Source organism: Solanum lycopersicum, chromosome 2 (genome assembly GCF_036512215.1).
Source record: "Solanum lycopersicum chromosome 2, SLM_r2.1".
Taxonomy (NCBI): domain Eukaryota; kingdom Viridiplantae; phylum Streptophyta; class Magnoliopsida; order Solanales; family Solanaceae; genus Solanum; species Solanum lycopersicum.
In genome coordinates, this window is record NC_090801.1 from 41,529,993 (window position 1) to 41,602,081 (window position 72,089).

The 72,089-nt window shown below is 33.5% G+C and overlaps 4 protein-coding genes and 1 pseudogene across 10 annotated transcripts; 1 reads left to right on the forward strand and 4 right to left on the reverse strand.

Moving 5' to 3' along the window:
• Positions 1 to 7,337: 7,337 nt before the first annotated feature.
• On the forward strand, positions 7,338 to 23,754 carry LOC101244538 (AP2-like ethylene-responsive transcription factor). Its single transcript, XM_004231525.5, has 10 exons — positions 7,338 to 7,576; positions 9,742 to 9,987; positions 20,716 to 20,798; positions 20,964 to 20,972; positions 21,061 to 21,149; positions 21,382 to 21,455; positions 21,528 to 21,578; positions 21,774 to 21,835; positions 21,995 to 22,617; positions 23,506 to 23,754. The coding sequence occupies exons 2-10, from the start codon at positions 9,755 to 9,757 to the stop codon at positions 23,557 to 23,559; spliced, it is 1,278 nt and encodes a 425-aa protein (XP_004231573.1). The 5' UTR covers positions 7,338 to 7,576; positions 9,742 to 9,754; the 3' UTR covers positions 23,560 to 23,754.
• LOC104644374 (uncharacterized) lies at positions 13,727 to 18,894 on the reverse strand. The gene is made up of 4 exons (XM_010313877.4): positions 15,365 to 18,894; positions 14,562 to 15,266; positions 14,356 to 14,474; positions 13,727 to 14,275 (listed from the first exon to the last, which is right to left on the reverse strand). Exons 1-4 carry the CDS (start codon positions 16,389 to 16,391, stop codon positions 13,826 to 13,828), a joined length of 2,301 nt encoding a protein of 766 aa, XP_010312179.3. The 5' UTR covers positions 16,392 to 18,894; the 3' UTR covers positions 13,727 to 13,825.
• Positions 23,755 to 25,590: 1,836 nt separating the features above from the next.
• On the reverse strand, positions 25,591 to 28,666 carry LOC101254744 (extensin-1-like; annotated as a pseudogene).
• A 1,297-nt stretch (positions 28,667 to 29,963) lies between these two features.
• LOC101244819 (UDP-arabinose 4-epimerase 1) lies at positions 29,964 to 35,484 on the reverse strand. 7 transcript variants are annotated; one of them, NM_001347437.1, is given in 10 exon segments: positions 29,964 to 30,482; positions 30,565 to 30,709; positions 31,027 to 31,156; positions 31,584 to 31,678; positions 31,815 to 31,956; positions 32,549 to 32,640; positions 32,728 to 32,835; positions 32,974 to 33,087; positions 34,409 to 34,533; positions 34,703 to 34,840. In NM_001347437.1, coding segments are annotated over 10 exon segments (1,251 nt in total). In that variant the 5' UTR covers positions 34,764 to 34,840; the 3' UTR covers positions 29,964 to 30,243.
• A 4,133-nt stretch (positions 35,485 to 39,617) lies between these two features.
• On the reverse strand, positions 39,618 to 40,364 carry LOC138342033 (uncharacterized mitochondrial protein AtMg00810-like). The gene is made up of 2 exons (XM_069294215.1): positions 40,027 to 40,364; positions 39,618 to 39,858 (listed from the first exon to the last, which is right to left on the reverse strand). Exons 1-2 carry the CDS (start codon positions 40,362 to 40,364, stop codon positions 39,618 to 39,620), a joined length of 579 nt encoding a protein of 192 aa, XP_069150316.1.
• Positions 40,365 to 72,089: the final 31,725 nt, after the last annotated feature.

Genomic DNA, 72,089 nt, shown 5'->3' on the forward strand with positions numbered 1-72,089 from the left:
ATAATTTTTCATATTTTCATAATTGATACATTTTAAATATTCTTATAAACATCTGTCAAAATTTTGACGGACTTCTCTTTTGGACATAAGAAAATTTTCCACAATTGCTAATCAATTCTTCCCTTGCTTTTCCCTCAAGATAGTAGCAAATGATCGGTTTAGAGTTTTGCACTTTTATCTAATAAAATAAAAATAATAATTGTATCATGTTTTAAAAAAAAGATAAACTACACAAATTTCACTTGTTTAGGTACTAATTATTAGGATTTACATTAATTTAGAGTATTACTTTCTATATTATATTTAGGGCAACTTTCACATATAGCAACTAAAAAATTCATATTTGCATGCTATAGCAAACTTTGCATAATTGCGCTCCATAGCAAACATAAAACTGTATAATTCGCTGGCCTAAATTGTATAATTCGCTGGCCTAAATTATATAATTCGTTGGCCTATTTCGCTGCAATTGTATAATTTGTTTTGCATACAGTTGAATCGAATTAAAATGTATGTATATTGCATAATTATAAGTGTATAGCAAGAATATACATGTTTTTCTCGCTTTATACAAAAACAGAAACACAATATATACACTTCTGTTGTATAAAGCTAGAGAAAATTGTATTTCACTGCAATTGTATAATTCGCAATTGTATAATTCGTTGGCCTTTTTCTCTGCAATATTTGAAGTAAAATGTTTGTAAATTGTAAAATTAAGTGTATAACACGAAAATATATATTTTTGCATGTGTATATACAATTTTCTCTCGCTTTATAGAAAACAGAAACAGAATTATACACTTCTGTGTATAAAGCGAGAGAGGCGAGCGTGAATGGAGAGTGACGAGCGAGGTTTTTGGGAGAGAGACGCTGACAAATTTTAGCTAATGTTTGCTATGTAGCTCAATTAAATCAAACCCTAGCTATTCCATTTAATTTAGGTTATTAATTTACTATTATATATAATTTTCCCTTAGGCATTTGGATCCATGTATCATGACTTGCCAGATATATAGATATAAGATACACAGATACATGCATATCTGATAACTCAAAAAAGCGAGATACATGTTTTATTATTTTTAATTAAATGTGTATAACAGATATCCTTAATTAAAGGAGCAATTAAGTATTAATTAAGAACTCTAGCAAATTTTGGCCTTTGAACACATGTATTCGAAGGTTAAAAATTGAGATACACAGATAAAAAAGATTGAGATACATATTTCATTAATTTTAAAATAGATGTGTATTAATATTTTCCTTAATTAAAGGAGCAACTGAGTATTAATTAAGAACTCTATCAGATTTTGGCCTTTGAAATACATGTATCCAAGGGTTAAAAAATTGAGATACGTATATATAACGGGTAAAAATGATCAACATACATGCTTTATTAAATTTCTGAATTTGTATCCTTAAAAAGATGTGTTAGAAACATGTATATTTAGTGTTAATGTATTGTACATTTTACTGGGTACCATTCAATTTTGGGAATGATCAATTGATCACCCATGAAATAATAAATAGCTAGAAGATCATACTATGTAGGACCTAATTCGTAAAACTTTTTATTCAAAAAGATTTTGTTTTAACAATGGATAAGAAACTTGTCATATGAAATTACTTCAGCAGCATGACCTTTTCTCTCAAACCTCTTCAAGTATTATGTCATTTAATTGTCAATATCTAGTAAAAAAATTCATAATCTTCTATCTTTTAAGAGGGAGAAAAGTATATATGCCTTGATCTGCTTGTGAAGGTGGAGACTCACCTGCTCTTGGTCATCCGATTGAGTATATATGCCTTGATCTGCCTGAGCCAGCTATGTGCAAGTTCTGTGGTTTGCTCTTTATTCAACATCATCACCATTAGGACTGAATCATGAGGTTTGTTGAATTAAGAAGTCGTTTTCATTTTATATGTAAACAACTCTGATTATTGTGTTTCTTTTGCGCTACTGATGCGGGAGGTTTTGCCTCTTGTAATAAGGATTAGGGTTCCGTGTGATCCATTTTCTTAAAGCTGACATGCAGATGCTTTTGACAAGTTAAAAAAAAACCAATATCATAATATCATAAATCAGTTGTAGAAACATCCAAAAATAACAGCAAAAATTGATTTCAATTGCAGTCGAAAATACCAGAACAAAGTAAAAAGTAAATTTTGTTAATTCTGTTAAAAATGACAAAAGTCCCACAACGGTGGTTAATTAGATGGGTGGACTCTGAGAAATCCTACTCCCTTTGAGCTACCTTTTGGGGTGTGAGTTAGGCCAAAATCTAATTTAACAAATTCAGATTCAGAAAACCAGCTACTACTATTATTAAATGAAAACATCTTATGACTAGACATGAAGATTTAACTTATAAATCAAACTGTGATATAAAATATACAAACTTTAATTTTATATAACTTCATGCAATAAATTTTTATATCAAATTTAAATTAAATATATATACCTCGACATTAGCCGATGAACCACTGCTTCTCCCTTATGAATCACTTTACCTTAAGTATCCATCATGTTGGAAACTTACTCAACCTTCAAATTCTCTTTATTAACAATATGATGCCACTTACATGCTTTATCACATATTCTTATCCAAGTAACATTTACTCCTTCATTCTTGACGTGCTCAAACCCACAGATAGCGGGATTAATTGTGCAGATTACTTCATCTTTATGTATTATACTGTGAAATTGTTCTCCTCCTCCTTTGATATGTTTTTTCTTGAGTCGAAGAACTCTCTTCCTACTAAGATATGAATAAGATCTACGTACACTCTATTTTATTCAACCCATATCAACTTGTGAGATTACATTAAATATTTTGTTGTTGTACTCAATTAAACATAATTCTTTAGGGAAAGATGGGTATAAATTCTTTAATATCTATTAAAAAGGGACTTGAAGTGGGCCAAAAGAGTTGACAATCCACTTACTTTGAATTCCAATTGAACTTTAAGAGGAGGAAGTAGGAACCCAAAAATTTCACGAGCTTTCTACTTTTGGACGTAATAAGCCAATTTTTCATATTAATTTGGTCATTGATGATCTCTTTCTTGTTAGTTTTTTGTTTCAAAGTCATATCCCTTCTCTTAATTACAATTATGGAATTTAACTTCAAAATATTTGAATTTAAATAACCTGATTAATCTCCGAAAAATTATAATAAGAAACACTATGTCGAAAGAAAAACATTTGCACAAGAAGCTAATGATGAAACGGAGCATTGAGTTCATCTAAGAATAAATTAATAATTCATACTCCCTCAATTTTAATTTATGCGTCACACTTTTTTTTTAATTTGTCCCAGAAAAAGACAATATAAAAGAAACTCAATTTGCTGAAAATATTTATAGGGAGAGTTAAGAAAGTCCATGTTCCACCCCAAAAAATCAAGGAAAAATAACTTAAATACACAACTATAAATTTTATATTCTCTAATTTTCCCTTCTTATTTTAAATATTACATAATTCCCTTTTTTTTAGTTTTAGTAGAAGTGTGTTAGATACATAACATTCTCTCTCCTATAATACACAATCCCCCAATATAATGCCTATTTTTTCTCCACTAAAATACTCAATCTTCTAAATCAGTTTTTGGATTTTGAATTATTAATTTTGAAATTTTGAATTTCAAAATTCAAAAAAATTGAAATTTCAAAAACTGCACAATTTCTCTCCCGTTCTTATTGTTCCTCTTACTCCACCACGTCTTCAATTCTTCTTACTCCAACATTTACTAAACTTTACTCCGGCTTTGCACATGATAAAGAGAGTGTATGGTGACTAATTACAACAAGCTCTGCAGAAAATCACCTTTCCTCGATGACAATTTAGAGCTTTTGTGGTGACTAATGCAACTAGCATGAATATGAAGCACCTCATATTCACGACTAAATTGCCACCAGTGATTGTAAGTCACTACTGTTATGCATAGGAGGAGCTATGCACATATTATGTGTATTTTTAAATCATGTTGTGGTTTAGCACGTAATTGGATATATGATTCAGACCTACATTGTTTCGGGTTTGTATTTTTATACTTATTTTAAAATTGTTGTTGAAATTAGTAAAAATTTTAAGGAATCCAATATGTATCAAAAACTTATGAAAATTATTATCATGTATCAGACAATAGGTTTAATACATAAGTACTAAGTGGATTATAATGTTTAGTCTATGATTTGATACATGAATTAGATGCGTATCATATGATTTCCTATGTATCAAGGGTTTTTGAAATTTTTTATCATGTATCAGTGATTAATTTCAATAACTGCGCCATCAAGTGTGCTTGCTGATACATTTTGAATCAATGTGTATAGTGTTTTAGACGATGCATTGATACATGAAGTGTTTGCTGATACATTTTGAATCAGTGTGCTTGCTGATACATTTTGAATCCATCAAGTGTGTATAGTGTTTTAGATGATGCATTGATATATTTGTGAATCCATCAAGTGTGCTTGCTGATACATTTTGAATCACTGTGTATAGTGTTTAAGACGATGCATTGATACATGAATTTGTTGTGTATCATAATGTTTTCTATGTATCATGCGGTTTGAAAATTGTATTCAAAATAGATGATATAATTTTTGATTTTCAAAATTTGGAATTAATATCCAATTACGTGCTAATTTAATGTTGATTAATGATCTGTTACCGTAAATTAAGCTAATTAAGTTAACAAGTTTAAATGTACCATTTTTTCCCCATTTTTTTCTTTACAGTTTAAATTTACCATGTATCATTTACCATGTATCACTAGAGTCTAAAGTATCACGACACAAAAATTTTAAGGGATTTTTAGTAAATACTAAATTTATCGGGACAGAATGTAATTATTGAATTACACTATAGGATTCCTTAAATTTTAACTTTAATTTATGCGTCACACTTTTTTTTAATTTGTCCCAGAAAAACACAATGTAAAAGAAACTCAATTTGCTGAAAATATTTATAGGGAGAGTTAAGAAAGTCCATGTTCCACCCCAAAAAATCAAATTACACACATGTATTAGCAAAATAACTTGTAAATTTTAGATGGAAGATCATCACAAACACATATACTAAGCAAAAATAGAAGAATTTTGGCCAAAGATTACAAAAGGAGTTAACATGTCAATTGGAACAAGAGAACAACACCAACATTGAAGAAGAAACAATTGAATTTCTCTTTTGAGTGAAGTGGTGACTCTTGAAATAAGCCATGTAGTTTAGCTTATTAATTAGCTTATACGTGAAATGATTAAATTGTCCTCAATTTTAATTTTATGGACAAATAACAAGACACGTTGACACCACTGACACTTCCAATAGAGTAGAAATGAAGATTTGATTAATTGGGTGTGGGTTGGGTGTATCTTTTAATTTTAGGTAAATTAATAAATAAAATTAAGTAAATGGTTGAGATGACGTCACGTGTCCGTCGTTAGTTTTAAGGGTATATACACAATGCAAAAGAGTAATAATAAGGATAATACACACTAATTTACACTAGTTTTAGAGAAAAACTATAAAGTTACCACTGAAGGTATCTAATTTCCAAAAAAACACCTCATTTTTGTGGACGTTTGATTACTCCACAAAAATATTAAATACCTTTGTAAATATACCATTTCGACTCATTTTCTCACCCTGTAAGACTCGCGTGCTGCTCACCCTTTTAATTAAATTAATTTAATTTAAAAATTAAATTAGCACAACCCGATTCATTTCAAAAGGATTTTTTTTCTTTTGTTATCTATTTCTCAGTTTGTCTCCTCATTTTCTTAATCATAACTTTTGTTGAAGATGATCAATTTTATTAAGATGTATGATGACAATTTATATTTCATGACTCGATCTAAATTTGTCTCTCATTTTTTTATTTCTCCTTAAAAGTTTTAACTTTTTAAAAATAATTCGAACTCATTATTTTAAAATTGAATTAGATGGAGGGTACTTATCATATGCACATAGAATTAACTTCCATTAAAATGATAATGTATTTATCTGTACTACATCATTTTTTTTCATTTTTTCCAGTTCTCCACTTTAACATTTCTCTTTTGAGTTTTTTTTATATGAAGATGACATATTTAAATGAAGTAAAAAATTAATAGAGAAGACAACTGAAACATGACACTTTTTAATTGATTTTCGGTAGGACTGTTCATGGTTATGGTTAACAATCAAATTAAATCGCAATTTGAATTAAATGTGAAAAAAATCATATTTGGTCTAGTTTGGTTAATTTTGATTTTTAAAATTTGAAAAACGCTACTATTTGATTTTACTAAAAAAATCGCAAAAATAACCATATCAATCGATAAATTAGATATATAAATTTTATAATTATTTATATATTCTTCATAAATAAATAAAAAATATTTTGTTAAATTTTAATCAACTTAAGTCTTTAACTTTATCTTTTTATCAAGTCAACACTTTAGCCCAAGTATAATAATTTGAAATCCAAGTCTATCAAATCTATTTTAGTCTTTACCTATTGTATTTCACATAAAATAATCATATTTTCTCTTAAATGAAATGTATTATTCGTGTAATGATAACTCTAATATTGCTTAATTGCTTTACTTAAACGACATTAGTTTTTCTGTAGATTGTTCATGTACTTGGTGTTTGTATTTATCGAGTAATGTACGTCCTCAAAAAAATTATTACTTTCAACCAAATAAATCAGAAAAACTGAACCAAACCAACAATAACCAAATCAATAGTTATTTTTTTTCGTTTGGTTTTAAAAATTTAAAAAACCAACTAAATTAATTTGATTTTGATTTTAATCAATAATCGATCTAAATCAAACTATGAACACTCCTAATTATTAACAGTAATAAAATACTTTCACATGCATTATGTACATGCTCACAAACCAAATAAAAAAATAAATCAAAATGATATACTAAAAAGAAAGAAGACATATTTAATGAAATAAATAATTAATAGAAAAACAACAAAAACATGACACTTCTTAATTGATTTTTGGACCAACAAAACACTCTCACACTCATCATGTACGTGCTCACAAACCAAGTGAGAAAATAAATAAAAATGATATACTTAAAAAGATATTTAGTATTTTTATAAGATAATAAAACACTCACGAAATTATGATATCTTTTAAAAAATTGAAGAATTTCTAATATAATACATTCTGCTGAACGACACTATAATCAGTTGAATATAAACTCGACAGGGAATATGGTGAGTGTACCTCGGGAGGAGGTAGAATCATAATTTGGGACATGTGTCCCAGACATGCACATGACTGTGACACTTTGAAATATATATTGGAATTCCTATATTACCCTCAATCATAACATAACCGTTTGAACTTGTCCACCTCTCTTCTTCTACATCTTCCAATCAAAAGCCGAGGACATTATCGACATTTCACATCTACCTTCTTCTCCTGTTACACTTCGCTATGAAAATCTGAAAATCAAACTGCTCTTCTATAGTGTCACTAGCCGGACCCCTCATTCTCTCTCACTCTGCTTCAAATGCTACTCTGTTTACTTTAATTTCAGCTTCCTTAAATTCTTTCTGCTCCAGGTATCTACTCTTCAACTTCTTGTAAATTGTACTTACTGCACAGGTATTATGAATTCTGTAATTTCTGCTGCAAAAAAGGGTTCTTTTTGGTTGATTTTACTTGGGTTTTTAGTTTTGAAGGTGGGTTCGGTTGTTCTTGAAGAATTGACTAGTAAGGAATTCTCTAAAGTGTTTATTTTAAAAAACATGACCATTTTTTCCTTGAAGGAGAGGCGGGCAAATCTAGGTTTTTTTTTTTTTTTTTTTTTTTTTGATTTTTGATGATTTATTCAATCATGAGCATTGTTCACTTCTGTCTAAAATGAAATACTCCTTGGACAAACTTTGTATATGTGTTGTAACTTAATTTAATCATTTCTGTATCCTCACAGTTGAGGGAACAGTCACATAACATTAAAACTGAGTTCCCATAAGATCATTTTAGACACTTCACTGCCCCAAATACTCACTTCATGGCTACTAAATCAAAATAACTTCCAAAGAACCTAAGGCCTCATTTGTTTTCTTGTTATTATTAATATTAAGTTTTCTGAATCTAGGTGCACATCTGAATATTTGAATCTGAATACATATCTAAATTTTTCTGTAGTAATATGTCGTACTGAGATGTGAATACTAAATAATTAAGACTTTATTCTTTTAACATCTAACTATATAAACTTGTCTTCATTTAAAGAGTAATTAATATAATATTTGAATAAAATACTAATTTGATCTAATACTGTATTAATACAAATATTTCTGAAGAATTATATGCAATTGGTTGTGGTGATTGCTAAGGGTGGTAGTTGTAGGTGCTGCTTGGATATTATTAGGTGATGGTGGTAGCTCTATGTAATAGTGGCCAGTACTAGTGGATAACAATGATGTTGATTGGGGTAGTTGGTGGTGACGACTTATAATTGTGGTGGACGATAGTGATGACCAATGGTTGTGGACTTGTGGTGAATGATGGCGGTGGTTGGCGATATATAGTGGTGATTATCGATAACGGTTGGTGTCTATAGTGATATTAGTAGGGATGATTGTAAATAATGACTAATGGCAGTGACCGGTGAATATGGTGATTGGTGGTAGTCATGGAAGATGATGTCTTAATGATATTAAGATTTTGTTAGATATCTTAAGGCCAGTTTGGACATATGATGTGAAATCAGATTGATATGAATCTAAGTTTTGTTTGGATAGACAATTTGAATTTCTTAAGTTATACTTTTTCTCATTAACAATTGAATGATTAAGATTAAATCCTAAGGCATATTTGATGATTGATATCTGAATGGTTAAAATTAAATGATATCTGAATGGTTAAGATTAAAAGCTTCATTAAGTGCAAACGAATGAGAGCGTAACTGATACTGAACTCAGAATAGTTGGTTACTTTTGATTTAACAAAAGTTAAAAGTTTACCAAGTATATACCTAAAATATATCTTATAACAAAGTAAAAAATTCTTATAGTTCAGTTTACGACCTAAAAGGAAAGAAAAATGGCATAGTTATTAATTTTTCGGAATGAGAGCATGTGAGTCAGGTCTTAAACTCTGCATATATAGTTTATGTTCTTTATACAATCTGGTTCCTTTAAAGAATTTCTAAGCTTTTTATTTGATCTCTTTGAAACTTCCATATCCTTAAAGATGAATCAGTAGTAAGTTGAGACCTTAATGTAACATTGCCTTCCTTTTTCCTTCTTGTTGTTTATAGAATTTCGTATTATTGTAGTGAATATGAAGGCAAAATCAATGGATGCATTTCCCCTTCAATATGAGTGGTGACAAAAGCAGGGAGGAAACAACATATTTTACCCTTTTCCAATGTTATTTGAAGAATTGAACTGAACATAAGGGAAATTGGGTTTCCTCAAAAAAATTTAGTCACCTTCTCTCTATACTAACGTAACTAGTTATGTAGAAGTTCTAAGTTCCAAAGTTTTTGGAAATGGTTGTGGATAGTTCTAAGGAAGATGAATAACTGATTGAAAGCTGAAGTAAAATATAAAGGGATGCCCATTTTTGTCTTGCATGACCATGTATGGATAGAAACTAAACTGGTTCTCATTTATTATTTGTTGGCAAAAGTGTGAAACATCCTGTATATGTCTCTAGATTTTTGAATTATCATGGGTTGTTTTGGTCAGTCCCTTAATGTGATGTTCTCTTGCAGGACTGTGTTGCTTATGGCTTCCCTTTCCTCTGAGCCTACTGCCAAGACTGAGGGTAGCAGTGGCAATGATGCTGGTGGTGGAGAAACATCAGAAGCTATGGGGCATATAGGGACTGATCAACTGTTATTATATAGAGGACTGAAAAAAGCGAAAAAAGAAAGGGGTTATACAGCCAAGGAGCGCATAAGCAAAATGCCCCCATGTACTGCAGGGAAGCGCAGCTCCATCTATCGTGGTGTCACTAGGTATGGCACAAAAGGCAAATTGTAGATTGTAGTGATATATTAGTCTCGTTGTGTAAATATGCTTTATTCTTTTGCATATTTGCGTAAGAATCTAGTTTCTCTACATTTTGCTTCCTGAGTTGCCTGACCGACATTGGGTTCTTTTATGGAGGTCTTATATGATCTCTAACATAGAAGAACTTTTCAGCAGTTCATTGCCCTATAAGAGAACATCAGCATTAGTTAATGAATTAGAAAGTTAGGGTGCCGGATTTTGCATATTATTGAACTAGCAACATCTGGTTAGCTTTCATGACATACATTTAGGCTTTTGCAACAAACACTTTAAAAAGTTTGTAAATGTGATGCGGGAATAGAGAGGTCAGAGAACTAGGCTGGATCATCCCCTCAAGCTATTAAAGTTAAAATAACTATGTTTATCTGTTCTAAAACGGAAAGGACATGAATGCCTAATCACAATAAGAGTGAATTAAGCTACCTGCTATTTTTACATATATTCTAGAATATTCACAAGGGTTCTAATACTACCCTTCAAATTGGTGCATACAAATAATATATACCAAACTTGTCATAAATATTAACTTGTTTTGGGACCGGCTAGGGACATGGTGAGTATGTTTGCAAGCGGATCATTTGATGCACAAACCTTGTGACAATGTCTTTAATGAGAAATATTGGAGAGAATATTATTGAATTCCGTATCTAAATTGTTACATAAAGAGCCTATTTATAGACACTACATTGGAATCCTTTTCCTGTTTTCCAACTAGGATTCCTATTCTTATTCCTATTCCTATTCCTATTTTGAGAAGGAAATACTTATTTCTATTCGAACACTCCCCCTCAAGCTGGTGCATACAAATCATATGTACCTAGCTTGTTACAAATGTAATTGATACGAGGACCTGTGAGGGTCTTGGTGAAGATATCTGCAAGCTGATCATTTGACTTGACGAATTTCGTAACAGTATCTCTTGAGAGCATCTTTTCTCGGATAAAGTGACAACCAATCTCAATGTGCTTAGTCCTTTCATGAAACAGTGGATTTGATGCGATATGAGAGTCACTTGATTATCACACACGACTTCCATCGGATCAATTTTGTCAAATTTTAGTTCTCCCAGCAACTGTTTGATCCAAACTAGCTCACAAGTTGTTGTTGCTGTTGCTCGATACTGTGATTCCGCACTAGATCAAGCAACTACATTCTGTTTCTTGCTCTTCCACGACACCAAATTACCTCCTACTAAAACACAATATCCTGATGTCGAATGTCTGTCAGAAGGTGTCAGAAGGTGATCCAGCCCAATCAGCGTCGGTATATCCAGTGATATGCTCATGGCCTCAATCCTCAAAGAGTAGTCCTTTACCGGGAGCTGACTTTATATATCGCTGAACACAAACAACTGCTTCCCAATGACTATCACAAGGGAAGTCATAAATTGACTTACAGCACTCACAGGAAAAGAGATGTCAGGTCTAGTCACTGTGAGATAATTCAAACTTTCCAACAAGCCGTCTATACCTTTCAGGATTACTAAGTGGCCCCCCTGTCTTGGAAGGAGTTCAACATTCGGATCCATAGGAGTGTCAATAGGTCTATATCCCATCATTCCCCTCTCCTCAAGAATATATAAGGCATACTTGCGTTGGTAAATAACAATACCTGATCTAGATTGAGCAACCTCAATACCAAAAAATTACTTCAATCTGCCAAGGTATTTAGTCTGGAAGTGCTTAAAGAGATGTTGCTTCAAATCTGTGATACCATCTTGATCATTACCGGTGATAACAATATCATCAACATGAACAACCAAATGGATACATCGATTTTGTGCAGAATGCCGATAAAACATCGAGTGATCAGCTCCACTATGAGTCATGCCAAACTGTTGAATTACTGTGCTGAACTTCCCAAACCAAGCTCGACGAGATTGTTTCAGACCATAGAGTGACTTACGCAATCGACATATAAGGCTACTAGACTCCCCCTGAGTAACAAAACCAGGTGGTTGCTCCATATAGACTTCTTCCTCAAAGATCACCATCCAGAAAAACATTCTTAATGTCCAGCTTATGAAGAGGCCAATGACGAACGACAACCATAGATAGAAAAAGGCGGACAAATGCTATTTTGGCCACAGGAGCAAATGTGTCACTATAATCTAGCCCAAGTATCTGAGTATACCCTTTGGCAACAAGACGAGCCTTAAGTCGATCAACCTGACATCTGGGCCAATTTTGACTGCATAAACCCAATGACAACCAATCGTAGATTTACCTGCAGGAAGGGAGACAAGCTCCAAGTACGACTTTTATGCAAAGCAGACATCTCATCAATTATAGCATGTCTCCATCCAAAATGAGAAAGTGCTTCACCTGTAGTCTTAGGGATGGAAATAGAGGACAAAGACGACACAAAGGCATAATAGGGTGATGATAGACGATGATAACTTAAGAAGGTATAATATGGTTATTCGAGTGGATCGTATACCTTTTTGAAGTGCAAGTGGTTGGCTAGGAGCAGGCAAGTCCGCAGTAAGAGCAGGGTCTGGCACATGACATAAATCATCTAGGACTAGGGTTGGACGAGGACGACGATGATAAGTTAGTAGTTGTGGCACTACAACTGGAGATGTAGAATTAACCGTAGATTCCTCAAAGGTTGGCACAGGTAAAACATGAGATATGGGTATGACCATAGATACGTCAGGATGGTCAGAAGATGTATAGTAAGGCTGAGACTCAAAAAATGTAACATCAGCGGGCATAAGGTATCGATGAAGATCATGTGAATAACAACGATACCCTTTTTGAACTCTAGAGTAACCAAGAAAGACGCATTTGAGGTCAGGAGCAGCTAATTTATCTTTCCCTAGGGCTAAATTATGAACACAACATGTGCTCCCAAAGACACGAGGAGGGATAGGATAGATATGTGACTGAGGAAACAATATGGAATGTGGAACCCGATTCTGAATAGAAGAAGAGGACGTTTTCTTAATTAAATAATAAGATGAAAGGACGACATCACCCTAAAAATGTAGCGGAACATGGGTTCAATGAGGAGAGTGCCAGCAGTCTTTATGAGATGCTTATTCTTTCTTTCAGCTACACCTTTTTGTTGATCACTACTGAAAGTATGAATGGAAACACCAAACTGATTTTGCATTTCAGCAAAGGAACTTTTGAAAATAGAAAGTAACTCAGAACAATCTTTCATTAAGAAAACCCAAGTGCATCTCGAATAATCATCAATGAAACTAACAAAATAACGAAATCCTAAAGTAGAACTGACTCTACTAGGACCCCAAATATCAGAATGAACTAATGAAAAAATAGACTCTTAACAACCCTCAGTACTACGAGAAAATGTAGCATGAGTATGTTTCCTAAGTTGATACGACTCACAATCTAATGTGGATAAACTAGACAAACTAAGCACCATCTTTTGCAGTTTGGATAGACTTGGATGTCCCAAATGTTTGTGAATTAGATCTGGGGAATCTGTGACGGAGCATGCTGTTAAGGAATTAGAAGAGGTAAGATAGTAAAGGCCTTGTGATTCGTGTCCTGATCCAGTGTTGTGGACGGCGAGAGGCGACAAAAGGCGACAAGGGCCTGCCTCGCCACGCGGCGAGGCGCTTGCCTTTTTGAATAAAGGCGCCAATTAATACCAAAAATTAAAAATATTTAATTGCATATTTTATCCAAAGTCTTAATAGCAATCAATAACACATATTAGCAAATATTCAATTCAAAAACCAATAGAATGTCTAAAACTTTAAAGACCAAACAATTCAAATTTCAAAATACAATAAACCAAAACTTTAAAAGTCTATTCTTCTTCAAAATTATCCAACTCTTGAAGATCAAAATCTTCTACATCATTATATTGCTCTTCATCTTCTTCCTCCTCGTATTCTTCATCAATTAGTGTCCGAGTCCTACTTGAAGATGAACTTAAAGATGTACTTTCTACTCCTTTGCCCTTGTCAAGTACTGTTGATCTTGAAGAAAGTCCCCTAAGATGATAGATACTCTCGTCCGCTCCAATTGCCGTAGCAACACTACCCCAAGTAAGATCATCATCCTCATATATTAGTTCATCATCTTGATCTTCGGGGCATCCAACTAACCATTCGTTGGAATCATCTATGTTATCCAAGCGAATTGGATCAATAAGATCACGAGCATCATAACGGCATTTCAATGTTCTGTTGTACTTAATGTACACTAGATCATTGAGACGCGATAGTGTAAGCCTATTCCTCTTTTTGGAATGAATCTGTGCATAAGTTATTGATATTAACTAGTTGATATTGATAATAATATAATATGAAAAATAGGATATAAATTTTTACTTACGTGTTCAAACACACTCCAATTTCGCTCACATCCGGATGAGCTACAAGTTAGGCTTAAGACTTTCATGGCAAACTTTTGCAAGTTTTGTGTTTCACTACCAAATAGTGACCACCATTCAACTATAATAAAATAAATTTAAAGGTTAGTGACTATAAGTAAGTCAAATAATATAAGTAAGAATGTAAGATCTAAATCAACCCACTTACCCGGTGACCTTGTGTCTCTAGCTCTTTTAGCCGGACCACAACCAAATAGTCCATCCGCCATTTTGTACTTAGGAAGCTCAGCGATTAGTGCATCTTGTATTGTTGTATCACGGACCAACTTCTCAACACATGCATAATACTCGGTCCACAAACTCTGTAATAAAGTTCCCTCTTCTTCAGCTTTATAATATAATCCTGGGTTCAAAACATGGCCTGCAGCATGCAAAGGCCGATGGAGTTGTTCTGACCACCTTGCATCAATTATTTGAAACACTTCCTCATAATGCTTCTGAACTCCCCGAAAACCATGTGCAGTAGCTTCTTTGGCTCTATCCATTGCCTTATAAATATAACCCATTGGTGGTTTTTTCTCCCCATCCACCAAATGAAGCACTTTTGTCAAAGGGCTACAAACTGTAAGTGCCCGAACAACATCATTCCAAAAGTGGATAGAAATAAGAAGATTGGCAACTTCTTTCCTCGAAGTTTCCTTTGCAAATTTGCTTGAATTCCATTCGGTTGAGAGGACTAAAGTTTTCAAGTTTTTTCTTTGAATGTACATAGCTCTCAAAGTTAAGAATGCCGTTGCAAATCTTGTCTTGGCCGGTTTCGCCAAATTTCTTTCTTTGGTGAATTTTCTCATCAAGTTTAACAACAATGGCCTTTGACTAATGTAAGAATGGATTCTGATGGCCTTCTTAAAAACTGTTATAGAAAGATTAAATTAAATTAATTAGTAGCTAATGAATTATTGAGTATTGACTATAAAGAAACTTAATAAAGTTAAAGGATAGGTTGATTACCGGAAGCATATGGCTTAACCTTGAATATGTCACCAAATATCAAGTTGATGCAATGAGCGGCACATGGAGTCCAATAAATGTGTGGATACGCACCCATTATCATACTTCCCGCTTTTACATTCTCACTAGCATTATCGGTGACAATTTGTACCACATTTTCCGGTCCAATTCTTTTGATAGTGCTTTCAAATAACTTGTACATTTTGGTGGAATCGGTAGATTCATTGCTAGCATCAACCGAACCAAGAAATACACTACCGATTGGAGAATTCACCAAAATATTGATGATCATTTTGCCATTTCGTGCCGTCCATTTGTCCATCATAATGGAACAACCAAACTTTGTCCATTGCACTTTATGCTCCTCAACAATTTTTTCTACTTTATCCACCTCTTTTTTAAGGTGAGTGACTCTAACTTCATGGAATGTAGGAGGCTTCATTCCGGGGACATGTTGTCCAACCGCCTCAATAAATTTATCGAATGATTTGTGATTGACGCAATTAAAAGGGAGCCCGGCATCATACATCCAAATTGCAAAAGCACTTACCGCACGCTCTCTTAGAATTTTCTTTGTTTCTTCGATTCCTCCTCCTTTTTCTAAGCCTCCTTTTTGTGTTGATTTTTGTGAAAAATAGAGGTTCAAAGGTCCTTTCGTCACACTCCGTCCGGTGGATGAACCTCCACTAGAAGATATCCTTTGAGTTTTGGAGGGAGGCCTCATTTCCGCATAATCATCCATTTCATCAAGATCATCAATATCAACAAATTCTTCCGGTTGCCTCATTTGAAATTTGGGATTATTAGCTATTTTGTTTTGCATATAAGCCCTTATTTCTTCTCTAATTTCCGACGGACAAGCGGCACATTGTTTAACATTTTTGAAACCACCCACTAAATGTTGTTTGTGTCGCGTTATTCCACCATTGAAAGTATTCCCACAAAAGTTACAAGTGACCGAATCTTTCGTCGCTCCTTGAGTGCCATAATTCCATCCAATGTCCATCTTTTTGCTAGCATCCGCCATTGATTATCAAATTCAATTAATTCGCTGTTTAGGAATATTGGAATAAATAATTAGGTCTAAGGAAAATAATTATTTAAAAAAAATTAACACTTTACAGACTGCTGTAAAGTGTAAACAAGAAGAACAGAAATCAGAAGAAGTGAAGAACTGTAACTGAAAAAAAAAATGAAGAAGAAGAACAGAAAAATGAAGAAGAAGAACAGAAAAATTTGAAGAAGAAGAACAGAAATCAGAAAACATTACCTGAAAACAGAGAGTGAGAGTCGCGAGGGTCGGACTTCGGAGGGAACTAGAGTTGCGACTCACGAGGGTCGTCGGCGAGGGAGAAGGAGAAGCTGAAGGCGACCGCGAGGCTGCGAGGGAGAGCGAGGGAGAAGGAGAAGCTGGCGACAGCGAGGGAGAGCGAGGGAGAAGGAGAAGCTGGCGACAGCAAGGGAGAAGAGTCGCGATGGAGAAGAAGAGAGAGTCGATCGATCGCGAGAGAGAGTAAAAAAAAACCCTAATTTTGACTAATTTTATTAAGTCAAATTTTTTTAATCAAAAAGGCGCCGCCTTTTATCTCGCCTTTTCAGCGCCACAGCTCTCCATGGGTCGCCTTATTATCATCGCCTCGCCTCGCCTGATAATGGCGATGGACCTTCGCCTCGCCTCGCCTCTCGCCTTTGGCGACGAGGCGAGCGCCTTTCGTAACACTGTCCTGATCCATCCAGTACTACGGTCCTGCGTGAGAAAGCAATCATAAAAAAAAGTTATGCTAAAATGTAGGGGCTTTTGTCAAAAGACTAACCAATGCTAGATTAAAAGGAGAACCAGAGACTAACCGAGTCTATGACCCATGATCCAAGAGTGCTAGACTGTGACACACAAGTAAAAGAATTACCCGCAACAAAAACATCAGGTTGTGCAACCAAAACTACGTGTGGAGACGTTTGTTTATTTGCACGATACCGAAGGAACTCTCTATTTTCCTTTAGAACAATAGGATCATAACTGGGTGGTGGACCTTGTAAAATATAACATATGTCTCGAGTGTGTCCAAGTTTATGACAATGACTACACTTGGATCGAGGTTTTCCAAAACGTTTTTTTACTTGCGCGATTCCGAAGGAGCTCATTATATTCCCTTAGAACAATAGGATCATAATTGGGTGGTGGACCATGCAAAATGTAACATATGTCACGAGTGTGTCCAGGTTTATGACAATGACTACAGATGGATCGATGTTTTCCAAAACGTTCTCCCCTTCGTCGATTCTCCATAGACTGGTATATACGCTGGAAACTGCCGGAAACTCCTGCTACAGTGGTCTGAAAATAGTAGTTTGAAAATATTGGAAGCCGCCAGAAAAATAGATTTGAGCGCCAAATATTGGTCGGAATCAGGAAAAAATTACATGGTCAGCCTCGGGATGAAGAGGCGACCCAGATAGAAAAAAAATTGTCGAAAAAACTGGTCGGAGAAGGTCACACGGCCCGGCGCGTGGATCTGACAGTTCCCTGGAGAATCCTTCCCGCGGTGCGTGGCGGCGCGTGTAACACTGAATTCCGGTGGGGATGACTGGGGTTTGCTCGCTGGGAAGTTCCGTAGCTAGTGGTAATTATCTGGACAACAACTAGGTTACTGAAAAACTGCCTTTTTTTTCTCTCACAATTGCTTTGATACCATGTGAGAAATATTGGAGAGAATATTATTGAATTGCGTATCTAAATTGTTACATAAAGACCGTATTTATAGTCACTACATTGGAATCCTTTTCCAACTAGGATTCCTATTTTTATTCCTATTCCTATTTTGAGAAGGAAATACTTATTTCTATTCCAACATCTCTTTAGAGTACTTTATTTCTGAAAAAATAACAATCAATCTTTGTGTTTGGTCCTCTCGTTAAACGGTGAACTTGATGCAATGTGAAGTGCAGCCTCATTATCTCATACAAGTTCCATTTTATTGTTCTCTCCAAATTTCAACTCCTCAAGTATTGCTTGATATATGAGTTCACATGTTGTCATTGCCTTAACCTGATATTCTGCTTCTGTACTCCATCTATCAACCACATTTTATTTCTTTCTTTACCAAGACACCAATTTCCCCAACTAGAAGACAATATCTACAAGTGGATCGTCTGTCAAAAGACGACCCTGCCTAGTTTGCATCTATATATCAGTTTCATAAGTCTGCATCTGTGTATCCAAATATTTTCTTATGTCCTCGGTCTTCGTAAAGTAGCCCCTTCCCTGGAGCAGATGTTATGTATCAAAAAAGGTGAATTAACTGCATTTCAGTGACTGTCACAAGGAGAATCCAAGAACTAACTTCCAACACGGGGTGTCCGAACCATCCCACGCTATTCCATCCCATTGTCCATTGAACCTGCTCTAATGATCCTCCTTTTGCCGGATCATTGCCTTTGAAATCATAAAAAAAATAATTTTTTCAGTAAGTTTAGTCATGCTACACATTTGATCCATCAGCATATCAATAGGCCTACAATATGTCATCCCTGTTCCCTTAAAAATATCAAGTGCACATTGCCTCAGTGAAATAGTAATTTCTTATTTGGATTGAGCAACCTCAATGCCCTAGAGGTTCTTTAGTCGACCAATATAATTGGTTTAAAAATGCTGAAAAAGGTGATGTTTCAACTTTGTAATTTGCTCATCATCATTACATGCACAGACCTATGTAGAGTGATGATAAAATACAGAGTGATCAGCTTCACTCAAACTATGCCAAATTCCTGAACAACCATGCTGAATTACCTAAACCATGCTCGAGCTGCTACAGGTTATGAAGTGCTTGTCAATTGTCATAGTCTGCACACCTTGTTACCAGGCTCCCCCTCAACAACAGAACATGATAGCAGAGCCTAGTTAAGGTCAGCAACATATAGGAAGAAAACAAAACTCCGAACTTGAAATATTTCAGAGCAAGTTTCACGGTTGTGTGAAGAGAATTCGTTTCCGTAGATGTTGTGATCAAACCAACACCATCACGAGAACCAAAATACCAGCACAAGCAAATCCCAGCCTACTTCGCCATCTTCCGCTGCCGCACTGGCCCTCACACGCTAACCAGAGCAGCCCAGATTCCAGCTACATCTGCACACGTGCAGGTGCATGTGAGCTCCTTCCGACCTTTTTTTTTCCAGCAGTGTCTCTTGTTCATTCCGAGGCTACCCATATAGGAACCCCCTGATTCGACCACTTTTTGAAGACCAGATTCAATTTTTTAGTGGTTGCTTCCTGTTCTTATCAACTTTTCTGGTGTCTGCTTCTTTTTTGTATGACTTAGACAGATTTAACTCTGTTAACATCTACAGCACTATATACTTGATATTTGGTCATGTTTCTCAAATCAGATATTTTTGTGCTTAGACCATGTTTTCCATCAATTTGAACCATTCTATCACTATTGGAACTAGATAGGTAGTGCAAATTACTTATTTTGGTTATCTTCAATTCAACTATGGTGTAAGGGACAAGGTGATATTAATGAAAAAGATAGGGGAGGATGGGAGGAGATTGATGATCTGATACCATGTGAAGTGGAAGTAGAAAAAAAAAGAGAACTCGTCTTGATTTACTCTCTCAAGCTATTGGGGTTTAAATATTATGTTTACATGTCTTACAATTGCAGTAAATTAAGCTACTTGCTATATTTACATGATTCTATAATATTCACAAAGATTCTAACAGTAAATAGTGAGTGCGGCAACATGAAGTGATCCACAGCTGTGCCATGCATGACACAAACTTGTACCGGTACACCTTGCTTAGAGATGATAAACTTGTTTCGTGATATATGAATTTGTTTCCATATTTTATATACAGTTTTTATGAGAACTGAAGAAGGGGAAAACCTATAAATTAGTAGAGGTGTTTGATTTGGATTTAAGAAAAAATTGAAGTTGAAACTTTTCGGGATGGGAATAGTGCCTACTCTATTTGAGTCCTTAGGTTAGATTAAACAGAAAGACTTAAGAATTTAGAATGCCTGCATTGCTTGGATGAGCAGGGCTTTTTATTTATTTTAGTTGCTAAAGCATAATATCCTCTTCATTGGATCTTCACATTTGCCTCTATATGATTTTTAACAAAATAGTTAATGAATACCTTTTGTATGCAATGGAAGATTCTAGGCCTATAGGTTTTGTCTCTTTTCTTGTGTGTGTTTTTCTGTTCTATTTATTAGAGTCAGATAAGATGGTATATGTAAACTCTCCTTCTGTTTTGACTGTTCTTTTAAAGAAATATTACTTGTCTCAAGAATTTCTCTTGTTCCTTGGAAAAATTTTGAGCTATGTTTTTAATTTCATGAGACTAGGCATAGATGGACTGGTCGTTATGAAGCTCATCTTTGGGATAAAAGTACCTGGAATCAAAACCAAAATAAGAAAGGAAAGCAAGGTGTTTCTCTTTGTTCTCTAGCAGATATTTTTGGTTCTATTTCATGCTGATCAGAATTCAGCTCGATGCTCCATTTTTTTTTTTTGGGTGAAAAACTGATGTTTAGAAAGTGTTATTATTGCATGGACATTGGGACACTTATTGCTGCTTGATCGGGATGGACAGTTTATTTAGGTGAGCATTTTGAGTAATCCTTTTCTGAAGTACTGCACATGAAAGGAGATTAAACTGTTAAACATTTCGAGAACAAAATTTGTTGTAGGAGCATATGATGATGAGGAGGCTGCAGCAAGAGCATATGATCTTGCCGCTTTGAAATATTGGGGTCCTGGAACCCTCATTAATTTCCCAGTAAGATGTTTAATATTAGTTTTTTTGTCAGTTTACCAAGCGATACAGGCATCTAGCCCTTCCTAATTCCTTCCTATCTTTCTCAAGGATTTACTACAATTCTTCTCTTGCTTTGTTTTCTTAATTCCTTACTTGCATAATATTGGGTCTGTTAAAGCTTTGCACCCAACTGTATCAGGTGCTTTGCAATGGCTATACTTTCATGTACTAAATGTTCTGACTGTTTATGTAGGTGACAGATTACACAAGGGACCTTGAAGAGATGCAAAATGTCTCAAGAGAAGATTATCTTGCATCATTAAGAAGGTGGGTGTGCTGTTTGCATATGCATGCGTTTGGTAGAGTATCTGCTGATTCCTCATAAACTCATCTTTGCAGAAAGAGTGGTGGTTTCTCCAGAGGGATCTCTAAATATCGTCCGCTATCCAGGTATGCTAGCACAGATCAAGTCTGCATTCATATGACTTGTTGAATTGAAAATTATGTGATGAAGGATGAATGCTGTGGGATTTCCCGACACATTCACATTTACCTATTTTTCCTGGTATCTTGATATTCATTAGGGTTTCTTAGATGTCATTATTCACGATATCTTCCGTCTTCTCTTCTCTGCATCCAATGTAGTCGATGGGATCTGCAATTCGGACGTGTGCCTGGAGCTGATTACTTTAACAGCCTGCACTATGGTGAGTACAGTTATTGTCATGCAAAAATAAATTTTCTATTAATAATTGTTCATTTTAGACCTTCATTCTCAAAAAATAAAATAGTTCCTTTTAGACCTAGGATTTAGTTAGCAAATCAGGGCTGAACTCACATCTTATAAATCTTTAAATTTCTCAAAGGTGATAACGCCACAGTGGACAATGAGTACATCGGTGGTTTCTGCATGGATAGAAAGATTGACTTGTCAAGTTACATCAAGTGGTGGGGAGGTAATAAAGCTCGTCAAACAGATTCGCATCTGAAAATATCGGAGGAAACAAAGGTTGGTTGTCCTGAAGATATTGATAATGAGCTTAGGGCTTCAGAATTATCAATTCAGCAGACTGAACCATATGAGATGCCCCGTTTGGGTGTGTACCAAGAAAATAAGAATCATAAAAGCTCAACATTATCTGCTGTGAGCATTTTGTCACAGTCTGCAGCATACAAGAGTTTAGTAGAGAAGGTTGCTAAAAAGAAAGAAAAAGTTGAGAATGATGAGAATGAAAACAAAAGCACTATCAACAGAGTCGACCGTGGGAAGATGATAGAAAAATCAAGTCCTGATAGTGGAAGTGAGAGGCTTGGAGCTGCATTTCTCAATGCTGGGGGATTATCTATTAACAGAAACTTGCACCCACTTACTCCACTCCTGTCAGGACCACTTCTCACTAACTACAACAGCATAGATCCCTTAACAGACCCTGTTCTTTGGACATCTATTGTTCCTAATTTTCATACAGGTTCTTCACGGACTGCTGAGGTGAGTTTATCTCTTATCAATGCTTAGATTATCTTGTTTCGCATACTCCCATCTGTGTAGAAACATGGAAGTAGGATAAAAAGTTGATGGAGTGGAATGATAATCACCTAGACTCAATGATTCCTCGCATCTGATGCTTAGTTTCACATGAATACTAGATCAAATTAAAGAAGTTGCTAATTTACAATTTTGTCCATTTAATTATTTTTAAGTGATTTTTTCTTCAGCAGACTGTTTCCTAGCTATATCATCTAATGGAACTTGCACTTAGCTAAGCCTGAGCTCTACTATCCACGTCCACCAGCAATTTAAGTGGGAAAATCATGATTGTTGTTAAGATGTACGAAGAGTATTAGTATGACTTTTCTCTTTGAAGAATGGATAATGTTCAGTTAGTTGTACCTTGACTGCTTGCCTCTGTTATGACTTGTCTGGACCTTGGTCTTTAACAAGAGATCCTACTTAGTATCTAACAATACATACTTTTGCACCCACCATTAGTGGTACCTCAATATAACATATACCCTTCCACATGACTATGCCATTTCCAATTTTAAAAGACTACACAAAATGCAAATTTCAGTAGTATATAATGTTGAGTAGCATAATACTTGTGATGTAGTCGTAATGACTGCCTTTTGGTAGTGTGTGGGATTGCATAAGCAGTAAAAGGTCTGTGTCCTGTATATAACCAATAATTGTTGTTTAGGACTTCAAATGAATTATTGATCCTAGTATGTTTACAAGATGGAGTGAAGGGTGAGAAGCACTTGAGAATGGTTACATAACAAGTATTCCCTACAGAAAAATTGTGCAGAGTGGTGATTTTCTGAAGTTTGTTAGATGGGAAGGATATGTGTATCTCATAAACCTGGATCTTTCATGCAGGTCCACAAGAGCGAAGCCAGTTCAGATTATACTTTATTTCAACAAGAAGATTAACCTTCGCCTCTACAAGTGAGATACAAACTTTCCTGTACATGTAAGTTTGCAGTCTTGTGAAGCATAGGCATACACACTTTTATCTTTTGACAGGGTTTTTTCTTTTGGTCCATTATGAACTTTATAGACCTAAATGTTGTTCCAGTACTTGTAAAATAAGTCTCTAGTTTATTTATCTTTTTCAAGTTGCTGCAATGTTGCTCTAGCAATTCCATTTGTCCATCTGAGTTTTTAAGAGTCTTATCATTCCATGCTATAGAGTTCTCCACATGTAGTTTATGAAGAATGTATAGAAGCATGATTGTGGTATTTATTATTGCGGTTCACTTGAGTAGAATTTTGTCTTGCCCTTCTTGGTTCTAGCTTGACTTATTTATTTCTCTCCTTCTGGTTGAGAAACCCATCCCTAACCTCCAGGAAACACAAGATGCCCCCTCTGTTGATCTATAGTTTCCTCCTATGTTGCTTGGACTCTCCAAAAATGTTGCCGCACCCGTGTCGGATGTTTTAAAATGCACTACTTTTGAAGTATCCGATACACACCTGTTAATACTTTAGAAGAGTCCAAGCAACATAGGTTTCCTCTGAACGTTTCATTGCTTATTTGAGATTTGGAAGGGCAGCTTCTCGGTAAAAGTCTCTTCCCATCGCTACAAGTCAATTTGGTCGCTAAAGGTGCGCACACACCAGATCCCTCTTAATTCTTCACTAAAATCAATCCTAATCCCCTCGTACGACCTTTTAAATTCAACGATTCATTTTGGTATGAGTCTTAAATATATTGATACAGATGTAGTCGTTCGTTCAGTCAAAACTCAGAAATATGTGAATTTGATTTTCTAATTACTAGAATAGAGTTTCTTATTTATTAGTAGTAAGTAAGAGCGGGAACAAAGCCAATAATATTACCGTTGATTGTAGTTAGACTTTTAGCCTTTGATCTTTTGGTTTTAGCATTTAGCTTCTTAGTTACTTTATAACTTGGGGAAAAAACCCCATCCCTCAATTTTTTAAACCAGTCTTAGGGATTCAATCATGAAATATATGATGGAATAGTGGGAAAATAGCAATGGGATGTGAAATGTCCTGAGCCTACACCCTGAGACTTGCACCTAGAAACATTGTTGGTTTCATGTGAAGTCAAGAGACCAGACTTACTACTACCTTGTAGGTTATGACACATGCAAAAGCTTTCGAAAGATGAACATGCAAAACAAATTCAGAAAAAACAAATTGAACAATTCTATTTAAAGATCTGAAACACTGAATAATGTATACGTATACGTTTATAAAATAATACCGGAAGTTACAACTCAACAGACTCATCTATGAAGCTTCTAGCATAATGTAGAAAGGTTACCGTGAGAAGACCCAAGTGACTTGAATACCATGCTACCAACATATACTAAAACTATTAAAACTTACTATAGCTCTGAAAGCAAGGAGGTCTCATTGAGGTCGGATGAAAGTAATTCAAATGATGTGTCTGCTGTCAGGAGTAGCTGAACCAAAGCAGATTGAATGATGTTAGTACGTCTAAAAACTAGAGCATATATGCCCTGGGAGACTAAATAGGGACGCGTAGCATAATTTTATCCGTCGATTCAATATTTAATAAATATTAGTTGGTGGATAAGTTTGTGACACGTGTATGTCCCTTAGAACAAAGGACACATATGCTTTAGTTTTTGGACGGCAGGGCACCAATGCCCCAAAGGTATGATGGAGGGTATGTGCATAAAATTTACGATAGTTCGGGGGTATATTTGTCCTTTTTCCCTTAATATAAAGTTGATTGTATATTTCATAGTTATATTACAATTTTAGAACTTAAGCCTACCTTTTTTCAACTTTTACTTTTTAATTGTTTTTACAACTAATGTATTAATTTTTATTTTATACTATTTGTAAATTTGTAAAATTTAGTAGATCTTTCCAAAAGTTTGAAGTTGATAGGTTACAAAGAGAAAAATTCTTTAAGCGACAATACCAGTATACCACCTCATTTAAATTAATTATTTGGATACAATATTAAGCAAAGAAGTGAAGATTCGTAACAAACTATTAATCTCGATACAATGAGGATGACTTAATTAATTCTCAAGTAATACATAATACAAAATAATTAGAACAAAACAATATCGAACACACATTAAGCAAAGTTCGACAAGCGTACATTAAAATTTTGGAATAGGAAATGGGATCAAAGTAGGAGGTAAAAGTCATGGAAATTATAGAGTTCTTGAATGTTTAGTAGTATACTGGTGGGGGTGGAGGTGAAGCATAGGTGACAGATTGCTCGTACTTCTGAGGTGGTGGAGGTGGTGAGTTATAGGTTGTAGGCGATTGCTCATAGTACTTTGGTGGAGGTGGAGGAGATTTATAGGAAGGCTTAGATTCTTTGTAGTATGGTGGAGGAGGAGGGGATTTATAGGAAGGTGTAGATTCTTTGTAGTATGGTGGAGGTGGAGGGGATTTATAGGAAGGTGTAGATTCTTTGTAGTATGGTTGAGGGGGAGGAGACTTGTAGGAAGGGGTAGATTCTTTGTAGTATGGTGAAGGGGGAGGGGATTTATAGGAAGGTGTAGACTCTTTGTAGTATGTTGGAGGGGGAGGGGACTTGTAGTAAATTGGTGACTTGTAATATTTTGGTGGTGGTGGTGATTTATAGTATTTAGAAAGAGTAGGTGATTTGTAATATTTTGATGGGGATGGTGACTTGTAGTAATAATGTGTCGATGGAGTAGGCGACTTGTAGTACTTTGCAGGTGATGACGATTTATAGTACTTTGTAGGTGATGGTGATTTGTAATAGTACTTTGAAGGAGTTGGCGATTTGTAGTACTTCTTTGAAAGAAGGAGTTGGTGACTTGTAATACTTCACTACCACCGGTGCCTTGTAGTAATGTTTCGAAGGAGCATGTGATTTGTAATACTTCACTACGATAGGTGACTTGTAGTAGTGCTTCGAAGGAGCATGTGACTTGTAATATTTTGCTACCACAGGTGACTTGTAATAGTGCTTCGAAGGAGCATGTGACTCGTAATACTTTGCTACAACAGGTGTCTTGTAATATTTTGAAGGAGCGTGCGATTTGTAATAGTGATGTGATGGAGAATGTTCAACATGTTTATCCGGTTTCTTGTAGTATGGAGATGGTGAATGAGAAGTGTATTCATAAGAGTAGTCAGCAACAACAGTGCTGGCTACAAAGCAAATTACCAAAGCAAATGCAAGAAGAGACCTTTGTTCCAAATTTCCAAAGCTTATCATTTTGATTTTTGGAGAAAAAAGATAGGACTAAGACTCGTGTTGCATAGTTTAGTTGGAATCCTTGGTTTTTATAGTAGCAAAGTAATAAACTTCTTGAGATTAATTAATGTAATGGTTTCATGGTTAACCACTAAGATGATAGCAAAAAACCAATAAAGATTAGTTTAGTATAATTAGTGGCAAGCATATGTTTTGGTGATTGAAAAATAATTTGCAAGTGGGCTAATTTCGAAAGAAAATATAAGTTGACTTGAATATTGGATATGTAGTTCAAAACCAACAAGGCAAAACGAACTATATATACCAACTGAATTATAATAATAATATACTCAGTATAATTTTACAAAATAAAATTTGGGGGAATGTAGAATGTATGTAGACCTTAATCCTAGCTCAAAAGTAGAGGTAATTGTTCCCGATAAACCCTCAGATCAAGGAGAAATCAGTCAATGATGTTCAGTAACAAAAGTACAAGAAACAAGAGCTACTAATTATAGGATAACAAGTAGCAAGATAGGGGTGAACAAAATCGAATCAAATTGCAAATCGAGTTAAATTAGAAAAAAAAAAGGCGACTAGTGGTCTGGTTTGCTTTTTTCTTAAAAAAAAAATCAATTTTAATAGTGTTGATTTGGTTTTAACTAAAAAAAAGTCAGTTCGAGCCAAACTAACCTACATTATATATATCATTTTTAAAATTTATTTTAAAAATAAAGTATTTATTTTAATATAATTTATAAATATTTTTTATATTTCAACATATTGTTTCATGTTCGAAACTTAGAAGTTTGAATGGTTCAATAAAAATTATATCTATAGAAATTAGTAACTCTAATAAAGGTTAAATCAAAGTCAAATCAATATAACTAATAAAAAAAATTGATTTAATACTAAGAATGACAATTATATTAAATATTTATTCTTTAATTATATATTAATTTAGATAATTAAAATACATAACCAAATATTGTTTTTCTTCAATGTTTAGTCATGTACTTACTATTTAATAGACTTATTTTTGCATGTTTTGGTACTTTTAAATTGTGATGATTTTTTTTTGGCCAAATAAGTTCAATATTTGTTTTATGCAATTTCATTATTACTTTTTGTAATTTTTGAGTCATTACTCATCTCATATTTTGTGTTATTTTCTTAAAAAATATATTAGATGATTGTATATTGGTAGGACTAGAAGTATATCTAAAATACTAGTTAATTATATATTTCTATGAATACTTTATTGGAAAATTTTGAAAAAACCCAAAAATTGAGTTTCATTAATTTGATTTGGTTTATAAATTTTAAATTTTGACAATAATTATTTGGTTTGATAGTTAAAAAGTCGACTCAATCCAATCATGTACACCCCTACTAACAACTAACTCAGTTAGGAGAGCTACCGCTTATACCTTGCCACTGTTTAGAATATATATATATATATATATATATATATATAAATAATGTGGATCCACTATGAAGCCTCTTGGGTTTTGAAGGAGTTGACCGACTAGAGGTACACTCAAATACTACGTTGGCATGTGGATATGAGACTTGAATTTTTTAAAGCCGCATTTTCTCGATGGTAATAATCATCTCAAAATTTTCTATGTATGTTCATAGTATATCATGAAAACTATAATTGTAATCTTGTCGAGTCTTTACTGACGATCTGAATGTTTATGCTCACAACTATTTGAAACATACTAATGTCTTGAATTATTATGATATAGGAAATTTCTTTAAAAATGTTTTCCAAGCGTACCTGCTATTTTGTGCTCATACTACATTCTGAACTGTTTTTGTGATGTAGGTAGGACCATCAGTCGCTGACATTGATTTCGAGCCCGCTGGGGGGACGTCAGCGACCAAGGTTGAGTTTATGGTGTCCTTGATCAACTTTTATAGTTTGACTAGTTTTTTTTACTTGAGATAAGTCAATATTTTTGTTCACTTTTGAGACTTGTACTACTTTAGCAGTTGTCTACTTGTAACCACAGGCAGATCTCAAGGTGTCCAAAAATTATACGGTGTACTGAGGTAAAATTCTATGTAACAACAGTATATATAATATTTTGGTCACCTTAAAGAACATGAATGTAGTAATGACTCAGTAGTTGGAATCACTCAACCAAAGTTTGGCTGCACGTGCGTGTGATTGCAGGATCAATCCTCGGCTGCGCCACTGCTTCTGACTACTAACTAAGTCGTAGGATTGGATCTTTTGTTTGGTTTTTATTTTTTGTTGTTTTCGCTAAATTGCTTCTGTTTTATCTTGTGGTTTTTTTCCCCTTTCTTAATATGTCAATGACTGGTTATTCTGAAATATGTATTTGGCAGTTATAGTAGATGTCATCATGAGTGTTGAATTTTGAGTTGTGTTCAAAAATGAGCAAACAAATTAATTAAATTAATAACAAAACGATAAACAATCATTGCCTAACCGCCAAAGAAAATAATTAACCAGAAAATTAAACTAAAAGTAATTAAACAATTATCAAGACATACAACCTCCAAAAGACAAACTTATATTTTTTACATGTATTAATTATTTGATTTATTGTAAATTAATATACATTTAAAAGTAAATAGATAGGGTTAAATGTGTAATTTATTATTTTAATACGTGTATAACTAATACCCACATAACTAAATTTACCCTCTATCCTGCATAAGTTATAATTCCTCATAAGTTATGTAAGTATTAATTATGTAGATTTATAAAAAAGAAAAAAACGCAATCAAACACATAAAAACTAATACATGAACAACTCTTGTATAAATTTTAGAAACCTATCAACCAAACATTGTATAAATCTAATACATGAACATGTTTTATCATATTTACAAACTAAACATGGTACAAAATTAATACGTGAATGACTTTCAAGTGTCACTTGAGTAAATTACCAAACAACCCCTTACTGTGTTTTATGTGACCCTTCAGATTTGATTTTTCTGAAGAAGAAAAAACAGAAATTCAATGCAGTAATATTAGCCATATTTACAGCCTGTCTGGGAAGGTAACTGTTGTGTTGTAGAACATATTTGTGCATCAACAAATGAAATTACATACAATAAATAATCAATCAATCAACTATGCCTCAAAGTCAAAGAATAAAATAATAGAATGTACACAAAAAAGAATAAAATAATAGAACGTACACAAAAAAGGAAGTAAAACAGATGGAAGCTATACCTGAATGGGAACTATTATTGATTTGAAATATCCCTTTTACTAAATACACATAACAAATGGGTAAATAAACTGCTGCCTATTGTCACAATACACATCATACCCCTCTTGGCCTTGAAAATTGTACTTTATGGATACTAATAGTTCGACGTTAAGTTCAGCTGTGACACCAGGTTCAAGTCAAGTCTTAAACAACCATAAGTTGATAGAGGCGTCATCAGGATGTTGCCACCGATAAACTATAACCATTAAGATGTGACTTCTGCCATCTCCATGCAATCTGCAAACTCTGTTGAAGATCAGTGTATTTGGCTGTCCAGTTCAGTTCATTCCTAATCTTAGTTGGATCGCTGTAAACTTCTGCATAATCACCAGGCCTACGGGGAAGGAACTCAACTTTGATAGGTACTCCAGTTGCTACCTTACAAGCCTCCACAAATTCTTTCACTGATCTGCCTGTACTTGCAGACGAGGGATAATAAGACGTTGAGATCATTTTGAGAAAGCAAAACTGATTATGTAGAACAAAGTTGTTTACCTCTTCCTGTTCCAACATTGTAGATCCCAACTTTCCCTGGCCTTGCCTTCTCAAGAGCTTTAACATGAGCATCAACCAGATCGGTCACGTCTATATAATCCCTTATGCAGGTACCGTCTGCTGTCTTATAGTCTGTTCCTCTTACCTGCATAACAAATGAACTCCGTGACTCGGACAATTGTTTGTCAACAAAATTCATTTGATCATGATACAACATCCACTTTTCCCTTCAATAACAGGATCTTTAATCTTGTGCATAGAGCAGTCTTGAGTTTTGATTGTCATAGGAAAAATATTAACAACCACTGACTGGAAGACATTTGGAAGTTTGAAAATGTTTTATACATACTTTTTTGAACGGAACAGTCACTTTTCATACATAACTCAATAGAACTGGACAAACAGACCGCTTTCTGGCAAATTCAACAAATACAAATATTTTGATAGAAAATAGTTACTGACCTTAAGCCCAGGTATGATTCCACGAGCTGCATCAAAACAAGCACCAGATATCCGGCCATGTTCCCGTAGTTCAGGTCGTGGAGCTTCACCTAGTCTTCCATTTGGATCAGAACCAATGACATTGAAGTATCTAAATTTTGAGAAATTTGATGTAAGCGTAAATTTGGGATATAAAGCACACTTAACAAGTCAAAAACAATAATAGCAGTTGGTAATCAAAAATTGATCAAAGAAGTGCAAGCTTGTAGTTTACTTGGTAAAGAACAATGAAAACCAATGGACCACAATTGAAAAGAGGACAGTCTTTTGAGAAGGTAAAATATTTCGATCAGTAAGTTCACATACGAGACATCAGTAGACAAGAAAGTAAAATAGTTTAACTGGCCTTGTTCATTAGAAGATAAATGACCACAAAAATCAACTAACATTAATGTATACTAGATATAATGAACAAGCAGGGGAAATACAAATAGATAGAAACAATAAAAAGTGAAGGGAAAGGTAAGGACCAATCCGCAAACACAAACTAAAAGTAAAGGAGTATAAGAACAATCTACCTCAAAATCATGACAGACATGTTTGAGTTCTTGTGAAAATCTAGGATGATATCCTCCGCCATTTTCTTTGCTTTTCCATATGGATTAATTGGCAGCTGCAATTTGAGAGAATGATGCTCAGCTGGTATGTAATAAGCTCCCAACTTACAAATGGTGAAGCTCTTCACATCGACTTAACATCATTCATATGCTTCGAGCCTAATACATGCATATGACCTTTAAAGCACCCACCTGTGGAGTTTCTTCTGTAATCGGCATCTCTTCAGGCTCTCCATACGTTGCACATGTACTAGAGTAAATTAAAGTTGGGACTCCACGAGTTGCCATTGCTTCTAGTACAGTGAGGGTGTTTGATGTAATGTTGTGATAATACCTGATTGAGCCATGAAGCGGCATACAAATTATAAGTAAAAAGGAAAAGGCAAAGCAACATTACCATAAAAGAATACCTAAATGTGGATATCATGGTTAAAAGTTAGTCTGTCAAATCTCTTTAAAGGAAAATTGGTACACTAGATTAAGTGTTAAAAACATCTCTCAATTTGAAATAATGGATGTGACAGTCTCTTTTTTTAAGTACCGTACACAGAAAGCAAGATCAAAGGCAACTTTATAAATTTCCACTTTAGGATAAGAGTGCATAACTTGTCAAAGTGACAGTACAAGAGTTAGTTGCCATGTACTTTAGTAGAAGTAAACATTTAGAGATTGGTAAATGTTTCTTTAGAAGCCACTGCATCCAAAGGTTCAAAACACTGTCTAAATCTCAAACAACAATGTCAAAAGGATTGCATTATCAGCAAATACATAAGTTTCTGTGGGGGCGGAGGTTCTTGTTTTTTTTTCTTCTTTTCTTTTTTGGAAAAAGAAAAGACTTCACTGATCTTATGTTCCTCTAAAATCATGCAAACTAAATACATGTATATGTGGAACAAAATTTCTCAAAGAAACTCAACAACACTTACTTTAGAGGATCAAGGGTGCTCTCGCCAACATATGCTACAGCTGCAAAATGCATGACCGCATCAAATGCGTTTTGGGAGAATATCTTGTGCACCTGCATATGTTCATCACAAAAATAAGTAGATGGCAAAACACAAACAGCTTAAGTACCAAAAGGTAGTTAAGAACAACAGCAGTATACCACTTTGGCATCCCCCAAATCAGCATATATGAACTGAAACCTGCCAGGTTCAGGAAATAATTCCTGTAGAATCATTACAGCACCTAAATTTCCTCGTGAAAGGTTGTCCTGTCAAATCAGTAAATCATTTTTCCTATGATGTCCCATGTACATATTTACGCTCAAGAGTTGAACAATTCAAAACCTAAGAGCTGTCTACAATGATTACGGAAAGGACCAGTTCACAACATCAAACGGAGAAATTACCACTATGGTCACTCGGTAAGAATCTTTTAGAAGACGTAATGCTGCATGCGATCCAATATATCCAGCACCTCCAGTGACTAACACATGAGTGACACCTGGTTCATGACGAGAGAACTGAAGAGGAGGAAACAGGAGAAACAAACATGGTGAACAGCAAGCTCAATAGTTGTCCAATATTCATATGATTTATTGTCTCTCACATATATACACATGTTATGAAAATAAAATTATTGCGAAACTGAGAGGTGTACACAAATTTCCTTTTTCTCACTCTTAAGGAGGATTTGCATTTCTTGTAGAACTGGAGATTCAAATCCATCATTTGTGCTGATTCAAATGTTATTAACTCAAAAGGACAAAATTGTTAATCCATCATTCTAGACGATTGTTACAAGGCCTACACCAGTTAGAAAGGTGAAACTAGCTCTATCTCAACAGAAAGCTCTTGCAATATGAAACAACAAAGGAACTATGACAAACTCAGAGCTGAAACAGCATAATAATAATTCATATCCCAAAAGTTCCAAAAACAAAGATAGATACCAAAACTAGATTTTAGTGGCAAGTGCAGGCAATAATATACTACTATCGAGCTTTCTAGAAAAATGATGAACCAGTAAACAAAAGTACAGTTCCAAACATCTGTCAACAAAAATGACAGCCAATTTTTCCCACTAAATGATGACCGACCAAAACCAAGTACGGGGAAGCAAACCTGCCTAATATAATAGCGGTGAAATACCGGGAAGGAGGATAGGAAGCAAAAGAACGATACTTAAATGTAAATATGCAAGAATGTAAATGCAAATGCAATAAATAAATTAGGCAACAGAGCCAACCATGATATTAGATAATGCAATTCACCAATTTAAAAGTAGGTGGAGGTGCCAACATAAGTAATAACGACAATGAAAATGATGGTTAACAGAAGTAATGAAAAATGCAAGTTAAAAAATTGAACTTTGATATACATATCAAACGAACTTTCAAAATACAAAGAGGGAGCAAACTCTGACCAAGTTTTCTTGAGAGAGAACACTTCTTGGAAGAATAAGGTGTGTTTTACAAATGGAGAGGGAGGCTATTTTTAGCAAAATTGCTACAATAAAAGTGCTACGTTTATATGTATATTCTCAAACGTCTATTACTTAGATAAGTTAACCATTTACAATATGTTACCTCCTCAAGTTATGCGCATTAGCCTAAATAAGCCGAAAAACCTCAGGTTTGTTCCAATCGAGGCTAATGTGTGTAATTAAAGAAAGTGTTATATTTTATTTGATTAACTTGGCTACATAATAAGCACTTGAAAATGTACTCAAAAGCTTTTGCAGGATATGAATCAGAAGTATCTAAATGTGTTCAGGTGCCTAATTGAAACAAGACCTAGTACGAGTGTCTAAACAATTAATAAAGTAAAGGATGATGGACATACTGCAGTTGGGGGATTAAAATCAGGGGAGTGTTTGAGCATAAGAATGCATAGTGCAGTCAATATAGCAGCCATAAGAATTTTACCCACAAAGTTGTTTTTCTTCTTTGGATCTGCATAATCCATGCCTATTAACCAATAAACAAAGTTGCTTACAACAGAGTTAAAGATTCTGTTAATAACATAAACATTTGAGAGATTAGCAAACAACCATGATGAAGAAGAGAAGTGCTATTGACTTCCACTGAAACATAAAACAAAAAAGAAGCAAAAGGAAAGGAGGATATAGGAGCTCACCTACTAAAGGCATAGATCTATTAGACCTGAGCTGAGTTCTTGTTCTCACCAAATTTAGCATTACAGAAAGCAAATAAATATTTGTATTGGAAAAAATCAAGTGTCTGTCCTGGTTATGATCACTAAAAACTGAAACTTGGACTAGTCAGAAATTGGAGATACAAAATATATTAAGAAGTGGGGCCTCGACATAATTATTATTCCCTCTAATTCCTATTTAGTTATCCACTTTATAAAACACACACATATTAAAATAACAATAATTAATATAGTGAAGTTACAATCTTATCCTTATTAAATATGATTTCAAAAAGAATGAATTAAAACTATGAAATTTTTGAGAAGTTTAAATAATGGTATAATAGGAATTTTTTGATTTGTCAAAATGGACAAGTAAATAGAGGAATCTATATAAACAAGTAAATAGAAACAGATGAAATATTATTACGTAAAATAAAAGGGAAAGTTTCTTATTTTGAACCTAAGAAAACAAGATTTGTTACATCAAACAAAAGAAAATGAGGGTATAAAATGTATAAGCAGATGATGAAAATTGGGAGTTTTCAAGTTTTCAAAGGAAACAAGGAGGTGTGTGAGAAGAAGAAAAATTAAATACAGAAAAATAGAGAAATTATCACTTTCATTCTTAATTAAAATCAAAAATTTGTAAAAGAAAATATTACAAGCAAATAAATTGTGTTAAACTCAAATTTAACAAATAAGAAAAAAAAGAACAAAATAGATGATAATATAAATACCGACAGTGAATTGTCATCTGAACCAAAACCAGGAGGATGACCTGCAACTACCTTTATTTTGACATCATTTCCAAATACAGTACAAAATCAAAATCAGTCTATAACAAATTGAAGTGACAAAAGGTCCCCAAACCAGGAATTTTACGAGTCTGAGAATTTATTATTACTTATATTTTACTTTTTTGGTTCCATTTCATACGATTTAATTTAATTTTTTTGATCCAAAATAAAAATAGGTTTGAATTAATTTATTTTAAATGTTTTAGGATAAGGTATAAAATTATAACTAAACTGTGATTGAATTATCAATTACATATCTAAGCTATACATGTGAGGTACCTGTAATCCCAACTTCCCAATTTATTATTCTCACTATTTTTAAAAAAATGATCATATTTTTTTAATCTATTTAAAAAAGAATGATTCTTTTAAAAATATTTAAATTTTAATTTTTTACATATTTAATTCACTAAATTGAAAAATATTTTAATATATTTAATATTATTAAATCATCTTTTAAATAGGAGAATAATAAAAATAAAAATATTCAATTTAAATAATTTAAAGATAATTTTATAACATGGTTAAGGCGAAAAATGCGGGGAAGGGAAAGATGTTCATAAATGTCTCCCGACAGAAGATGACATTTCTCTTTTGTTAGATTCCAAGGACATAACAGCCACGTGTCCCTAGTCTTCTCTCATACTCTCATTCACATTTATGTTTTTTCATAACATAATACTTTTACCCTCTATTTAAGGGGTGCTCATGAGTCCATTTGATTTAGTTATCGGTTAAAATTTTAAAATCAAATCAATTTAGTCGATTTTAGAATTATTAAAGCCAAATCAAATATAATTTATATTTATTGATTTGATTGTTATTAATTTCGATTTGATTCAGCTATCCGGTTATTAATTATATACAAAAATAAAAAAAATAATTAATTTAAAATGTGAGAAATTACAACAATTCATTTAAAACGAACAATTTTAGAATTACTGGTGATATTTTTTTTATTACTGAGCTTACTATGAATTGAGCTTCAAAATCCACTAATTTTGTCTAGAAGGAACAGAAAATGACATTTCCAATCTTACAAAAGAATTGTCATATATATATATATATATATATATATATATATATATATATATATATATATATATATATATATATATATATATATATATATATATATGCAACAATAAAATAAATGTTCTCAACTTGAACATTTTTGCTTTCATAAGAATTATAAATAAAATTTGATGAAAATAGTATAATTAAGATCTTTAAAATTGTTTTAAAAAATAATATATTATAATCGGGTCAATTATTTCTTTATTTTTTCTCAAACAAAATCATCACCGAACTAAATACTATCGGTTTTAAAAAAATCTAAAATCAAACCAAATTTAAATAAAATTGTTTTCATTTAATCGATTTGAATTTGTTTATATATCCAAACTGTGAATACCCCTACCTGAAGTTATGGTCATAGTCAATCTAAAGTTTAGAAGCTACAACGAAAAAACTTGTATAAAAACTAAACGAACGATACAATGGTCATTCTAGTAAATCATAAATGAATTGAAATTACTATAGAAAAACTCACACTAATCCTACTCGAAAAAAAAGGAGAAAAGACCGTTACAATCTAACATTCCAAAGTAATTCAAGTGCTTGTTAAGTGCTATCCCATGCCTTAGCAACCATTGACTTTGGGAATCCATAAGTGAAAGTTTGTTATGCTACTCTCACTAGCATGCCAACAATCATTTTCACACAAAGTGATTACTATGGGGTTACCGCCAAAGAGTTGAACTAACTTTGGTGGGTAAATTCACGAGCACTATGCATTATGTTTTTAGATTTTTCCCATAGGGAAGATTTCAAAAATGGAAAAGGGTCTAAAATAGCCTTGAAGTATTGGAAATGGTACAAAATTACCCTCCATCCACCTATTGGCTCCAAAATGCCCTTCTCATCTACCTATTGGCTTCAAAATACCTTTGTCATCCACCTTTGGGTTCAAAATTGACCACTTATTTAACTATTTGAAAATTAAACTATTTAAATTATTTTTAAAATACTTGGAGCTCAACTATTGGTTATAATTTAATTTATTAATATAATTTATAAACCAACCCACTACCGACTCATTATTAACTAAACACCATCGAATTAATAAACCAATTATAATATCAAAATTGTCATAAACACTACTAAAACACGACGAAATTATAGATCCCTGAAAATGACATCCAGAATTATTCGACTCTGAATCAAAGCCCCAATTAAATTTAGGTTGAGCCCCTTATTTAGGAGGACACTTTCAATAGGATTCTATTTCAAGCTTGAAATCAAAATCTATGATTAAAGTTAAAGAAGTAGTACATCCCAATTAATTCATGCACTTTTTTTTAAATATAATTATAAATATTTATGGTTTGTTTTAAAAACTTAATATATTATTTTTAAAAAAAATTCATCTATGATGTAACATCACATAATTGAGACAAATGAATAATTAAGATGAACATAGTCAGACTTTTAATTTTATCGTTAATTTTTATTAGACACTTGAATATATGATACAATTTACTTCTCTAGATATTTTCGCCTCAAATTTTCAAAAACTCTCATTGGAAGTAGCTTTCTTGTTGTTGCATTAGTAATGTGATGGGTTTATTATTTTGGTGGGATTTAATTAGTCATGGGTGGTAGTGGATTGATTTATAAATTATATAAATAAGTTAAATTATAACAAATAGTTGAGCGTAACGTATTTAAAAAAAATATTTAAATTGTTTAAATTTAAAATCGTTAAATAAGTGGTCAATTTTGAACCCAAAGGTGGATGACAAGGGTATTTTGGAGCCAATAGGTTGGTGGGGATGGTATTTTAGAGCCAATAGGTGGATGGAGGGTAATTTTGTACCATTTTCAATACTTCGAGGGTATTTTAGGCCCTTTTCCGTTTTAAAAATATTTAGTATATGCGAGGTAAGTTGTAATACTTAGAATTTTTTTAAGCTATGGTCCGAATCATTCTTAATTTGCATATAAAGTCGTATCGGGTGATTCTCGAATTGTTTTTAGGTGTTGAGGTTAATTTTTTAGAGTGAAAATGAATTTGGATATAAATTAATGTCACTAGAATCTCTAGCACAAAGTTGAATTGAAATTTTCCTTACTGATTAAGTTTTGATATACAATTTTACTAAGTTCAAATTTCAAAGATAATATATCTCAGCACATAATAAATTAGGTGATCCTTGACCTATTAAAGTAAAGATATATGAGTCATCTTTCCCAAAATAAAGAACGTGGTTTGTACATAACTAAAAATATTAATTGATTATGTACAAAACACGTTCTTCATTTTTTCACATGTAACTCGATTTTTAAAATGATATTGAATATATTACAAAACTATATACGACATAATTGGGTATATACATGTCCAAAAACTATTATAGGAAGACATAAAAGAGGTAACAAAGTTTCTGGAAGGTTTTTGGGCTTCAACCATTGAGACTTATATAAATGGGCAGATTTGGTGTTTTTGGAGGATAACAAATCACTTTGAAAGTTCAAAAGAACCAAAACATTGAGGAGCTGTTGAATTACAACTAATCTATACTATGAGACCTCTCCTTCAATGGTGGATCATAGATGCATTTAGAAAGAAAGAGAAGAAGAAGAGTTGTTCATTATTGTGAAAACTGAAAAATGAAATTACTATGTAACAGTGACTTTTACACACTGTTTATTTCCTAACCGACTAGCAACTGTACTAACAACTTTTCTAAATCTTCAAGCCTCTAACTAACTTTATACACAACATTAAGTAATACACAATATCAAGTATTTCCTATCTCATTACTCCCCCTCAAGCTTGTGGGTGCGGAGACATTCAACACACCAAGCTTGCCTATCAAATATTCATGTTGTGCTCTAGGCCAGGTTATCCTTTCGTCAAAATGTCAGCCAGTTTCTCCTTGGAACTCACATGTACTGTTCTGATCAGTCCTTCTTGTATCTCTTGTCTGATAAAATAGCAGTCGATCTCTATGTGCTTGGTTCTCTCGTGAAACACTAGATTGACTGCTATTTGCAAAGCTGCCTTACTGTCACTATATACTACAACTGGTTGTTCAAACTTCATTTCTCAATTCTTTCAACAAAGCATCAATCCATACTAGATCTGAGACTACATTAGCCATACTCCTATATTCAGCCTCAGCTGAACTCCTGGAAAATACACTTTGCTTCTTAGATTTCCACGACAACAATGTCTCACTATGTTTAACTAGAAAACCTGACACTGATCTCCTTGTATTTGGGCATGCTGCCCAATCAACATCAGAATACACATTTAACTTGTTGGATCTTTTGCTGCTCAGTAATATCCCAAGTCCTGGCTCCTTCTTAATGTATTTCATTACCCTCACAACTACTTCCTAGTGTGGTCTCTTGGGTTGGTGTAAAAATTGACTGAGTGTCTGAACAGAGTAAGCTATGTCTGGCCTGGTTATAGTCAAATATAACATCTTCCCTACCAACCTTTGATATTGCTCCTTGTCTTTAAATTGCTCATTATCTGATTCTCCAGTGAGACAATCCAACTCTTGGATTGCTAGTTTGATGTTGGCTTCAAGAGGAGTCCAAGCTGGTTTAGCATTTCCTAGACCCAAATTTGAAATAATTTCTAAAGCATATTTTCTTTGATTCATCAAAATGCCTTTTGCTGATCTACTGAATTCCATTCCCAAAAAGAATTTCAATTCTCCAAGATCCTTGATCTTAAAAGCCTTATGTAGAATAGCTTTTGTGTGTTCTATAAGTCCCAAATTACTTCTTGTCACCAACATATCATCTACATAAACAAGAGTCACTACCATGTATGTTGTCTTCCTTTTAATGAATAAGGAATGATATAAGCTACTTTGAACATAACTAGATTCCAATAATGCTTTATTTAACTTCAAGTTCCATCGCCTTCTTGCTTGTTTGACACCATAGAGGGATTTGACACCTCATCATGAAGGTCTCCTTGTTAGAATTCATTGTAGACATCTAATTGATGAACAAACCAATTATGTTGAGCAACAAAAGATAAAACAGTCCCCACAGTAGCAATTTTAACCACTGGTGAAAAAGTCTCATGGAAATCAAGCCCCTCTTTTTTTGTGTAATCTTTTGTCACCAATCTAGCTTTGAACCTTTCAATATCACCATTAGCCTTCAACTTGACTTTATAAACCCATTTACAACCTATAGGAACTTTGCATTTTGGGAGAGGAACCAAGTCCCATGTATGATTATCCTGAAGAGCCTTTAATTCAGATTGCATGGCCTCTAGCCATCTAGCATCTAAGATAACATTCTGATATGTAGTTGATTCAATAACAATAGAAAAAACATGTAAGTATTGCTGATAAACAGTGACATGTTAGTATACGAAATGGAAGATGCAATGGGGTATAACTTTATTAATTGATGGTTTGGAAACATATTCAGATAAAAGTTGTGTAGTTAGCCTGGTGGATCTTCTAAGAGGCAGAACAAAAGAAACAACAGGTGAAGGTGGATGAACTGTATCTATGTTTGTAGAAACTGAGGGTGGTGGATCATGAGATAGCTCTGAATTAGAAATAATAAGATCATCATTGGGACATGGATAAGAAATAGGACATGAATTGGGGTCAGGTAATAGAGATTTGAAAGAAACCAATCCTCACGAAAAACTACATCTCTGTTCAGAAAGAACCTTTGCTTTTGTAAATCAAAACATATATATCCTTTTGTAACACCTCAATAACCCATAAACAGGGACCTCACAACCCTAGGTACAAACTTATCAATTCTAGGCAATGTGTTTGCAAATCACAAAAAACACATGTTCTTAAATGTGTAATACATGGTTTCTTCAGGAGAAATGCTTCTAAGGTGATTTTACTTCAAATGCTTGAGAAGGCAATCTATTGATGATGTATGTTGCAGTAAAAGTACAATGTCCCTATAATTTGATTGGAATATGACCTTGGAACCTTAAAGCTCTAGCAACCTCAAGAAGGTCCGTGTTTCCTTTTAACAATGCCATTCTATTAAGGGGTATGGACACAAGTCCTATAGTGAACAATTTCCAAACCTTTGAACAAATCCTGCATAGAAGTATTGATGAATTCTTCTCCATTATTAGTCCTGAATCCTTTAACATGGCATTAAACTGAGTATCAATCATACTTACAAAATGTTTAAGAATCACCAACACATCAGATTTGAGCTTTAATAAGAAAACCCAAACAATTTTTGAAATATCATCAACAATAGTGAGAAAGAATTTATTTCCATCAAAAGTTGGAGTGTCATAAGGCCCCCACATATCTAAATGCGGCAAATCAAAAGTCTTAGTAGATCTAGTACTACTGTTGGAGAAAGGAAGTCGAGTATGTCTAGCTAGTTGACATATCTCACAAGTATTTAAAACTGACTTGCTACTGTCAACAGAGTAGCCTAACAAGTCTTTTATGGATCATACTGATGCATGGGCTAATATTTTGTGCTAAAGCATTATATCCTATTTGTCAGCATCAACAACAAAGCCTTTAACATTTCCAGTTTCAGAAACTTTATGTTTTAATGAACTTATTCGAACCAATAAATAGAGACCACCTTTATGCTTACCAATCCCCTTCAGTTTCCCGTTGGAAAGATCCTGAAATACACAAAATCCAGGATAAAATGATATAAAACAATTGATCTCCTTGATAACTTTGGCTACAGACAAAAGATTATATTTAAACTCAGGTACATATAAAATATCATGCAATTCTCCTGTATCTATGAAATTAAAATTACATGTATGAGTCACCAAAGTCACATCTCCATTAGGTAAATATAACTTCCTATTTTTGTCAGGCCTAACAATTCGCACATCATGTAGCACATCTAAGGTAAAAACCATATGGTTGGTTGCACCATTGTCAATTATCCAGGGCAAATATATAAGTTTAGTGACATTAGTGTGAGTCTTACCTTCCATATTAGCCATCACATTAGCAATGGAAATATCTCCATCTAGCTTGTATTGAATCATGTTGACTATCAGTTAGAGGCGGTGCTCTTGGTACATTTCTTGGTAGATCTCTCACACTAGAATGCATTTGAGAGGATATGTCAGCCTGAACATTATGAGCATTATACGTAGTGTTACCTGTCCCCTTATTTTTGAATTTCCAATCTGGTGGATAACCATGAAGCCGAAAACAATCTCCTATACATGTCCTTGATTTTTGCAATTATCGCATTTCAACTCCCAATTCTTCTTACCTTTATAATTCTGATTCGAGTTGGATTGTGAGGATTGTGAAGTAGTTCCCTTACTATAGCGAGGAGGCCCTCCCCTTCCTTCCATGAGAGCAACTAGATCTATACCGTCACCACTCATAGATAAAGACATAATTGATATTTGGATCTCCCTCTCGACAAACATAACATAAGCTTTGTTAATAGTGGGCGTAGGTTCAACCATCAGTATCTGACTACACGATTGATCATAGGTTTCATTCAAACCTATTAAAAACTGCATCAGTTTTTGTCTCTCCATATGCATAGACAGATCCTTAGAGTTTGGACAATTACAGGGTGGAGGAGTAATACTAGCAAATTCATCCCATAGATTTCAAAACTAAGAGAAATAAGTAGATACACTATCAGCACCTTGTAAAGTGGTGGCCATGGATTTATGCAATTGATAGATCCTTGAAGCATTTACTTTTTCAATACGCTCTCAAAGATCCTCCCAAACAGCTCGCACATTCGTTGCATAGACGATTCCTTTATGCTAATCCTGGGTTACAGAGCTCATAATACAGACTTTAACAATCACATTACATCGATCCCATTGATGCCCTAATTCAATCTTGAAATCCTCTTTTTTGTAGCTGCCATCAACAATACATAACTTGTTCTTCCCAAGCAATTGGATTCGCATGACCTTGCTCCAAATGGAGTAACTATCAGATCCTTTTAGCTGCATTAGAATAATGGATGTACCAGTGGTGTTAGATTGATGTTAAAATAGTGGGTGAATGTAATCAAACTTGAGATTCGCCATTGATGCCAATCAGCGAAGTATTGAATTACACAAATCAGCTTTAATAGAACTCATAATTGTGATTATTTGGCTCTGATACAATGTTGAATTACAACTAGTCTATACTTTGAGACCTATCCTTCAATGGTGGATCATATATGCATTTAGAGAGAAAGAGAAGAAGAAGAGTTGTTTATTATTGTGAAAACTGAAAAATGAAATTACAATGTAACAATGACTTTTATACACTATTTATTTCCTAACCAACTGACAACTTTACTAACAAATTTTCTAACTCCTCAAGCCTTTAACTAACTTTATACACAAAATTAAGTAATACAGAGTATCAACTAATTCCTATTTCATTAGGAGCTTTATGAAAGTATTGTATACACAAAATTTTACTTCTTCAGATAGATTGGCGTTTTGAAGCAGTATGGAGGACCTTAACAATAAAAATAATTGTTGATGTATTGGAGGAGACTTTAGTATCATCCTACATCCTGATAAGAAGCATGGTGGAGGCCTCATAAAAGTGCTATTTTTTTGACTTCTCCAAATGTATAGACTCTTGTGTCATGGTTGATATTGGGTACCCAGGTTCTAGATACACGTAGTGCAAAAACTAGTGACCTAGCAAAAGGATATGGTGATGTCTGAACACATTATTCCTTAGTAGCTTATGGGCTCAAAATTACAACCTATGTTATTAGAGATATGCTTAATTCACACTTAAGCCCTAAATCGAGGCTCAAAACTTGTTGAGTCCTTTGCTTGACTTAATGTGTTTTTAATGTCATCATCAAGGTTCTAAGACATACTTTTCATTTTCAATGAGCATCTTCTGAAGAGGAGACACTAAACCATTCATATTTCACTTTATCGTAAAAAAGAAATCCAATTTCTTTGGTCATATATTTTTCAATATTCATGCTTATCGTTATTAGTTTTTTCCATTGCGCCTTTTTTTTTATAAATTCCGAGTTAGATAGACTTAAGTTTCTTAAGATTGGTTTTCAGAGTCTTTTAGAGTTTCGAGCGTCTTAATGGAATTTCGTTGATTCCACCAGTTCCAAAATACAGAAAGTGGTCTAATTGAGTTGTCAGATTCATATTCTAAGACATGTGTACTTATCTTTGAGAGGGTAAGAAGATATTTAGAAAACTTCCATTTTTTCATCCTTTTCTTATCGTGCGTGGTTGCCTTTGCTAGTGTTGAGTTGCTGCGTGCTTTTTTGGCAGATGTCGAGGACTCGAGCGTCTATTACTAGATTTAGAGAGGAGAAAGTCCGCAAGGCAGTTGTTGAGACCGTAGCTAGGGGTATAGGTAGGGGCAGAACTAGAGTTTATGCTCAGGGAGTAGCACCGGTTAGAGATCGTGCATCAGCTAGAGGTAGAGGTAGAGAGGCTTCACCTGAACCACACGTTGATGTTGTTTTGGACCAGGTTTCTCTTGAGTTTATAGCTTCTTTTTTAAGGAGACTTTGTTGAGGATGCTTGGTGTTATGGATAACTTCTCTTAGGGTGGTTGATAGGTGCACCACATGGCTCTCAGACTATACTATAATTGCATACTCTAGGTACTCTGGTAGGTAGCTCAACCACTAGTGGTTCACGCACCATTTGTGGGTGTTCAAATTTATCCTGATGTTATTATGACTACAATTGAGTAGTGGTTTATAAGAGGTTTATGAAGATGAAACCATCCAGTTTCAGGGTGGTAAAAGCGAGGATACTCAAGAGGTCTTGATTTTGTGCCATAAGATGCTTGAGGAAGTGAATATGGTGGATGCTCGTGGTGTTCATGTTGTTGTACTTCAGTTGTGTGGGCACAATAGAGAGTGGTAAAAGACTTTTGGAAGGTCTAGAATAGTTGGATCTCCTTCGGTTGAGGGCGTGTTTTCTCTAGTTCTTTCCAAGATAACTTCATCCTTGGAGCGTGAGGGAGAGACAATTGATGTTTGAGGACTTGAGAGTGGGTCGTATGTATGTGACTGAGTATGGTGCCTATTTTTGTGATATTTTTAGGCATGATATGAATATTGTTCCCGATAAGGCAGAGAGTTTTCACATGTATGTGAGAGACTTAAATTTCTCTACCAGGTCGTATGTGTTCCAAGAAGCAAAAAAAAAGGGGCTCCTTTCGAGTCCATCGTGAGAAAAACCAAAGAGGTGGTGTTGATAATTTTAGCGGGGTGGAGAAATTTTCACACCACGAGTCTACACCCTATACGTTTCCGACACTCGAGAACCATTCCTAGTCATTGAGTGAACCCTTAGCTTGTTTCATTACTCAGTGGAAACTTACTCAAGAATATAGGTACCTCAAATGTAAACTCAACTCGTAAAAGTACTGTTAATGAAAATAGTTTAACTTAATATAATCTGAAATAATCAATAAACATCAAGAAGTAGATGGAAAATATAACGATTTGTAAAATTATTAAGTGAAACTACAGCCTAACGGGTTTAGTTTTGAGTTTGAATTGAGGTTTTGTGTTGTTGTTTGATGTCTTGAGCTATATTTGAGGTCTTTAGGGGTGAAACGTCAAGGTATGAAACCGAAAGTCTAACCAAGGGTCCTTGAGAGGGATCCTAAAGCCTAAAACCCAATACCCCAAAGAAACCAAAGAGCTTAATTTTGGGATGACTTATAAATGGGAACCTACTCCCTTTAGGTCCATCCAAGCCCGTGGATGGCCTTGATAGGCCAAGGCCCCCAAAACCATATTGCATACAAAAACCACAACTTAACATTATGATGCATGACCCCACCCACAGACTGTGGGTGGGGGTTTCATAGATGGCACCTGTTTGTTGTCAAAGTCTCGGCCAAGTTGAGGGTGGTTTGGTAAATTTCTCTTTTATTTAGTTGTGTTAATGGATGATTATTATTGGTTTATTAATACTTTTTAAGTTTTTTTTTTAAAAATTATTATACTCCTTTTTCAAGTCTTTTATTGAAATCACAAATTAGAAATCTCTCATCCCCTCCAAAAGCTCTCTCTCTAGGAACTTCTATTGAAAATGAAGGATTATAGCTTTCAATCTTAAGACCACAATATTTTCACTCAGGTTTTGTGGAATTTTTCCTTAAAAGTTATTAGTCTTTACCCTTGACTTAGTATCTTTCAAAGAGCCAATTTCAAAGATGATTTCAAGTCTCCAAAGTTACCTAGGAACCCTAGTTTTCAATCTATGCATGAATTTAGTTCCAAAACGATTTTAAAGTCTTTTATATGATGAATGATGAATATAATGCTAAACTAATGATTAATTAAGATGATTTATCCTATGAACCCATGTTTTCCCCCAAAATCTTAAGTTGAATTGTGATTGAGAATTAATTGATCATGAAAGTATGTTGAATTGTATATGTTTATATTGAATTGGTTATTGAATCATGTTGATACTTTATCTATTACATTATATTGTAGTTATGGGTTGATGTTGGCTTATAGCCTTGAAGGGAAATTTTATAAAGGTTAATTTATGATTATGATGTGAATTATATGTGTGGGATCTCTATGAATATACTATGATCATGTTAGAATGCAATTATGTTATTATTGAAATAATATTTCTCAACTTAGCACTAACCAATGATGACGATACATATGAAAAGTTATTCTCATATACACACACTACTGTATGAAGAATGAATGAAGTTTCTAAGATTATGTTAATAATGATGTGTTGATTAAAAGGCTATTCTCAATTCTACACTAAAATGATAATGATATGTTGATTGAAAGACTATATCTCATTTTAACACTTATGAATGATGATGATATATGAGAAAAGTTATTCTCACATACACACTCTTGTATGAAGAATGAATGAAGTTCTAAGATTTCATTAATGATGACAGTGTGATTGAAAGACTATTCTCAATTCTATAGTAATGAATGATAATGACATGTTTTGTGAAAGGACTTTCTCACACTATGGTGATTCTTGGTTGAAAAGATAATCTCATCTTTGAATCTGTGAGCTATCTAGTGAATGAATGTTGGGTTTGAGATGGATTCTCTCATGTTAGTTGAGGCGGAGTATGTAGTAGTAATATCTTATCCCATAATGGTGACTAAAGTAATGAATGTTAAGTACTTGTGGGGAATAATGCTAATCACCGAGTGTATAGGGATAAGAGATGAAAACTCTCACGTGAGTTGAGGCGGAGTTTCTAGTAGAAATTTTCTTGAGATGGATGCCCTCACGTGAGTTGAGGCGGGGTATCTAGTAGTAATGTCCCTATCCCATAACTCTGTGCCTACATAGGATATTAGCTAGTGGATCCACCTTAGCTAAAATTTAATGGTCCTACCTTAGGTAAGTAGGAATCTCTTATCAGGTGAGGGTTACATCGGGATTCCATGAATTGTTCACATGGTGTACGTCGGTTAAGGCTTACCCTCACAAACAATGATAATGAACTATGGCTTCTCACAAATGCACTACTTAGTGTGGGTGGTAGTATGGGATGCCATCCATGGATTGCACAAGTAAGCTTTGAGAGTAGTCATGGTTTGTTCCTTCATAATGTTAAGTGAGATGAATATTCTCTTATGATGATGCTAATAAGAATGTTGATTTAATGTCTAGTCAATGAAGGTTCTCTTAAAGAATCTAATAAATAGTGTTGACTTATGTGTTTAATGAGATAAAATATGTTTTACCTGGATTGTATTATGAGGTAGTTCCTTTTCTTGACTTGTAAAACATGAATGTGCCTTCTCTATTGTGGCTTCAATAAAGTATTTCGCGTGAGTAGTAGTATGGAATGTTATTCATACATTGCACAAGTATGACTTAGGGTTTCCCTAGATTATGGTTTTAAGGTGTTGAGATGATTTATGAAATGTATATGTTCCCTATGAGTATCGTTTAAAGGTGAAAAAGATGAATGGTAAGTTCAATTTTGGTGGCCTTATGGTGGTACGTAGTGTGGATGGTGGTATGGACACTATTCATACATTTCACAAAGTAAAGCATAGGGTTACTTAAGGTGAAAGAATAATGTGATGAAGTGGTTAGATGTTTATTATGTCCAAATATGAGGAAATAACTTGTATGTTGGTTATGTTTTTGTATCATACCTGTTATGCTTATGTTCATGATTTATTTGTCAAGTTCGCACATACATGATTTTCAAATAAAATGTCCCTTTTAAGTTTGTTTTTGAATGCCTATCATACTTAGTACTTAATTGGGCTAACCCATATTTCTTTTATTTTACTACAAGTATAGGTTCCCACAAGTGATTTTCTTTCTCTCTAGTTCAAGGGCTTAGATTGAGATTCTTCCAAGGCTAAGTGGTATGTCCGTATAGATTGAAGACAAGTACTTTTGATGTTCCGTTTCATTTATGTAATAGACATTTTTAGACTTTTGATTTTAAAGGCCCGTGACCTTACATTTGTTTTCAAGAGATTGTTTGGATGTCCATTTGAGATTAGTAGACTGCCGATATGTTTTAAATGGTTGTTGGTTGTATGGATTTAAAGAAATGTTTTAATTCCGTACAATTTTACTTTTATCGAATGTTGTGAATGCTATGATGAAAGTCGAGACAAGACCCATAACATCCTAATAAAGCAAAAACCACAATGTGAAACCCTTTGAAAAGCAATGAGGCTCACCAAAGTTAGCTAGAACGAAGCGCCAACTGATGATCCTCAACACCTGTACATGCATCATGAAACAATGCTGGACAAATGACGTTAGTTCATTGAAAGTATGAAGATGTAAGGGGAAAACTGAAGCATAACATATAACTTGAACTGATAGAAAGAAATACATACTCACCTCATCTCTACTCCACTCAACTCAACTCATTATGATTGCAACGATAAAAGATGCCATATGTAAAAATCTTTTTAAGCAGTAGATAATAACCAAATGCATATGAAAATACAATTATAATCTCTTTACTCTTGAGAGATTCTCTAACCAACAACCATCACTATAAGCAACGTGATGGTACAACGTCTCGCCCACGCTGCCAAAACTGTTATATACCTTGCTGGAGTATAGTACATCCTCAACTAAGTGGACAACTAAGCTATGCTTAAAATAAATAAGAAATCATCTAAAAAGTATGTTCCTTTACCCATGTTGGTATACATGAGTTATGAGGATATTGAGTTTTCTGAACTCATCCACAAAACAATGTCAATACTACTACTACTACTACTATATATATATATATATATATATATATATATATATATATATATATATATATATATATATATATATATTTCTATAAACTCATGCTCATATGTTTAAAAACATAGGTCCTCCTTTATTTGGGATAACTTCTCTAAAGGTTCTCTTAAAAGAGATAATACTCAAAAACTCCTCATGAACTCCTTTGGAAATAATTATTTCCTCTTGTTTTAAATGTTAAAGTGTTACAACTTGGGAATACTTAGTTCCCTCATACTCATTTTGAAATACGAACTCAACTCTCCTCATTTCTCATACTTAATTACTCAAATCTTAAAACAAGTTATAAATAATTGTAGAAGACTTCTCAAAATGACTCAAAAGGATTCCCTCAAACTTTAATCTTAATCTTTACTTTAATTTGAAATAAAGATTTAAGTGTTATAATTAGAATATAGGATCTCTCAATGATTAATGGAGTTTTTGATAGTTATAATTAAGAAGAGAGTAAAGACACAATTTTAAAGATCTCAAACGGAATGAAAGACAAAAGATAAATGGAAGCAGGAGACCCTGTCCCATTCCTTGGCGCAAGGTGCCAACATCTAACACATGAAGCCCCTTTATAGCGCATTTCAGGTACGCCCCAGTGGCACCCTGCCCCACCTATTGCCTAGAAAACCCCACAAATTTTTCTTGCTCAATTTAAGGCCTAACTCATATAGAATCGAATGATTTCCTCCCAAACTCATTTGGATTCATAAACCCAACAAAAATTAATTGAGAATCCACTCATATCCATCAATAAAAACACTCATTCGTAAGACCCTCACCTCAAGAACTCAACAAGATCCCATTGTTAAAGAATAAAGCTAAATCCTCAAGAATTTTATTCAAATGAACCAACCTCAAGAACGAATTTATAACGGAATAAAGATTAAATGATTGGCATGAGGGTGAACAAACCTAACACTATGAAAGATTACATACCTAGAAAGAACTAAGTTCTTGGTGTTTTTCCCAAGTTCTTGAAGAACTTCTTGAAACCTCACTTTTCTCCTCTTGAACTTTTCCCTCACCTTCCAACTTTTTTTTTAAAAAAATTAATATTGACTTGATCTGATTAAACCCTTAAAATAGGTGGGTAAAATTTGTTAGGATTGTGGGTAAAGGAAAAGTCCAAAATACTCCTCCTTAAAAAGATGAATTTTCTTAACTAAATAGGATGCACTCAAATAGGCATATCTCATTCATCTAAACTCGCAATTTAGTAAATGCAGCAGCGTTGGATAGAGGACTCAACGCCGTCGGTTTAATATCTCATGGGACTCATAAATCATCCTATTTTGAAATTTATAGTCTCTTGAAGTTGACCTAAAACTTAAAAATCGACCAAAGTTAAAGGTGTTACAGAGATTCCAAGAGGGCTCGTTCTTCTGGTAAGTTTTCTAGCGCCTCATCTTGTGGGAAGGTTTCACACTGAGGTAGTATCTCTATTTAGAGTTGTGGGTTGGTTCATGCATATATGTCTACAATTGAGAGTGGGTAGTCGTTGCATAGATCTCATGGTTTGGGCCGTGTTATCCATGGTAGCACATATGGTTCACAATAACAATGATCTATGATGATATTCTTCTTTACTTGTAGGAATCCTGGTCACATGATGTGACATTTTCCTCTACAAACTCATTCAGGGCTCACTACAAATGTGCATCTCATTATGCCATCCCTTACCATTTTTTCTCGATGTAAAGCATCAAGCATACATAGCCATAATATGCTCAATAAAATATCGACACATCACAGAGTAATTACTGATTTATAAAACATAACATAGATAATTTAATCAATTCAACAACTTGCATGATAAATCTAACTAGCAACACTTAGTTTCATCAAACAACCAACTTTGTTTGAAGTCCAAGTAAACATGCAATACAACTCAAATTACATATCAACAACTAAGAAAAGCCTAACTCTAAGTATATTGACCCATTATCTCTCCAATTTATAGCTTACTAACTAATCACAAGCTAATAAATTCCTTAACTATTTTATAATTTGCATAATTATCCACCTATATCATAACACAACTTTTTTTTTTCTTAACACATTATGACAATGTTAGTTTATGATACCTTTGTCATCATTTAATTAATAAGGCATCAAACTCATCGACCATTCTTTTCAATCCTATAACTATCATAAAGCATTACATCACAACACTGCCACAAAATTCAATGCACATAAATCAATTCCTATTTATTCTTAATTACTTTTAGTAGTTGAAGTCCTAGATGATTCCCACATAACTCATTTAGTATAATTATCTAAATTTAATCATAAAATCAACAACAAATAGTATAAATCAACTATGTACAATGATCAACTTAGGTTACTTTTGAGGTCAACACCTTAATGTCCATGTCCAAAGGCCAACGTATGGTGTTACCCTCGACCCTTTGATAAAGTACATGTCACTAGCTAATTCTAAAGATAAATAAAGAATAATTTATCCCGAAAGCGAGTTGTTGCCCTCATTTCCATGAAGTTCAACTTTTATTTGTTTGGATTGGTGGCTGGATGAAGGAAGATTTTGGTGGACTTACAACGGGTGTTCATTTCTCTCCTTCTCATTGAGCTATTTTTTCTCAAATAAACCCTAGAGGATATTTTGAATAAGTTCCCACAAAATTTTAGAATAAACACTCTCAAAGCAATGTAAGAAAATAACATAATTTAGCTATGGGGGGCTTCTCTATATGACTATTTTTTAAACAAATAAGAATTTTTTTGGTACACTTTTTAGAATAACTACTCATGAATTTGAAAATGGGATATAAAATTTGATTTATAACTTTTATGGTTGTTTCTTCATGCATTTGTATTTGTGAGGATCTAGTGTTGCTTGTTCTATAGTTCTGTTTTGAATTGTTCTCTTAAAGGATAAATATAAAAAAATAGTGAAATATAATGTTAATTTCCATTGTTGCAAAAAAAAAAAAATAGTCGGCATGGCCCATTTATCAAAATAAGAGAACCAACAATATTTAAAATGATCAGGCCCAAATAAGACCTAGTCCAACAAAAAACTAAAGAAAAATAAAATATAAATATAGAACAACCTGAAATCAAGTTTTAGACAAACAAAAGCTTTTAGATGCAACTTAACCCTTGTCTCTTCATCTTCTCTGAAGCTTGCGAGTCACAACTTTGATAGTTTTTCACATAGATGAGATTTCACTCTTGTAAGATCAAGTATAAACCTTTGTGTGCTTCGATTTGGTATAACCCTAGTTCTCTCTTATCCAACACGACAACCTCTCCAAGAAATGCTAAATAAAGCAATGACCATGCTTAGTGGAACTTCAGATCCATAAATGAGCGCATACCCCATACTGAATTTTAGAGGTGAAAAGATTTGTACAAAATTGACTAACTTTAAAGTATTTTTCTCTTGATATAATAAATTCATGCTTTATATAGTCAGGTATCATGATATTGAAATCAAATTTAGGCTCGATCAACCCATATAAGATAAGAAATTCCTCTTTTAAAATCCATATCAGATGGATTGAATCCCACAAATGGGATTAATTAATGCCACCATATAAATTTAGATCTATGAAAGCACCGATTCTATGTTTCTTTTAGGTTGAATCTGAGCCTAATACTATTTCAACACTAATAGCAGACTCATAAGTGATATAGACAATTAGAAATCAGAACCTCAAGCTATACTCATAGGTACAATAGACATAGATATGATGTCATGATTACTAGCTTGATGTTAATACGATATAAAACTTAACTTCTTCGTCGAAAAAGTAAAATAATAATCGTAAATGTGAATAGATCAAGAGATTTGATGTTAGATTCTAACATTTCAATTTATGAGTCTAATAAGCAATTTTTTTTAAAAAAGAAAAACCTTGCATTTGGGGTTTAAAAATTCAAAATAGGTCAAAGGTGAGTTGTTTTTTTAAGAAATATAAAAAATATATACCCCTTAAATGATAATATATACATTTATTTTCTTACCTTAGTTGTGTGAGCATTGTTACCATTTTATTCGAAGTTAGTTTCTTTATATTTCAATTGGCTTTTCTTTAGTTCATTACCATTCATTTCACATTATCCAATAAAATCCTTTCGAAAAAAAGTAGCCACTACGAATGAGAAGATTGGCTCACCAAGGCATCCTAAAGAGGTCAATAGGTATTTGTTGCTACAACACAGAATTAGTCTCGAGCTGCTATCCTCGAGTTAAAGGATCAATAGTCATCAACACACACATATAATTTAGGGCTCTTTGATGAGCGTTATGTACCCATCATATATTTTCTATCCATATTGTTACCGTCATGTACTCTACAGTCTCTTAAGTAAGTCCAAGTGTACCCCAATAATTTTACCTAGCGAGGGATGCCTTTATCATCCCAATTGAGGAATTTGGTGATATACAGACATCACAAATTTCTCGATCGTATACTTTCAATTTATGTCTCCTTGAACACTATATTGGTGCATCCACAACCTCGTGGTCGTCCACTGTATTATTATGATATCCACAAAAATTTCATGTGATAGTACATATAACTAAGCAAACTCTTTATGTTGTACTTTGTATATTCCCAATCAACCAAAACTATAGAAGCAATGACCTTCCCTTTGTTGTATGTGTTTGTATAGTTCACTTAACTGCTGATGGTTATATGACATACAACCAACAGGAAATTGTTGTGCATTTTCTATGGTTGACTGTGAATATATGATATAGAACCACAAGGAGGTTGTGGAGATGCATATACCATTAGATAACATTGTTATGATTTATTGTAAGTAAATCACAGATGGCTAGTAGTTAAAAGAGGTACCAAATAATTCTACAATGGGTCAAAAATTGACCACAAAGGGCCAAGAATTTGCAAGGCCTCTATATTGGCGGATTCCTCAAATGGGGATGATAAAAGCGTCTTTGTCTAGATAACACCGTTGAAGTTGACTTGTATTCCCTATGTTACACTAGAGGGCTGAAAGGTAAGAATATGGACAAAAAACTTATAATGGGATGCAATTCTCATCCATTTACCCTCATTATATGCTTGTGTTGGTTCCCAACAATCACTTGACTCGAATTTAACACCTCACAACATATGTTACATCTTAAGTACAAAAGATTTTAGGCCATGATATGAGGCTTTGTTTAGCCATTCTTCTTATTGGTAGGTTTTGCATTTTTTGGAAAGGACTGTTTTGGAGATCAATTGAGAAATGATTTGGTGAGAAAATAAAGAATTGTCCATTAAAATATATAGGATAAGAACATACTATAAATGGTAACAAGTTTTCCATGTGTAAGGTAAAACAATATATGTATTGATTATAATTAAGGGGTAATTCTTAATATTTCTTAAAACAACAACTCAACTCTTACCTTTTTTGGAATTTGAAAACCCAAAATGCAATATTTTTTCCTTCTTCCTCTTATTTTTTCTTGTTTTCTTATTAGACTCAGTAATTCAAAAGTTATAATACGAAATGAGATTTCCTACTTTATTTAATTTAGATTTTTTTTATTTTCCTTTTTTTGAAAGTAAATTTAGTATTATATAATCAAAACATCAATCTAGTAACCATATGTAATGACCCTCGATGTTATTTTATTGCTTTTAAGTTTTATTATTGTTTTGACTATTCTTGTTGTTTCTATGTTGTATTTTGAGTTGTCTAGATGGGTGCATACTTCTCAATGTTGTTGGGAGATTTTTGAGTCAATTTCCTTATTTTGGAGCCTATATATGGTAGTGTTGACTTTGGTCAATATTCCTAGTAAATGGGCTCATATGACATTTTTGTCTACATCGTAAGCTCTCACACATCAAATATTTTGACTAGGACCTTTGGTTTATAATTGGTTGCTTAATGGTGGTGTTGATTGTGGTCAACATTTCATCCAGATGATCTCTATTGGTTATTTTATTGATTTGTTGGGTCTGAAATGCCATTTTTGGTCGGGTGGCATATTCATTCTGCATTCATTAGACCTCAACTTAATTGTGAGGGTCCTTTTGAAACTTGAGATTTTCACTCAAGTTGTTGGTGTAGAGATTCCATTCTAACAGAAGTCCAGTCGCACAAGTGAAGGTGGGTTATAAGCTGGAGGGCACAATGGTGGATATTTCTCACACTCGTAGGCTTCTGTCCAATCTTGTGGAGCGGGGGGTCTTCGCTGACCGTCGCTCCCATAGACCTTCTTGGATTTAGCATCGTCACTCTAGTGACCACTAGTTTATCATATATCAGTGAGTGTTATCTCTCTCTCTTATTTTATTTATCTAAGATTGTCTTTCTATTGCTGAGAGTTTATGTTAAGGTGTTTTAACTCTTTTTCAAACATTTAACTTGATTCCAAGGTAAATCACTTCCTCTTTACTTTTTATTGCCTATTCCTGCTCCATTTCTGTGTCAAGTTCTTTAATAGGACCTTATTTTTTGGATTTTTTTTAATTCTATAAAATGATGTTCTTGGATCATTTAAAGTTTGATACCACTCTTGTCTTTCCCCAATCATAAAGCTCAAATATATGTTTTCTATTTCAACATATACACTATCGTTAGCAATAGATAACCCAACTAAGAACTGGGGTCGAAACCCACATGGAATGGTAAGGCTAGACTACAATAATGAAGTACAACCAAATACTAATCTTTTGTGAATTATTCAGTGAACATCAACATAAATTTAGATTTAAGATATTTAAAATTATCAATAATGAGACCGATTAATGAATTGTTAACTGGAGCAAAGGGCAAGGGAATTTCACAAGTAATAAATGAATCCTATGAATGTGAGTAATTAGTATCAATATTGAATGTGCGCAATTGAGTTGCTTAACATAGGTGATTCTTACTAGAGAATCAATCATAGATTATCTTTCATGTGACTTCTTTGAAACCTCACATCAGTAACACACAAAGCCAATCCAATACGTTAATACACTTTTCTTTTTGAAGAATAACTAATGATTGAACTTAGTCAAATTATCTCAACTAACTCATCCACTCCAAGCTCTTTTCACAAGCAAGCATAGAGAGCTACAACTAGATTTGAGTTTGCGACCTCAAATCATATGTGAAAACATGATAAGATAATTGAACTCATTATAAATAAACATTTAATTGAGCAAAAACAAAGACCCACAAATAATTTAGCACCCAATTACATTGCACACCAATAGAATTATGGAATTTAGCTACTCGTGCTGGAAAGGAAATAATTATACCAAATGAGTTGTCCCGCATGACTCTAAAATGATCTACAAACTTTTATTCCAAAATTAACCAGATCAAAAACCGAATAATTATATGTCTTAAAATCCAAAAACCCCAAAATTTTTTAGAATGTTATCAATTAAGATGTTTAGAGAAGTGTGGGATGAATTTTCTCTCTCTTCAAACCATCTATACCTTCCAAAAGTTTAGTGAAATTTGCACTTTAGATATGTTTTGGCAACGTTTGTCAGGATCGCCGACTCACGGTGAGTTACTAAATTGCATGTTTTCTCACCTTTGAGCTTTATTCCAGGGCTTTAATCGTTGAACTCTTTTGTTAAGCCTGATGGACCTCACTAATCACACTTTCCTAGTCACTAGTTCTAACTTCATTCACAAAGTTTTTTCCATTTTTAACATTGTTACCACGTCTCACCGACAGATTTGGGAAGTCTTCGTTCTGTTCTTTTCCTTGCTGATCTTCTTTGAAGTTTTTATAAGTATTTGGCGAGTGGTTTCTCATTTGGCAAGTTGCCAAAAGAACTTGGTGAGCCTTATTTTCACTATTTTCTCCATCTTTCATATTTTTGGCTTCTTTTCTCTCTTTTGTCCTTAAGCCTTCATAGCTGCAATTTAAAAATTTAACATCATAAAAGGACATAAAACGATATTGAGTACACTATTTGGTGAACTGTAAGCCTAAAATGAGTCCAAAATCTATTACTCATCAACACCCCCAACTTAAACTTTTGTTTGTGCTCAAGTAAATCAAGAGATCCGTTAGTTTAACAAAATTTCTACAATGTGCTCTTGAGAGATAATATGCAAGTGCTATCACAAGGTCACATCTAAGACATGCGTTTTCAATTATGTACCAAAACCTTTAAATGATGACAAGTCGTTATCCATCAAAGTACATCACAAATGTTCACTAAGAGGCAAAGCTATGCTCAAGAAGAGAACTCAAGTGTCCTCACACCAAAAATAATTCATTCTCACACAAAGCTAATCAACGAACAAACTTTAGGAATCAATACAAACCCTCATACTCTCATTAGAAAAAGACATGCACATTTCCACCGATATGATTGCCCATATTTTTAGAACGATCATTGAATTTTATCTTAAAATATCATAAAGGTCTTTCAAGGATTATAAGAAGTCATAAGGGTATTGTGTAATAATTTTTGTTTATAGTGACTTCACCTTCTTGAAGCATTTCCATGAATTCACCTCTTATTCTTCTATTTCATTTTGAACAGAAACTCAACCCCATTATGTTCATGACATTCTTTTTCTTTTTTAGCTCATTGGATACCCATTTTATTAAATTATTCAATATAAACAACCTTTGCAATATTTGATAGAACAAGAGTTTTTTCATTTTTTTCTCTCTTTTTCAGTTTTTCTCTTATTCATTTTTGTGTCTTTTTAATTTTTTTTATAGAGAGGTTCCATCTTCTCGCCATATGAATACAAGGATGAGTTTCAAAAATTTTTCACTTGAATTCTTTCCTCTTACCTTATCACACCCCTAACTTAGGCTTTGGTCTTGAGTTGGATATTATATGACCAATGCTTCAAGAAGATATTTGGTGAGAAAGGTAGATCATATTTCATAATTGGTTGAGGCTTAGATGCTCATTTTATTCTTAATGGAAAGGTTTAGGTTCAAATAATCCCAAGCTTGATACACACTCTCATAAGGCGGTCACAACAAAAATTTAATGAGTAAGCTCACTCTTATAAGAGATCGTAAGGTCAATTCTTGCATTCACAATTATCAAATAATTGGATAAACAACAAACCTACCTTCCATGCAACAATCATGCAATTCTAACAATTGATAATCAACTAGTCACAGCCAAACACTAAGAATTCATGCAAGAATTATTTAACTTGAATTTCCCACTGAACCTACATAAGCAGACCTTCATAAAAAACACTATTCAAGTCATCAATATTGATCAACATCAACACTTAAATGTTCAACACAAGCATGCATAATTCAATATCAACCAACAACCAACTTTGGAACAATATGAGAGCGAAATACAAATCACAACCAAAAACTAATTAATCAATATTCTAATTCAAAACAAAGAAGTTAATACTACATAATTATCTAATAAGTACAAACCAAGGAAATCCAAAGCAAGTGTCTCAAAAAAAACTGAAATACAACCAAAATGAAATAACTAGAAACTAGCAAAACACCCTCTCTCTACCAAAATATAGAAGCATCATCCTCAATTTTAAGTAAAATAGCATAAAACGACAAGGGATAGTGAATAGAGGGATGTTAGGCATCAATGCATGGTGGATTACTAGTGGAGACATACACGGGACGGTGAGTCCCACTCGATCTAAGTGTAGAACTATCTCAAAGAGAGTTCTTTATGGCAGCCTATATAAAAGTATCCTCTTAGACAACATACTCCCTCTGTCCCTAATTACTTATCCACTTTTGAATTGGTACACCTACTAAGAAAACAATTAATGACATAGTGAGTTTACCATTTTACCCCTATTAATTTTAAGTGTCTGAAAATATCTACATTATTCAAAGTAATTAGTTATTTTATTGAGGTTATAATAGGTTAAGAAATTGTTCTTTCTTATTTGTCAAAATGGAAAATTAATTAGGTATAACTATAAAAGGAAGAATCAATAAGTAACTAGGGAGAGAGGGAGTATGTATAAGCCTCCTCCTATGTCTCAGCCTTCTCAAGCTCCTTCTCATCAGTCTCTAAAGCATTGGACTCATCATTATCATGAACCTGATGTGCATCAATTGTTTTCCCAACCAAACTCAATAATAGGGCCAAAATAAATCTTAGTCAACGAACTTTGGGTAAGGGTACATCACCCCCAAAAAATGTAGATACTTGAGTTTATCCATATCTCTCTTGAACCCCACAATATAAGCCTCTACTCAGCGGAAGACTTACTCAAGAATATAGGAACATCAAACATAAAATTAAATCATGAAGATACCATTAATGAAAATAGTTTAACTCAATATAATATGAAATACTCAATAAACATAATTTACCAACTCAATTCTTTAAGAGAAAACAAAGTAGATGGAAAATGTAATGACCCATAAAATATGTAAGTGAAATTAGAGCCCAACGAGTTGAGTATTGAGTTTAAATTGAGGTTTTGTGTTGTCGTTTGATGTCCCGAGCTATGGTTGATGTGTTTAGGGGTTAAACTTAAGGTACTACCCCCGAAAGACCAACCAAGGGTCCTTTAGGGGGACCGTACATCCTAACCCCTAATACCCTAAAGAAACCAAGAAGATGTAATTTTTGGATGACCTACGGGTAGGGACCTAGGCCCCATAGGTCCATCCATGCCTCGTGGATGGAATATTTAGGTAAAGGATCCCAAAAACATGTTGCAAACACAAACCACGAATCGACAGTACGGAGTGTGACCCCACCCACTGTTCGTGGGTGGGGGTTTCGTGGATGGCACCTGTTTGCTGTCAAAGTCTCGGCCAAGTCTAGGGTGAGTTGGTAAAATCCGCTTTTAATTAATTGAGTTAATTACGGCTATTATTAGGTTAATAAGTATTTTAAGGGTTTTTAAAGTAATAAATTCCTTTTTCAAATCTTTTATTTAAATATATAATTTGAGACCTCTCCTCCCCTCCAAAAGTTCTCTCTCCAGGAACCTCTATTGGAGGTGAAGGATTCCAAGTTTCAAGCTCATGGCCTCTCCATTTTTAGTCAAGTTCTGTGGAGTTATTCCCTAAAATTTGTGTTAGTCTTCATCCTAGACTTAGTATCTTTCAAGGAGCCAATTTCAAAAATGATTTCAAGTCTCAAAAGTTCCCCAAAAATCGTAGTTTTCAATCTATACATGGGTTTAATTCTAAATCGATTTTAAAGCATTTTATATGATGAAATATGAATATAATGTAGAGTTAATGATGAATTAAAATTATTTCTCCTATGAACCCATGTTTTACCCCAAATTCTTAAGTTGTGAATTGTGATTGGGAATTGATTGATCATGAAAGTATGTCGAATTGTATATGTTTATATTGAATTTGTTATTGAATCATGTTAATTCCCTTATCTGTTATAGTTTGTTGAATTTATGGGTTGATTTTGTTTCATAGCCTTGAAAGGTAATTTCATTAAGGTTAATGTATGATTATGATGTGAATTATATGTATGATCTCTATGAATGTATTATGATCATGTTAAGAATTCAATTGTGTTATTAATGAAAGACTATTTATCATTTTATCACTTATTAATGATGGTGATATATGTGAAAGGTTATTCTCACATACAAACACACTCTTGTATGAAGAATGAATAAAGTTTCTAAGATTATGTTAATGATGATATGTTGATTGAAAAGTTATTCTCAATTGTACACTAATGAATGATAATAACATGTTGAGAAAAGAATTTCTCACAACATGGGGATTCTTATTTGAAAGGCTATTCTTATCTTTGATTATATGACCTATATAATGAATGAATATTGGGTTTTAGATGGGTGATCTCACGTGAGTTAAGGCGGGGTATGTAGTGACATATTTCTAATCCAATAATGATGACTAAAATAATGAATTTTAAGTACTCTGTGGGGGAATAATGTTATGTACATAGTGATATAATATGGAAGATCTCACGTGAGTTGAGGTAGAGTTTCTAGTAGAAATCTCTTGATGGATGCCCTCACATGAGTTGAGGCGCGCTATCTAGTAGCAATCTCCCTATCCCATAACTATGTGTCCACATAAGATATTAGCTAGTGGATCCACCTAAGCTAAAATGTAATGGTCCTACCTTAGGCAAGTGAGAATACCTTATCTGGTGAAGGTGACAACGAGATTCCATGAATTGCTCACATGGTGTATGTTGGTTAAGGCTTACCCCTCATAAAGAATGATAATGAACTATGGCTTCTCATGAATGCACTACTTAGTCTGGGTAGTAGAATGGGATGTCATCCATGCATTTTGCACAAGTAGGCTTTGGGAGTAGTCATGGTTTTTTCCTTTATAATGTTAAAGTAAGATGAATGTTCTCTTATGAAGATGATGATAAGAATGTTGATTTAATGTCTAATGAATAAACATGCTCTTAAAGAAGATATTGAAGAATTGACTTACGTGCTTAATGAGATAAGGTATGCTTTACTTGGGTTGTCTTATGAGCTACTTCATTGTCTTTACTTGTTGAATATGAATGTGCCTTGTATATGGTGGCCTGAAATGAGTATTTAGTGTGAGTAGTAGTATGAGATGATATTCATACATTTCACAAGTATGACTTAGGGTTTCCCTAGATGATAGTTCTAAAGTATTGATATGATTTATGAAAATTTATATGTTCCTTATGTATGAGTATGTTTAAAGGTGAAAAGGATGAATGGTAAGTTCACTTCTATTGGCCTTAAAGTGGTACTTAGTGTGGATGGTAGTATGAGACACTATTCATACATTGCACAAAGTATATCTTATGGTTACTTAAGGTTAAAGCTTAAAGTGATGAAGTTGTTATATGTTGATTATGTCCTAATATAAGGAAATGACTTGTATGTTGGTTATGTTTGTGTATTATTCCTTTTATGCTTATGGTCATGAATTTTTATCTAGTTACCATATGCATGGACTTCAAATAAAATATTCTTTTAAGAATGTTTTTACATGAGTATCATACTTAGTAATTTATTGTGCTAACCCATATTTCTCATATTTTACTATAATTGTAAGTTTGGCAAGTGAGTTGCTTTCTCTCTATTTAAAGGGCTTAGATTGAGATTCTTCCAAAGCTCAGTGGTGTGTCCTCATAGATCTAGGACAATTACTTTTGATATTCCATTTCTTTCATGTAATATACATAAAATAGACTTTCGATTGTAAAGGTCTGTGACCTTACTTTTGTTTCTGTGACATTATTTAAATGGCCATGTGAAATTAGTAGAATTCCTCTATGTTTTAAATGGTTTTTGATTGTATGGATTTAATGAAAAGTTTTAATTCCGTACAATTTTCCTTATATAAAATGTTATGATTGCTATGAGGCTTGTATGAGACTATTTTGGAGTCTTGTACGATATGTCACTTCCTGGGTATAGGCTTGGGTCATGACATAAAATACTCTTGAACTACTATAATGGAAGTCGGAGAAAGACCCAAGACATACTAATAAATCAAAAACCATAATGTGAAACCCTCCGGAAAGCGATGAGGCTCACCAAAGTTAGCTAAAATGCGATAGGATCAATAAAGCACCGAATGATGATCCTGAATACCTGTATCTGCATTATGAAACGATGCAAGCCAAATGACGTAAGTACATTGAATGTACGATCATGTAAGGGGAAATGAAACATAACATATAACTTGAACTAATAAAAAGGAAGACATACTTACCCCATCTCTACTAAACTCAGAATACTTAACTCAAATAAATATGATAGCGATAAAAGATTCAAGATGTAAAAAGCTTTTAAAATGTATATAATAACTCAAAGTATATGAAAAAATACAATAATAAATTCTTTAATATTATTTGTGAGATCCTCTAACCAACAACTATCACTATCAACAATGTCATGATGCATTGTCTCGCCTACACTGCCAGAACTATTCTATAACTTACTGGAGTATATTACATCCTCAACTTAGTGTAAAACTAAGATATGCTTAAAATAAATAAGAAATCATCTAAAAAGCATGGTCCTTCACCCATGTTGGCATACATGATTTATGAGGATTTTGAGTTGTCTAAACTTATCCCAATCGATGCTCAATACTACTCTCAATATATATATATATATATATATATTTCTGAAAAGAGATAATACTCAAAAACTTCTCATGAACTCGTTTGGTAATAAATATTTCCTCTTGTTTAAAATGTGAAGTTCTACATACTTTGGATACTTAGGTTCCATATTTTCATTTCGAAATATGAACTCAACTCTCCTCATTCTCATACTCATTTACTCAAGTCTTAAAACAAGTTATAAATAATTATAGAAGATTTTTAAAATGACTTTTTAATGAATCCTCCAAATTTACTCTTAATAGTTATGTTATGCCCCAAGCCTACATTCTTGGCGGGACTGACACTCGAAGATCATTGTTGGCCCCGAGCGGACCCGTGGCCCGACTTACTTCACCCAACGGAAGACTATTTATGTTTATAAAGATCAATAACATCTAACTGAGCTAAATAATAAAATAAAATGTTTTAAGATTAAACATTCAACTTGGCCAAAAATGGAAACCTAGTCTTTAACATAAGAGTGATATGTAAAAACTACTAAACTACTAAATGTCTATAAAGACTCTAAAACATCCTAATGAACTAAACTGCAAAGCAAATAAAAGAGTCCTTCGAAATGCCAGGAGGTTCACCAACAGACTTTGAATGTTCAAGCTAGATTAACGAAGCGCTGAATGATGACCTTGTTTACCTAGGTCTGCATCATAAGATGATTCGGGCTAATTAAAATTAGTACATTTGAATGTACGAGTATTCAATTTGAAATGTTAAAACAAGATATACAAGATTGAAATAATCATGAAGAAACACTTACTCTGGCTCTTGTCAACTTCTGAATAACATAACTCAATATAAAGCAAGAAAACACATGTAATATATGTAAAGCTTATACAATAACTGAAAGACAACTTAGTTAGTTAAAGATAAATCAGTAACAAACTTAACTCTACTCATATATGAAATTAATATAATTCCTTTAGTAGATTCTCTAACCGAAAACCACAAATATGAGACTAAGGGATGGTACACCATTTTACCTCACGCTGTCAAGGACCATCCTGTATCTTACCACCATCATAATACCTTACTTAACTTAGTATCCACTAGCTTAACTTAAGGATTAATATAAAAATTTTGATCATTTACTACCCATGTTGGCTACATGATTTTATAGAGACTTGAGTTAATATCAACTCGCATCCTTATATCGGTGCTTAATACTTATCCCAAAATATAATTTAGCTCACATGTTTTTAACACAAAATTCTTTTTTTGGGTTGAGATAATTAGTCAAAACTTAGCTTAAAATCTCTCTTGGAATCAATGTTCCCTTTTCTTTTTGAAAACTCTTTTGGAAATCTGAATGTGAAAATATTTATAAATTCTTTGGGAATACTGAGTTCCATAAAGCTTTTTGAGAACTGAACTCAAATCTTTAGTCTTAGATTAACTTGAAACTTTTAGTCTTAAACAAAGTTGAAACATTTGTAAAACACCCTTGAAAACTTTGGTAAATTTACTTGGCTTGACTCTTATCTTTGCTTTAGTTGACTCTTACCTTTTCTTCAATTGAATTATGGATTCAAGGATTATGGTTTTTGATAGGAAAGGTATTTTGATGTTTTGGAATAATTTCATATAGCTAAACTTGAGAAAAATTAGGAAATCACCGTCTTGGAACAAGTCCACGATGTGGAGATGTTCCTCAATAAATGCTTGCAAAATTAAATTTTCAGATAGAGGAGTTTGTATCCTCTCCATGACGCAGAGCAGATTTTTGTTCACTGATGGAAAAGGTCGACGACGCGGACCTGGTACCTGTTCGTTGTCCGACTTTTTCTTGCTTCAATTTTACAACCCCAATTCGCCTAAACTTGAATATTTTCCTCAAATTCATTTTATATTCCGATACCCAACGTATGTATTCAAGAACCTAACTCAAAACAACTCTAAGACATAACATAAAGATATCAACCCAATTCATGAATATCAAATTCAAGAATTCATGTCAAGAACATCAATATGTTGGGCGCGTGGGTGAATGAACTCAGCGTTATGAGAGACTCACATAGCTTGTATGACTAATCCCTTCGCTAATGAACGACCAAAATCGATCATTATAGTAGAATCTTGATATTCCTGTCCTCCTTTCCCTTGCATTCTTTCGCTAAAAGCCCTGACTCTATTTTTCAAAAGCGTAAACTGAACTAACTCAAATTTGATCCTAATTAATTTACAAAAAATGGATTTAATTTATTGGGTATAGAAAAGACCAAACTAGCGTTCAAAAATCTGTATTGGGCATTTCCTTATTTGAACAACCCAACTTTCAAAGGGCATAACTCACTCGGAATCGCACAAACTCGGCAGAGATGGAAAGATCTCGAAATCTTTCCAATCATATCTGGAACTACACCTAACTCATACTCATGTAGGAGTTATGATTGTTTGAAGTTGACCAAAGCTCAATTTTAACTTAAAAATTTCCATATCTCCTTATACATTTCAAAAGTAACTATTTCCAAATTTCAAAACATCCTTCTAGTTCTTTCTATTTGCAAGATGTTACAATTTACTTTAATTTGAAATGAATATTTAAGGTTTATAATTAGGATATTTAGTATATCTCAATGATTAATGAAGATTTAGATAGTTATAATTAAGAAGAGAGCGAAATCACGATTTTAAAGAACTCAAATGGAATGAAAGACGGAAGAGAAACATAGGTATGCGACCTTGGGGCATTCCTGGCAGTGTACCAGCCCCTTACACCTGAATCCCCTTAATAGTGCACTTTTGGAATGGGGCACCATTCTCCTTGGCGCCTCAATGGCACGCCGCCCCACCCATTGCCTAGAAAACTCCACAATATTTTCTTGCTCGATTCAAGATCTAACTCATATAGAATCTAATAATTTCCTCCCAAACTATTTTGTATTCACAAACCCGACAAAAATTAATCGAGAATCCACTCAAATCCATCAAGAATGAAACTCATTCGTAAGACTCTCACCTCAAGAACTCAACAACACTTCACTGTTATTGAATGAAGCTAAAACCTCAAGAATTCAAATCAACCAACCTCAAGAATGAATTTATAATGGATAAATATAATATGATTGGCGTTAGGGTGAAAAAATATAACACTATGAAAGTTTATATACTTCGAAAGAACTAAGTTCTTGGCGTTTTCCCTAAATTCTTGAAGATTTTCTTGAAACCTTCTTTTTTTTTCTCTTGAACTTTGCCCTAACCTTCCAAACATTTTAGAATAAATGAAAATTGACTTGATATGATTAGACCCCTTAACTTAGGTGGGTAAAATGTGTTAAGCTAGAGGGGAAAGGAAAATTCTAGAATATCCCTCGTTAAAACAAATGAATTTCCTTTACTAAACAAGATGCACTCAAATAGGCATTCATCCAAACTCGAAATTTAGCAAAGTGAGCTGCATTGGACTCATGACTCAACGACCTTCGAATTAATATCTCATGAGCCACCTTAATCATCCTATTGTGAAAGTTATGGTCGCTTGAAGTTGACCGAAAATGAAAAAACCGACTAAAGTTAAAGGAGTTACGGATAGCCCAAAAGGGCCTGTTCTTATGGTGTGCCTCATCTTGTGGCAATGTTTCAGACCGAGGTAGTAGTTCTATTCAGAGTCGTGGGTTGGTTCATGCATCTATGCCTGCAACTGAGAGTGGTTAGTTGTCTCGTGGATCTCATAGTTTAGGTCGTGGTGTCCAAGGTAGCACATATGGTTTACAACAACAATTATTTGTTGAGAGTTTTCTTTACTTGTGGGATGTAGGTCATATATGTGATAGTTTCCTCTACAGACTCATTAAGGTCTCACTACAAATGCACATCTCATTATGCCATCACTTACCATTTTCTCTCGATGTAACACATTAAGTATATCACTAAAATATCATCACATCACAGAGTAATTACCAATTCATAAACCATTGCATAAATAATTTAATCAATTAAACAACTTGAATGATAAATCTAACTAGCATCACTTAGTTTCATCAAATAACCAACAACTTTGTTTGAAGACCAAGTCAACATGCAATACGAATGAAACTACATATAAAGAACTAAGAGAAGCCTAACTCCAAGTATATTGTAACCTATGTATGGCCCATTATCCCTCTAATTTATATCTTACTAATTAATTACAGTGTAATAAACTCCTTAACTATTTTATAATTTGCATAATTATCCATCTATATATTAAGATTTCTTTTCTTTCTTAACACATTATGACATTAATTTATGATACCTTTGTTATCATTTACTAAGGCATCAAGCTCAGTGACCAACCTTTTAATCCTATAACTATATATCATAAAGCATCACACCACAACATTGCCACTAAATTCAATACACATAAACAAATTCCTATTAATTCTAGTAGTTGGAGTCCTAGATGATTTCCACGTAACTTATTCAGTACTATACTAACCTAAAGTTAATCATAAAATCAACAACAAATAGTATCAATCAGTAATGTAGAATAATCAACATAGGTTACTTTTAAGGTCCATATTTGATTCCCATGTCCAAAGGCCAAATTATGGTCTTACACTCGACCCTTTGATATAGTATATGTCACTGACTAATTCTAAAGACAAATAAAGCATACGTTTATCCCAAAGCTGAGTTGTTGCCCTCATTTACATGAAGTTCAACTTTTATTTATTTGGATTGGCGGCTGGATGAAGGAAGGTTAGGGTGGACTTACAACGAGTGTTCATTTCTCTCCTTCCCTTTGAGCTATTTTTCCTCAAATAAACCCTAGAGGATATTTAGAATAATTTTCCATAAAATTATGGAATAAACACTCTCAAAGCAATGTATGAAAATAACATAATTTAATTCTGGGGACCTTCTCTATAGAGAAGGTCTCTCGCTATATCATGATTTGCTATAGAGAGACATCTTCGATATAGTGAGAGTGTTGACTATCCATGTTGATAGGTATCAGCATAATAGTTTCTCAGAAGAGCATAAAATATTCAAAAAGTCAGTTTTTAGCACATATTTGCATGAAGACAGAATGGGTCGTCACAACCTAATATGAAATTGAATCTCATTTCAATGGAAGTATTAAAAATAAAAATATAAGAAACATTATTCTTTGTGAATAAAATTATACGTAGTGATAATGATTGATGATTGAAGTAGAATCACTAATTACTTTGAATCATACAAGCCAGACTCAGTGTTAATTCCAAATACTGATCAAGAGGTAATATATTAGGATGATTCCTTACTTTTCCATAAATGAAACACAAGAAATTTATATGTCATGTAAATTTATAGTCAACACTATTATCACAACGAACAAAAAGAGCAGACAAAGGATACGCGATAAAGTATAAGGAATATTATGATTGAGGCCAATAGAAAAAGTAATCCTTCAACAAAAATATATGTCTATTTTTAAACGAATAACAATTTTTTGGTGAAATTTTTAGAATAACTACTTAAAAGTTGAAAAATGAGATATCAAATTTGATTTATAACTTTTAAGGTTGTTTTTATATGCATTTGGTTATGTGATGATCTAGTGTTGCTTGTTCTATAGTTCCGTTTGAATTGTGATCTTAAGAGATAAATATAAACAATAGTGAAATTAAATGTTATTTTCCATTGTTACAAAAAAAACATAAAAGAGAGATAATGATATGTTTAAAAATATGAAAGAGAGATAATGATATGTTTTTCTTTAAAATCTAAAACTGGGCATGGACCCATTTATTAAAATAAGAGGAACCAACAATATTTACAATGACCAGGCCCAACCAATTCCTAGTCCCAAAAAAACCTAAGCAAAAGTTAATATAAATATAGAAAAACCTGAAATCAAGTCTCATATAAACAAATGCATGTAGATGCAGCTCAACCCTTGTCTCTTCATCTTCTGTGAAGGTTGCGAGTCACAATTTTGATAGTTCTTCCACAGGGATGAGATTTCACTCTTGTATGATAAAGAATAAAAATTTTGTGTGTTTTGATTTGGTCTAACTCTACTTCTCTCTTCTACAGCACAACAACTTCTCATGAAATGCTAAATTAAGCAATGACCAGAGTTACTGGAATTTCAATCCATTGACCTAGCGCATACCCCTTCGCTGAATCTTAGAGGTGAGTAGATTTATATAGAGTTGACTTGCTTTGAAAATTTTTTCTCTAGATATAATAAATTCATTCTTTATATAGTCAGGTATCATGATAATTCCTTTCCTAAATCCATATCTGTTGTATTGAATCCCAGAAATGGGATTAATTAATACCACCATCTAAATTTAGATCTATGAGAAAAAAAAATACTAATTCTATATATCTTTGAGGTTGAATCAGAGCCTAATACTATATCAACACCAATACTAGACTCATAACTAATATACATAATTAGAAATCAAAATCTCAAGCTATACTCATAGGTACAATAGACATACATATGATAGCACGATTATTATCTTGATGTTAAGACTATATAAAACTTAACTTCTTCGTAGAAAAAGTAAAATAATAATCATTAATGTGAATAGATCAAGAAATATGATGTTAGATTCTAACATTTCAATTTATGAGTATAATAAGCAAATATTTTTTAAACGTTACATTTGGGGTTTAGAAGTTCAAAATAGGTCAAAGGGGAGTTGTTTTTCTAAGAAATGTGCAAAATATACACCCCTTAACTGATAATATATACATTTATTTCTTACTTTAATCGTGTAAGCATTGTTACCATTTTATTGGAAGTTCCGGTCCTTTATATTCAATGTTTTTTTTTCAGTTACTCACCCATTCATTTCACATTTCTCCAATTAAGTCCTATGAAAAAAAGTAACCACCACGAACAAGTAGAATGGCTCACCAAGGCATCATAAAGAGGTCAATAGGTGTTTGATGCTACAATGCAGAACTAGTTCCGAGGCACTAACCTCGAGTTAAAGGATCTGACCGGTCACCAACACACACATATAATTTAGAGCTCCTGGATGAGCGTTACGCCCCATCATACATTTTTCTATCCATATTTTTTCCTTCATGTACTCTTGTCTCTTGGGTAAGTCCATGTGTACCCCAATGGTTTTACCTGGTGAGGGATGCTTTTATCATCCGAATTGAGGAATCTGGTGATGTAGAGACATCACAAATTTCTTGGTCGTACACTATCGATTTACGTTCCATTGTACACTGCATTGGTGCATCCACAACCTCATTGTCGTCTACGGTGTTGTTATAATATCCACAAAAATATCATGTGATAGTATATGTAACCAAACAAACTCTTTATGATTGTATTTTTCGTATTCCCAATCAACCAAAACTATAAAATCGACGACCTTCTCTTTGTTGTATGAGGTTGTATGATACACATAACTACTGACGGTATATGACATACAACCAAGAGGAAGTTGTTGCGCATTTCCTATAGTTGATTGTGAATATATGATATAGAACCATAAGGAGGTTTTTGAGATGCATATACCATCAGATAACATTGTTGTGGTTTATTGTAACCAAACTACAAATGACTATTACGTTAGAGAGGTACCAAGTCAATCTACAATGGGTTAAAGATTGACCACGGATTTCCTGGAAGTCTGCAAGGCCTCTTTATTGGCGGATTACTTAGATGAGGATGATAAAAGATTCCTTTGTCGGGGTAACGCCTTTGTGGCAGACTTGTATTTACTAAGTGACAGTAGAGGGTTGAGAGGTAAGAAGATGGAGAAAAAACTTATAATGGGGTGCAATTCTCTTTCATGTGCCCTCATTATATACTTATGTTGGTTCCCAACGATCACTTGACCCGAAGTGAAAACCTCACAACATATGTTGCATCTTAAGCACAAAACATTGTTAGGCCTTGATATGTGGCTTTGTTTTGCCATTCTTCTTGTTGGTGGGTTTTGAATTTTTTGAAAAGGACTTTTTTGGAGATCAATTGAGAAATGATTTGGTGAGAAATTGAAGAAATGTCCATTGAAATATATAGGATAAGAACTTCCAATAAATGGTAACAAGTCTTCCATGAGTAAGGTAAAATGTATATGTATTGATTATAATTATGGGGTAATTATTGGTTTTTCTTAAACAACAACTCAACTCTTACTTGTTTCAGATTTTGTAAACCCAAAATGCAATAATTTTTGCCACTTCCTCTTATTTTTTCTTGTTTGCTTATTGGACTCATTAATTAAAATGTTACACTACAAAATGATATTTCCTACTTTATTTAATTTAAAATTATTTTTTCTTTTTATGAAAGTAATTTTAGTGTTATATAATATAAA

Excerpts from the sequence above, each read along its gene's own strand:
- LOC101244819 (XM_069293109.1), bottom strand. The coding sequence starts at position 34,763 with ATGCTAAATTTGGTGAGAACAAGAACTCAGCTCAGGTCTAATAGATCT. Across the intron at positions 34,534-34,702 it reads TAGATCTATGCCTTTAGTAG|GCATGGATTATGCAGATCCA; the intron begins GTGAGCTCCTAT and ends ATTGGTTAATAG. Across the intron at positions 31,157-31,583 it reads ATGTCTGTCATGATTTTGAG|ATACTTCAATGTCATTGGTT; the intron begins GTAGATTGTTCT and ends CTCAAAATTTAG.
- LOC101244538 (XM_004231525.5), top strand. The coding sequence starts at position 9,755 with ATGGCTTCCCTTTCCTCTGAGCCTACTGCCAAGACTGAGGGTAGCAGT. Across the intron at positions 21,456-21,527 it reads TATCTTGCATCATTAAGAAG|AAAGAGTGGTGGTTTCTCCA; the intron begins GTGGGTGTGCTG and ends TCATCTTTGCAG. Across the intron at positions 21,579-21,773 it reads AAATATCGTCCGCTATCCAG|TCGATGGGATCTGCAATTCG; the intron begins GTATGCTAGCAC and ends CATCCAATGTAG.
- LOC138342033 (XM_069294215.1), bottom strand. The coding sequence starts at position 40,364 with ATGGTAGTGACTCTTGTTTATGTAGATGATATGTTGGTGACAAGAAGT. Across the intron at positions 39,859-40,026 it reads GACAAGGAGCAATATCAAAG|CAAAAGATCCAACAAGTTAA; the intron begins GTTGGTAGGGAA and ends ATTACTGAGCAG.
- LOC104644374 (XM_010313877.4), bottom strand. The coding sequence starts at position 16,391 with ATGGCGGATGCTAGCAAAAAGATGGACATTGGATGGAATTATGGCACT. Across the intron at positions 15,267-15,364 it reads GGTTAAGCCATATGCTTCCG|TTTTTAAGAAGGCCATCAGA; the intron begins GTAATCAACCTA and ends TTTCTATAACAG. Across the intron at positions 14,276-14,355 it reads ATTGGAGTGTGTTTGAACAC|ATTCATTCCAAAAAGAGGAA; the intron begins GTAAGTAAAAAT and ends ACTTATGCACAG.